General features: G+C 38.9%; 3 protein-coding genes across 4 annotated transcripts; 1 reads left to right on the top strand and 2 right to left on the bottom strand.

Moving 5' to 3' along the window:
* Positions 1-14,722: 14,722 nt before the first annotated feature.
* On the bottom strand, positions 14,723-58,321 carry RAD54B (RAD54 homolog B). Its single transcript, XM_087706855.1, has 15 exons — positions 58,165-58,321; positions 57,096-57,229; positions 55,425-55,599; positions 33,186-33,368; positions 29,443-29,715; positions 27,547-27,709; positions 24,645-24,870; positions 23,629-23,836; positions 22,068-22,207; positions 21,024-21,314; positions 20,279-20,451; positions 17,872-18,133; positions 17,357-17,423; positions 16,546-16,746; positions 14,723-15,076 (listed from the first exon to the last, which is right to left on the bottom strand). Exons 2-15 carry the CDS (start codon positions 57,219-57,221, stop codon positions 14,895-14,897), a joined length of 2,670 nt encoding a protein of 889 aa, XP_087562981.1. The 5' UTR covers positions 57,222-57,229; positions 58,165-58,321; the 3' UTR covers positions 14,723-14,894.
* Positions 43,633-50,891, bottom strand: FSBP (fibrinogen silencer binding protein). The gene is made up of 2 exons (XM_087706856.1): positions 48,601-50,891; positions 43,633-44,662 (listed from the first exon to the last, which is right to left on the bottom strand). The coding sequence occupies exons 1-2, from the start codon at positions 48,969-48,971 to the stop codon at positions 44,134-44,136; spliced, it is 900 nt and encodes a 299-aa protein (XP_087562982.1). The 5' UTR covers positions 48,972-50,891; the 3' UTR covers positions 43,633-44,133.
* Positions 58,322-59,466: 1,145 nt separating the features above from the next.
* LOC106546400 (RING finger protein 151) lies at positions 59,467-71,475 on the top strand. Of its 2 annotated transcripts, XM_087706854.1 has the most exons (8): positions 59,467-59,551; positions 60,915-61,013; positions 64,307-64,321; positions 64,888-65,112; positions 66,007-66,146; positions 66,712-66,874; positions 67,905-68,025; positions 69,781-71,475. In XM_087706854.1, the coding sequence occupies exons 4-8, from the start codon at positions 64,907-64,909 to the stop codon at positions 70,012-70,014; spliced, it is 864 nt and encodes a 287-aa protein (XP_087562980.1). In that variant the 5' UTR covers positions 59,467-59,551; positions 60,915-61,013; positions 64,307-64,321; positions 64,888-64,906; the 3' UTR covers positions 70,015-71,475. The 2 variants fall into 2 exon arrangements, with proteins under 2 accessions (XP_087562980.1, XP_013918742.2); XM_014063267.2 differs by lacking the exon at positions 64,307-64,321.
* Positions 71,476-72,089: the final 614 nt, after the last annotated feature.

The raw sequence follows: 72,089 nt of genomic DNA, 5'->3' as shown, positions 1-72,089 counted from the left end.
GCAGTCTGGTGAATCAAACATAAAAAGGCCCAAAACAGTAACAGATTTGATATGCCTATTAAATATGGCTAACTTTTTTTAAAAAATCAATCAACTTCTGGCTGGATCAAATAGTGTAATGAGCAACATTTTAATCTGGCAAAGATCACATAGAAGAGGAAACAGGATATGCTGGGCAATTAATTACATCATTTAATCACTTTGTAACTGGCCTTTTTACAAGACACTTAAACTAATCAACCCCACCCCTTGGAGTTCCTAAAGCATGGTTTCACAACCTGCTATCACAGTAACAACTATCTCAGAGTAACAGTACTGAAAGTCAATATTTTGGAAATTCAGTGCCCACATCTATTATTTTTGGAAGTGTCTGACATCCAGTGAGCCCTTCTGCCAAAATAATAATAGCAAAACATCATCCACCTCTCCACCATTGGCCAGGTAATAGTAGGAACCATTCTGGTACCAACCAGTGTTTGGGAGATATGCTAAATGTTGTCAGGTTTCTTGTAACTGAATGTAGATCGAAGGTTTGTTTGAGAAATGTAATGGAGAGGCTGTTTGGACTACTTTCTATCCCCAGTTAGTTTTCTCGGGAGGTCTGGCTGGGCATTTCCACTTTTGGCTGGACTGTGCTGTTTTGCACAACATGAATAACCAGGTAAGGATAGTTAACTCAAAATAAAACATTTCTATATGGATTAAAAATAACTCTCTTTTGTATGATGGCTGACTGAGTGATGTATTTGCATAACAGGCATATCCCAGCAGTGTCCCAATTAAATATGCCATGTAAAACATGCAAAGGTTATGCTGGTAAACAAAAGGAGAGGGTGATTTTATGTTTATCTGGCAGCTACTCCTTAAATCAAATGAAAATGTAAGGAAGAGAGCCAGTTAAGTGTAGTGGTTAATGACACTAGGCTAGAAACCAGAATTCTGTGCATTTTAGTGCTGCCTTACTCGTAAAGCCAACCAGATGTCTTTGGACCAGTCATTCTCTCTCTCAGTCTTGGATGAAGGCAATGGCAAACCACTTCCAAAAAATGTTGCTAAGAAAACTTCAGGAAGTTGTCTATATAATCATCAGGAGTCATGGATGACTCAAATGCATGCTTTCTGTATCTCTATCTCACACATACACACACACAGCATCATCAACAGTTGTGATGTGAGTACCACCAACTGCTCTGAATCACTTTTTTCCCCCTTTGAATCTATGGTTCTAAAAGTCAGCAGGCATTATTTGTTGCATTTATGTTGTGCATTTCATCCAGGTTCTCGATATATTCAGTATGTAAATGAGTTCCCACTCATCTTATGCCCACAACTCTGTAGAGTGAGGCATCCTGAGAAGGACACTATGGCATCCACTGAGTGACAACTTGAATTTGGTTCTCCTCAATCCAAACCGGACACTTTAACCATGGCTACTAATTTCTGTCATTAAAACAAACCTTGGGCCTACATTCTAAGGCAAGAGAGCTCAGGCCGCTTATGATGCTCAAGACTGAAGCAATTTATGATCCTGTTAGGAATTAGAAAAGGAATCACCCAGCTTCACTAGCTAACAACAGATACTTTGGAAAGACAGTTTGATTCATTTTAAACAACTTTGTCAGACAATAAATAATAAAATGTATCACAGATATAATTCAGGGAACTTCATCTCGCCTTATGATCTAGTAGAGATTGTAGCCTTTAAAGACTCCCCCAATCACGAACACTGATCCTGTTACAAGATAGATGGGAAAATATTTTGATCTCCTAGTTACAACCTGGCACCTATATCATCTAACTCCAAACTATCATCCCTCCTAATCTTTATAGGCTATTAAATACTTTCCTGGTAATTTTTTTTTCCAGCCACCCCTCCAAAAAAACCCGTTTAAACAGCTTTCTTAGACTTATAGCCTGTCAAATATACTGGATTTCAAGCCTATTTAAAGGCCTTAGCCAGGCCAGCTAGCATTGATAGAAACTGAAAATCAGCACATCTGGAGGACAGAAGTTGGAAAGAATCATCTAATTGATGATTGATGATAAAATAAAAGCATTAGACAAGGTCACTTTTTTTAATATCAGCCCCAACAGCAATGCCTTAAGCAGGCTATATGTTAACCTAACGTAGAGCTCTTTGGTGGCACGGGAATGGATTTGGAGAATAGCGAAACTGAGCACACACTCAAAGCCCTGTTGGAAGAAATGTCCTTCTGAGTTCAGTTCCAAGTGGGGAGAAAGACACTGGAAACATGGAGACTGCTTGGTTTTTGATGGTTTGAGGTCCTGGGGAAAAGAGGAGGAGATGCTGAGAGTGCCCTGGTTTTATGCCCTCTCTGGCCTTTTGAATTTGATCTTGTATTCTGATTGGTTGTCAGACTCCCTCGGGGACATGCAGGGGCAACTCTGTAGGCTGCCCTGAGTCCTAGGCTTGGTTGAGTCCTGCTGGGTGATGTAATCTTCCCAGAAGCCATGTGGTGAGATGGGTAGACGGCAGGGGTGGGTTCTGGTTTCTGCTTCTGCCATTTTGCTCAGGGACATGCTTCGGGCTACATATGCATGCGCAATAGTAAAAACAATGCTTCTGCGCATGCAAGAAACAAGATGGTGTTGCCATAGGCATTGCTGATAGAACCGGTTCGGGGGTGTGGCAGGCCAAATTACTACCTACTCGCCCCAACCAGTCCGAAACAGTAGGAACCCACCTCTGGTAGAGGGCTAATCCTATTATGTCCTGAGGGTCATTTCTCAATCCCATCACCCTAGAGCTGAAGGGGAGGCAGGGATTTGCAGAAAGCTGCTTTGTCTTTAAAAGATGTTTCTTCTTTTCTCATGCAGGGAAACATAATATTCTGCTTTTTTAATATGTCTTAGAATAGTTCATTCTTCTAGGAGAGGGGTGGCTGCTAACTTCCTACAGCCCAATCCCAGATTATTATAGAAGCATAAACTGCAGCAAAAGAAAGCTAAGTTTCTCAGCAGCAGAGCCAGTATCCACCAAATCAAGAGAAAGTCTGGTGATTTCAAGGGATGTTAATATAAAGCAGGACTTTGATAAAGTTTTCTTCATTACTTTTTGTTAAGATCTAACTGAAATTTAAGGTAACCCCTCCAAACACACTTCATGTGACATCTTGATTCTGAAATAGTGTTAAAAACTCAGGAAAAAAACGATCATTCAACAAAGAGTCTAAAGGAATAAAGACGTTCTCTGATGCCAGTGCTTAAAACATTGTGAGTATTGTTACAGGCACGCACCCAACTTCCAAACAGTGAAAACTGCCAGGGGTGCCATGGCTTACCCAGGATTATGTCCTTGTGAGGAAATAATTCAAGGCTAATACTGTGCTATACACATACACAAGCAGACAGAAGGCATTTTGCAAGTGGTTTGCAGCATTAACCTTCCATCCAATTCCTGTTCCTATCAGATATATTAAATCACAGATATTTAATATATCTGATAAGGTAATATATCCTTTCAGATATATTAAATCATTTACCCTCCATTGAATTCCTGTTCCTATCAGATATATTGTCATATATTATTTCTTATCAGATATATTAAATCAATGGATATATTCCTGTTCCTATATTAAACCAGAAAAAAATGCCAGTTATCTTCCTTCTCTCCATTCCACACTGAATTGTCTCTTCCTTACCCATCTCTCTCCAAAAATATGCACACAGGTACAGCTGCATGTACCTTCATCCACCTAATGAGAAGGAAGGACTCACTGGAGAAGAGCCTAATGCTGGGAAAGATTGAGGGCAAAAGAAGAAGGGGACGACAGAGAATGAGGTGGCTGGATGGAGTCACCGAAGCAGTAGGCGTGAGCTTAAATGGACTCCAGAGGATGGTAGAGGACAGGAAAGCCTGGAGGAACATTTTCCATGGGGTTGCTGTGGGTCGGACACAACTTCGCAACTAACAACAACACATCTGCACAACCCTCGTCCCCTCCCTCCCTTAGGATTTTGGAAGCAGGAAAGTTTGGTTTTGGTTTTGTTATGTATTTTCAGAAAAAGCTGATAACCATGAATGAACAATAATTACCAGTTATGGAATGGATGCTCAATTTGAACATTAATAAAAGATACCACAGAGAACCAGTATGGTGTAGTGGTGAAGACATCAAACTATAAATGAGGAGCCTATGAGGCCCAGTTCTGCCTTAGGCACAAAGACAGCTGGTCTATCTCCGTCCAGTCATTCTCTCTCAGCCTTACAAAGGAGGCAATGACAATACTTCACTGAATGTTGCCAGAGCAATCTTGCCAGATGCTGCCCAAGTAACATCTAACCATGTAATTGCAAATCAATTCTTGTCAGGAAAAAAAAACCCAACCCTATTATTATTTTAGATTTGAATTTTGCTGTTTCTCTCCAGAAATTCAAGGCAGCATGTGTAGTAGTTCCTCCCTGCAAAAAACAGCCCTATTAAATAGATTAGAGGAGAAATCATAATTGGCAAATACTTACACATGCTAATATGTGCATAATATGTAATACTTTCTTGGCCAATGTGGGATTTTAGTCTGCAATCCCTAGTCTTATGCCAACACCATAAAACAGCTGCATCACGTTCTTTCATAAGATAACATACTCTCCTTCCCTTAAATCCAACTGTGAAGTTCTCTCCAAAATCCCAAAAAAATGTGGTAATGTTATGATAGACTTAATTCCATTAAATCTAGATGAATGTGGTACCAATACAAACATTCTCACTCAGTTGTAGAATACACCTAAAATGGTGTTGATGTGGCTATCCAGGAATTGCATTCTGAAAGCCCTAGAATGAAGAAACCATACCAACTTTTAACTTTAAAACATTTGAAAAATGCCAAATCTACAAAGATTTACTAATGCAATGGGGAGAATTATTCTTAACCATTATTGTTGGCTTGATCTCTGTCACTCTACACTTTATTAAAATTGCCTGTCAACATCACCTCTATGCAGAATATTAGTATCATTCCGAATCCTCTTAGCTAGTAGAAACGTTTCTTATTCTGAGTGATCTATGGTAAAAAATCTAAATACCATATCAAAATCAATATAATAGCAATATAATTTCCCAGTTGCTGAGGAGTAACCCCAATCACTCCTGACAAACTGAATTAATGGGATTTTTCATGACTATATGCACAACAGTAAGAATTGGGATAACAAAATTATAGTAGTATCTGAAAACTTCAGATAGAGTTTAGATATTAATTCTTTCTTTGTCTTTGTCTTCAACTTCAACCTCTATTGTTTAAATTTCAGCAATCCAAAAGTTTGCCAGGAGTTTATCAACATCCCAAAGCATGTCACGTAATCACCATTTTTAAACAGACTTTTACAGCTACTGAATACAGTGGCTTAGCATATTACGTCACCAATGATATGATCCTTTCACTCAGAATTTCACCACCCGAATTTCTCCAGAAATTCTAGATCAGTGATGGCAAACCTTTTAGGCACAGAGTGCCCAAACCAGAAGGTGTGTTCCAGAGAGTGGAAATCTGACAACCAGCTGGCCGGCACTCATTCACGCGTCAGAAACCAGACAATCAGCTGGCCGGCATGCATTTGCACGTCAGAAACCAGACGAACAGCTGGCCGGCACTCATTCACGCATCAGAAACCAGACGAACAGCTGGCCGGCACTCATTCACGCATCAGAAACCAGACAAACAGCTGGCTGACATTCATTCGCGCCTCAGAAACCAGACAAACAGCTGGCCGGCACGCATTTGCGTGTCAGAAACCAGATGAACAGCTGGCCGGCACTCATTCACGCATCAGAAACCAGACAAACAGCTGGCCGGCATGCATTCACCCATTGGAAACCCAAGGAGCTTGGGAGCCCGTTTTTGCTAGCAGAAGCACCACGGGCCAGTCCTTCACTGTTTCCAGGGCGGCTCTGCAGGCCAGATCTAAGTACCCTGTGAGCTGGATCTGGCCTCTGGGCAGGGCCGGATTTTCCTATAGGCTAACTAGGCTTCAGCCTAGGGCCTCAAAATCAAGAGGGGCCTACATTCAAATTGTTAGCAAAATTAAAATTACACTATTCTAAAAACAGTGAACACTAAAACACTGAACCGAAAATAAGGAGAAATTCTATGCATATGACTAATAAACAAACATAAAAATGTATTTGTTAAGATCGTTCCAGCGCCGCGGCAGTTGGGGAGCCTGCCCACGTTCCCAGCACCAGCGGTCGGGCGAGAGGCGCGGCCGCTCCCGGTAGCCGCCCCGCCGACGCGGAGCCCACCAGCGGCCAGGCAGATGAGGGCGAGGGAGCCGAGCCGGGCAGCTGAGCACAGCAGGGGAGGCGCAGAGCAGAGCCGCCCTCCGTCGAGAGGCCAGCTATATATATTGATATATATTGATATATATCACAGTAATGATGTATTTTATTGTCTCTCATGTAATTTACAAACTTAAAAATGGGAGGTGAAAGGGTCTCATAAGTGGAATAGCCTAGGGCCTCTTTTCATCTATATCTGGCCCTGCCTCTGGGCCTTGAGTTTGAAACCCCTGCATTAGAGTACAAATGTTATCACTCCATTCAAACTGCCTACTGGTTTTCCACATGCAACTTTTCTCCCTGATTCTTTAGCACTCAAGTGAGTGTGCGCGGGGGTGGGGTGGGGTGGGAGGAGTCAAGTGCTCAGAAGGAGGCCAAGGTATTTTGACAGCAGCAATTCACCTTCCTTTTCTGGAAGTTCTGGGGAACTCCAGCTACAGATTTACTGTAGTCTGCAGAATGGGCTCACACTGGCTGCTATCTTGCCAGAATGTTTATTTCAATAATCCCACAAACTGTAAATATTAGACAGTTGGCATTGCTGGCTAGAAAAACAAGATGAAACATGACCTAGTTTAAAATTCGAATGCTCCTTTTGAATCAGCAACAGGTTTTCAGGAAGATTTTTATGATCCTGACCAGGCAAGTCATTGTAGGAAGTTAAAACCCATCCCTCTCCTAGAAGAATGAAATATCCTACGAAATATTGAAAAGGCAGAATATTATATTTCCCAAGATAAGAAATGGAGAAACATGTTTTTGGGCAGGAAACAGACTCACTCTTAATAGCCCCCACCTTTCTCAATGGGCCATTAAACTGCCTGAGCAAGTTTATTCTACATAACAAAGATATCCCCCCTTCAGCTCCAGGGTGATGGGATTAAGGTATGATAGTATTAACACTTTACCTATCTCACCACAGGGCACCTGGGAAGAAGCAATGTTCAACCAAACGTGGACTCAAAACACAGCTTAGAGTTGCTCCTGCATGGCCCCATGGGAGTCTGACAACCAATCAGAATACATTTCTTACACAGGAACAGGAAATAGAGAGGTGGGGCCGAACAGAGAGTAGAAAAAACCCAGGAACTCTCAGCAAGCTCTTCTCCTTTTTCTTCTTCGCTCAACATCTTGAAACATGTGATCACCTTTTCCCCCAGGACCTCAAACCATGTGGTCCTGTCCACCATTAAACCATCTAATTTCTTTCCAAACATCATAAAACATGAACTCCGCCATGGTCATTATCCACGACCAACTCAGCCACCTTATTCATATCTCAGAGCTTTGTTGTAGGAAGTTCCATGCAGAGGTATACTCAACAATGGACCTGAAATGTCTATTTCTAATTCAGTTTCAAATGGAGATCCCTCAATTTCTACAATTCTTTATCCATTTCAGTTCTGAAGGAATCGTTATTCTTTGACAGAAAGGCATAAAGATGTTCCCCTGAATTATTAAAAGGAAATCTCTGGATCAGATCCAAAGGATTATAGTCTGCAATTAAGCACCCTTTGAAAGGGTTAGGCAGCCTTTGTCATCATCACCTAGCCAAGTGCACCTTGGGGAAACAATTGAAAACTAGTCTTGGTCAGTTTCCTGCTTTCATCATGGCCAGATATTTTAGGCAAGTCCTCAATGACAAATACAGAGCAAAAGCTGACTTCTACTGTTGCTCCTCAGAAATTGACTTTTTCAAAGATAAGTGGCTGCTTAGCAATGGTTTTCTTTAAAATTAGCAGGCTTGCAAGAGGCAACTTCTAGCTGATCCTGTTTGACAGTGGTGGGTTTCAAAAAAATTTGGAACCTCTTCTGTAGGTGTGGCCTGCTTTCCGGGTCCACTGGTGGACCCTCTTCTAACCGCTTCGGTAGATTTGACGAACTGGTTCTACCGAATAGGTGCGGACTGGTAGGAACCCACCTCTGTTGCTTGATCACAAACAATTTAAGCAGGGTTTAATGATGAGAACTTTGATAGGAGGTTGCTACAAAATCCCAAGTTATCAGGAGTGGAGTTCAACTTGAGCGAATCCTAGGAATCTTGGTAAATAATCAATAGTAGAACTGACTTCCAAAAATTTAGATAGAGAGCCTCAATCTTTCCTTTTTTCCCCAAATAATTTTATTAATACAATTAATAAATACAAACTACAAAAAATGCAAACTCTCATCAAATTCTTGCTGCATGGTCCCAAAAATGGTATACAGTATTTTAAAACTTTTAAAATCAAATTTACATTTGTTTTACATCTCAGCAATTCATTTTCCCAAAGGGCCAGATGAGAAATTGGGAACTGTTGTGGAAAGCTGTTAGCCTATCTTGGGGCTACTTATGGCCCAGATTCAAAGTTCCACAGTTGCTCTCCTGCAGTCACATCACCGAACATCAGGCATTTAGCAACTAGGCTGCATCTATAGCTGTTTGCATGCTCTGCAGTCACATAATCGTGTCTTACGATGGTTTTGCAAAAACCAACATTTACTTCCTGTTTTGGGAAAAAGACTGCCATATTCTCTTAACGACTGCCACAAAAAAGATAGTTTTAGACCAGAAAAAAGGTTATTTTGTGGGGCAGATTATGGACAGCCTCCATTACAATTATAGTTCAAGGACTGGCTGTACTTCCCAGTCTTGTCTAGATTTTCTGAGGATTTCCGATTTACATGCCAGCAAGCATTTTAAGAGCAACCAAAATTAGATAACTCTGATTGCAATGTTAAACTTTCTTGTAGGTTTTTATATGACTCCACATGTACCAGCATACTTATATTTGTTTTCATTGTCTCTGGGGTAACTAAAGGCACTCCTGATTATTTTATCTTAACAGCTTGAGGGATTTCGGCCTGGAATTCCCTATGTAATTATAGTACTGATACCAAGTGCAGAGCACTATTACCTAATGCATAAAATATGAATAGCATTACTTAGCCAAGAGGGGCTATTCTCTTTGTTACCATTCAAAGGGTCAAATGAGTGTACATGTGAATCACTCGAGTGTACATTTGAATATCCAATAGGATATTCACATTAATTTTGAGCTCATGAGTTTGCAAGAGTTGAAAGGGATGTTGATTCATTTCAATCAGGAAAGCAATCGGCATCCACAGAGTGGCATATATTGCCTTGGAAATATTATCTCTGGCCATAACTGGAAAAGGGTCATCCCAACTTCCTGCTGTTTTGAGGTATGTAACACACTAATCTGAAGTCAACATTCCAAACTAGGTTTTAAAAAATGGGCAAGGAAATCCCACTTCTTCCCATGTGCCTAACATAGCCCTACTTACTGGAGATGTTGGGTGTTCATTCCTGAACTAGGCGTACTTCCATACAAGTTCTTATGAATATTTAATCTAGTAGAGACAATTTAGTTGGCTACCAAAAGACAGATGGCTCTGTATTAGTTGGCCCTTGCTAGCAGAACTAGTTTTGGTTACTAAATGACAGATTCCCTTGCTTTTTCCAAAACCCTGTTCGCTTTCGGTAGCTTACAATATTTTTCTTGCATTTTTTTGACCACTTGCTATAATTAAACAATTAATAATTGTTTAATAATTACATATAATTATTAAACAATAATTAAACAAGTAAAATTGCTTTTGATTAAGGGTAATAACTAGCAAATGAATGGAACAGGAGATATATGCAATGTAGATTGAAGTGTGCAGTCTTCCTTCTGCTGATCAGCAAGCATAGACTTTTTAAACAACTCTTAATGTTCAAAAGTTTAATTTTCTTGTCCTGCATAGAAACTACTAAAAGAAATCATATTATATCCATTCCTGCTAAGCGATGATGATGATGTTATCCAGTCAGTCATGCCCAACTCCTGATGAGTCTATGGGCCAGGTCTCTCTACCTCTTCCAATTTGGCACTACTTCTTCGAATTGTTTTATAGTCTGGCTAGTATCAGCTTTGATGGTGTCCAGTCAACATGTTTTTTGGCAGCCTGGTTTCCCTTTACTGCTAACTCTCCCAAGCATAATTGCCTTCTCCGGTGAATTTTCCTGCATGACATGGCCAAAATAAGTGAGACATAGTTTTGTGATTGGCTAAGCATTGCTTGGTTTTATATATATATAGGATAAATGAAGGATAAATGTTCTACGAGTAATGTTAAGTTGAAGGTGAGATGGAGTCCTATAAAGTTGGGAGGAGAGACGGGACCACTACAAATCGAGTCATTCAAGAAAATTTAAGAGGCAGAAGTTAATAAAAGGAATGTAAATATTTCTACTCTTTATGTGAGAGACCCTCAAACTTCATGCAGCACTCTTAAACCACAGACAGCTCTATTATATAACACACTAGCCGATAACCTGGTGTTGTCCAGGTATTTATTTATAGTGGGGAAATGTTCAGACCAAACGTAATTTCTAATGTTGGATTTTTCCCCCTTACCAGAGGGAGCCCCCTTGTGGAATACTGTGAAGCCGTTACCATGGCAACTCCACTGTGCTGTACAGTAGAAGTCAGTAGAAGCCATTTTAAGGGACAACAGGCTGTATCTTAACAGAACACATACCACAGGGGGTTTTAGGGATATCTTACCCTTACAGTATTTGTTTCCAGAAACTAAGCCATCTGTGTACTAAATTTGGTTGAAATTGCTTAAGGCATTCCAGTTATGCTGGAACATACACATACATGTGCATAGCTGTTTTTATATATATAGATGGTGGAGGCATGTGAGTTCAGGCATAGCTAAATACAAATATGAATCTCCATAGAATACATACCAAGTCCCCAACTTAAAGAAAATAGAACATTAAAGTGTGAGTTATAAAGTAACTTTTTCAGTGTCTTAACTGCACTAAATGTGGAGGTTGGTAAGCAATGTCTCTTTGTACTGTATTCACTGAATTTTTGTCAGTTTATTGTAATCTGCATGGCGTTTGTCCTTTATTTTGTTTTCCTAAAGAGCAGCCTTTTGAGACAGGATGAATTGGAAGAGAGTGGCTGGCTCAAATTAACCCATCAGCTCCATGCTCGAATAAAACCTGAACCACACTGATTTCCTTTCTTTCTATGCTGTTTTCTCTTCTTCCTCTATCTCTTCCTCCTCCTCCTCCTCCTCCTCCTCCTCACCTTCTCCCTTTTTTTACTCTTCCTCTTCTTCTGGTTACTCTTCCCGAAAATGGTTTCTTTTTCTGTAAGTGACCAGCAATTCTGGTTGTTCCAGGATCAGGAATGGAATTGGGGCAAAGGAGATTAAATTCAAAATGGCAGGTTATCAACTTTTAGCAATTGTGGCTGCAAAGATCATTAGAATCTGCAAAACAATCCATAACCTACCTATAACCCCCAGTGGAAAGGGTGGGAAGCGGTTTCAGGAGTGCACAAGAAACCTGGACCCACAAATTGTCTATCTCCCAAGCTACAGATTCACAATGTTCTTCTGACAAAAACTGCCACATATAATAGTTATGAAAATGACTTTAAATTGACAGCAGATTTATGAGTATTCGTGGCAAACTGCAAAAAAAGGCCCCTGGAGGCTATAGGTAGGTTATGGATTTTCCCAGTTCTTTATAGCCTGGAAACATTTGATAAGTCAGGTTAGTGCAGAAAAGAAACTTCCTTTTGAAAAATCTTCTCTTACGAATCTTGTTTAACCAGGAGTATAGGGTTATTCTGAATAGTTGCTGCAAGACTGCAAGAACTAAAGGTGTGACATTTCAGACGTATTCAAATCATCTCTATTGAAACAAAACTGACTACTTGCATTCAGTTTCTTAGCTAAGAAGTGAATTGTTTAGATTTTTAAATAATAGCAGATAGACATTTAGAACTTTAACCAATAAAACTTGAAAGACTTGTACAATAAGGTATACGCTCTGATGCTGCCCTCTGCAGGTCACTCTAGGGGAAAGGATTACCAGTAATTGTTTTCAGCCCTTGAGTCTGATCTTTTAAAATTATGAAATCGCTTTCGCAGGGCAAAATACTTCTATATATACCTCAACAATAAACTTTCAGACTTTTTGACAGGACAATCTTATATGTGTGCATTGCCACCATGTATGAGTGTGAGAAAAGTTACTTTTTCTGAAGTCCCTCTAAAAGAAACGTTTTCTTAGCCTATGGTTGCAAAAAGTCAGGAATCATTTTATCAGATGAATAGAATGACTAAAGTGATGTTTTGGGGAAACAAATTTGTGAGTTGGGTGGCTACAGACATTTGATTAAATAAACAAAATAATGTATGAGTATAGGAAACAGATGGACTCACCAAACAAACCACATTATGTTTTAGCTTACTGCATGGCCTCCAATCCAAGCTTTTATTAATTGAATGATATGAATAGCTTGAATTAATTAATCTCTTAATTTTAAGTAGAACACTTTGAAGCAAGTGTACTTTTATGGCATGATTATGACAAACAAAATAATATTGTTGATTATATTTAATTGCACATAGTGTACTTGCAGTCGGCACTGGCTTATATAACTTAATTCAATTAAGAAGGTTAGATAAACTGGAGAGGCACTGTTTGTACGAACTAGTCGGTTATCACTTGAAAGACTATTATCAACAAATGTACTTGTTCTTTTTAATGTTATTAGTAACATAAACAGAGTTTGAATGTGTAGTTAAAAGCATTGGGTCAGGATCGGTATGAGTGCCCACTGTTGTCCTGCTTTCTGAAACTGCTCATGGAAAAATAGCCACCTGATCATAGCTTCCTGAAAATAGATCTCCCAACTGCAATATTCTAAGCTAGGATTGATAGTAATAAGAGGATCTCTCCTCCCAGAAAATCACCACAAGGACTTCAACAACTTTTGATTTACATTCCCAAGTGACTGTAGAGAAAATATGAGGATGGAAAATATTTGTGGATATCCTGCTGATGTAAATTGACTGAACTTTTGAAAGTTTTGCATCCTATAAATAAGTGTTATGACAGCTACCATTACAGCAACCTTTGGAAAGAAAGAAACACTTAAAGGGAAATCCCCACATTCTTAACAAATGCAGGAGTGGACCTATGCCTGAGGCCCAGGCTTTGCCAATCTCCACATATTCAGTTGTCTTAAAAGATTTATTTTACCAAGGATAAAGTAACGATATTAAATGGAAAAACAGAACAGAACAACATAAATCAGAGAGAACTGGCAGTTCAGGAGATGTCTAACAACCCTTTCCCGTAAATGCCACCCACCCATGGATTTTTGACGGTTTCAGCATAGACTAAGCAGTCACCGTATTTAAAAAGGTAACATTGTAGAGTCAAAGCCATAGATCAGAGTTGCTTGAGTGTGTAAATCACTTTCCAAAAGAGGTTAGCTTTCTGCAGGCCAAACATCTGGTTTTTTTAAACTGAGCAACAGCCTTCTTCCTAATACATTGAACAGAAGCAGAACTGAGAAGCTAAGATCGAGAAATGAAATCCCATAGCTTCAACGACAGATAGAGGCCATGACTAAGTATTGGGTAATTGAACCAATGGATGGAAATGACACATTATTTGCTATTAATTCATTCTACCAGGACAGGAAGAAAAAATGCTAATAAAGGAATGAATAAATAAAGAGAAAAAAATCATGCCATTAATTATATATTAGCAACAGCACTTAGACTTATATACTACTTCTTAGTGCTTTTACAGCCCTCTCTAAGTGGTTTACAGGGTCAGCCTATTGCCCCCAACAATCTGGGTCCTCATTTTACCCACCTTGGAAGGATGGAAGGCTGAGTCAACTTTGAGCTGGTGAGATTTGAACTGCCGAACTGCAGCTAGCAGTCAGCTGAAGTAGCCTGCAGTACTGCACTCTAACCACTGGCCACCTCGGCTCTGTGATGCAATGGTTAAAGTGCAGTACTGCAGACTCCTGCTGATCAGCGGCTGCCAGCAATTTGGCAGATCAAATCTCACCAGGCCCAAGCTTGACTCAGCCTTCCATCCTTCTGAGGTGGGTAAAATGAGGACCCAGATTGTTGGGAGCCAATATGCTGACTCTGTAAACCGCTTAGAGAGGCTGTAAAAGCACTATGAAGCAGTATATAAGTCTAAGTGCTATTGCTAAGTGCTATTATTATTATATACAAGTTATTCAAGGAACACATATGACAGGAAAAAATTTCCTTGTGCTATAACATTATCTGATGAAATATGAGTTGCTAGAGGGACACAGGGAGATATGTTTCTTTCCCTAGGAAGAAAGTCGTGCTTTCCCACTATTTAGAAAGTGTCATTATCTCATAACTATATAATGCAATATATCTTTGTTGACATACTAATTCTAAGAACAAATCCAGGGTTATTATTGATGGAGGAAAATAACCATGATTAAAAGAAAGCCTTGCCTCTGTTCTTGTCATCAGTTGAAGAAAACATCTTGGATGGGTTAGACTAAAGTATAATATATTGTAAAGTTGTTTGAGTGATGTGACATTGTAAGAAAAAATGGTGGCAAAGAAATTTTCCCCCAGTTTATTTTAAGGCTTAAAAGAATAATGCACTGTCAACCTTGATATATGCTCTTTATCCTCAGTAATCCTATTATTATTAATAATGCTGCTGCTGCTGTAAAAAAATGATAATACCATAATGAATACAAGCTCACTGCAACTAAGAAGCAGCTAACTTGCTTAACTTGTTATATTTTGGAAAATGAACGTAAGGTTGTCTTTTATCCTGTCAAGGAAGGGATCAGGGAGATTTTTGTGATCCACACAAAAGTGTTTCCATTGCATCAGTTGTGACATAGTCAGAGACTTTTTGGCTTTTACATCACTTTGGCTATTCTGGTCATCTTGGATCACAGGGCAGCCTAAGAAAAATAACAGGAAGAAAACATAAGCTGATGAGAAATATTCAACACTACTTGAACATTTAGAAATAAAGATGTTTATGCCTATAAAAATGCCTTGGTTTGAATTACAGGTACTCTAGATGACAGAATAACAGAGTTGGAAGAGACCTTGGAGGTCTTCTAGTCCAACCCCCTACTCAGGCAGGAAACCCTAAAACCCTAAAACTTCTATTGTTGGAGCATTCAACAACTTCTGGAGGCAAGTCATTCCACAGATGTCTGAGGAAACTACAGCTAATAAGTGACTTGCTAGATTAGTCTCCTCTAACTTGACCTTCTGTTTCCCAGAGTGGTTAACAAAAGATAACCTTCCTCTCCCATTTTTTCTCCCTGCAACTGTTATCAACTGACCATTGTAATGTATCTAGTAGACAACAGACATTTCTGATTGCTTATTTTTCACAACTTTGTTAATCCCCCTTTGAAACAGAGAGGGGTCTCACTGTTTTCCAGCTCTAAAATTCAAGATTGCATGATGAATAACAGTGGCCAGATTTTCTAAGTTTTGGGGGCTCACTAGTAATAAGTAAGATAGACGGTGGCATCTGAACATTTTTAAAAGTTGCTGGCTGTAACATGACTGCTGACTCTTATTTTGCCCTGACGACTGGCTGCCATTATATTTGGTACAACAAATTCATCCTTTAAAGGTAAAGGTAAAAGTTCCCCTCACACATATGTGCTAGTCTCTGCCAACTCTAGGGAGCCGGTGCTCATCTCTGTTTCAAAGCCAAAGAGCCAGCACTGTCCAAAAACGTCTCTGTGGTCATGTGGCCATGACTAAAGGCGAAAGGCACATGGAACGCTGTTACCTTCCCACCAAAGTGGTCCCTATTTTTCTACTTGGATTTTTACATGCTTTTGAACTGCTAGGTTGGCAGAAGCCGGGACAAGTAACGGGAGCTCCGTTACGTGGCACTAGGGATTCGAACTGCTGAACTGCCGACCTTTCTGATCCACAAGCTCAGCGTTTTAGCCACTGAGCCACCGCGTCCCTAATTCATCATTTACCCAACTACAATGTAAAGAAATATTTTCTTTTAACTGACCTGAATCTGTATCTATAATTATAACCAAGTTAAAAATTTGCACAGAATGACATAGGTTTCAACTCTCCATAAAGAAACAATGTACTGACATCATAAAATTGCTCACCAAATCCACCAATTCTAGCTTCTGTAACAGAGGTGCCTGCAAGGAGGGTTGGAGATCAAAAACGGCAAGGGGGTAGCTACAACCACACAATCAAAGCGCCCTCCCCCCCTCCTTTTTTATATGCATCGCAGCTTTGACTGCAGAGTTGTGGCCATCATCAGCAAACTTTTTTGATCCTTCTGCAAGCAATCAGTTTGCAATTTGAAAGTGGGGTGGAGCAAAGGTTAACATTAAAACTATCCCATGTATGAAATAAGGCAGGAGCCGCTCACCTTGATTATCTTTCTTTCCCATACAGTCACACTCCAGCAAATCATGGGTCACGCAATTGGAATCTTCATGCAACGTAAAGAGGTTTCTAAGTTCTTCAACAGAAAAACGGATGTGCTCAGATCCCTTGGAAAAGTCAACAACAGCTCCAGAGAGAGCTTGCTTGCTGATTTGTCTTTGGTAGATTTTCTCCTCTATTGTGCCTGCATTAAAGAAAGCAAACGTTCATTCACTTCCTGAAAATAATGACCAGAAATAGGCAAGAAATATACATTCAAGAATGGTCAAAGCCATTGGCACTAACCAATGCGTGACCCGTCAAAACCGCGGTCCACAAAAGCGCGCTCGACGAAAGCGCGCATTTGACGTCATCACAGCGCGATGAAAAAAATTGAAAATTGAAATAAAAATAAAATTAAAGCAAGCCGATTCACATAAAGGTAAGGGTTAGGTTTAGGGTTAGGGTTAGGGTTAGGTTAAGGGTTAGGGTTAGGTTTAGAGCGTTAGGGTTACGTTTAGCGTTAGGTTAAGGGTTAGCGTTAGGTTTAGCGTTAGGTTAAGGGTTAGGTTTAGGGTTAGATTTAGGGTTAGGTTAAGGGTTAGGGTTTGGGTTAGGTTTAGGGTTAGGTTTGGGGGGGTTAGGGTAAGATTTTCGCTTTATTTTTACATTTATCGATCACAGCGCGGTGTTTTCGTCGCGCTGTGATGACGTCACGTACGCGCTTTCGTCGAGCGCGCTTTTGTCTACCGTGGTTTTGTGGTGGAACCAACCAATGAGGTTTCAAAAAGCATTACAAGTATGACATTGCAGACCTGTAGTGAGTAGTCTGTAAATATGAACAGTATGCTTCTGTCCATCTCTCCACACTCTGGCCATTGCCTACAAGAGAGAATGAGACAATATAAATGATGGATAAAGCCTTCCAGCTAATGTGCTTGGCAATGTTATTTCACTATGTCTGCTTATTACATTTTGTTTCTAAAAATCTGGCTACAACCAAACTCCTGCTTTACTATGGGTGAGTTCATGAACAAACAAATGAATTTTTTTGCAAGTTTTTGACTGATTGACTAAATTATATGACATCAGGTCAATGTTGAACCACGTAGATGAACCTCCATGACAATGTGTCAAAAACACATTGACAAAAACTTGGCTAAACAAAACGTTGAGCATCCTGTGTATAATTTTTTTCTAAGAAGTCAAACCTTGCCATTTTACTGGCTTTTAATAAATAGACTTAGTTAAATAGGTTTAAACCATTAAATCATTAAAAGGACTTCAGTTAAATAGCTCTGCAGTCCCAATATTAAAGAAGGCAACAAACCTGAATATCAGTTGCTGGATTCCAGTCAATATCATACAGGATTAAATGAGATGCTCCAACAAGGTTCAAACCTACACCACCAGCCTTTGAACTTAATAGAAAGATGAAAGATGCGCAAAATTTACTATTGAAACTATCAACAATCTGTTGTCTCTGGGAGACAGGGGTGCTGCCATCAAGCCTAGTATAGGGATATCCAGATCGTTGGCATACTTCTTGTAGTATATTTAACGTCTGTGTATAGTTAGATACCACAACGACTCTGTAAACATGGAATATAGAAAACTGGTTATTAACAAATTCCATCTAAGTTGATGGAACAAAATTATTCTAATATTAGTTTTGTTTGCATCTTATAACACAACTAGGTAGTAACCCGGCGTTGCCCGGGTATTTATTTATAGGAGGAAAATGTCCAGAACAAATGTAAATTCTAATGTTGGATTTTCCCCTCTTACCAGAGGGAGTCCCCTTGTGGATTACTGTGAAGCCATTACCATGGCAACTCCACTGCGCTGTACAGTAGAAGACATTTTATGGCAGTACAGTTTAAGGCACAACAGGCTGTATCTTAACAGAACACTCTCCCACTGAGAGGTGCTAGGGGTGTCTTACCCTCACATTATTTTTTTCCAGAGAGCAAGTCATGTGTGTACCAAGTTGGGTTGAAATTGCTCGAGGCGTTCCAGGGTTATGCTGGAACACACACACACACACAGACACACACCATTTAGATAGATGGATGGATGGATGGATGGATGGATGGATAGATGATAGATAGATAGATAGATAGATAGATAGACAGACAGACAGACAGACAGACAGACAGACAAAATTTTCAGTTCTCTGATAGGAACTACCAGTGCTAATTGAACTATGGGCCTAAATTTATAGTGTAAATATCAATTATTATAAAAGATATTGTGCTAAAAGGAAAATGTACCATGTAAGTTTTGGGTACTTGTTATTTATTCATATGAAGGATTTCAAGCAAAGAGAAGATGTCAGTAAACCAAGGATGTATAGCAATAGTGCCTTAGTGAAATGATAGGCTAAGGGTATTAGAAGGCCAGTGGGAAACCGTATGTTTGGGCAGAAGTCAAGTCCCACCATAATGAATAGGCAGAGTCCTGAGAAGATAGCACAGATGCAGAACACATCTGTTGTGATAGATAGGAAGCAGGGAGGATATTTCTGTCTTTGTTTCTATAAGGAAGAATATATGTTCCACCAGGAAGCCTATGTGAAACCAACCTTTATTTGATCTTATATGACCGTGATGGCGAACCTATGGCATGTGTGCCAAAGATGGCATACAGCGCCCTCTCTGATGGAATGTGAGCTGTCACCCCAGTTCAACTCTACCGTGCATGCGCCTCCCACCGGCCAGCTCATCTTTCAGTCTCTTCCATGCATGCTCAGGGCACATGTGTGAGGTTCATGTGCATGGGGAACGGGGTGTATGTGGGGTGCATGTGCGAGGACCATGCAAACATTGCATTTTGGGGGCTCGGGGGCACGCATGTGGATTGTGTGCGCCAATGTGCACGAAAAAGGTTAGCCATCACTGTTATATGAGATTAGGCCAGAAAAAAGAAATTGTGTTTTAGAGAAAGTATTTGTTGGAAAATGCCACAGATAGTTATTAAAAGGAAGTTAGCTTGTATTTATATGTGGAATGGCACATTTTCAGCTACCTCTCACACTTACTCTACCTACAATGTTTGTTAAAGTTATTAAGCACAGACAAACATAAAACCAGTATGTTTGTATTTCATATCTCTATGCATGGTTTATTATTAATGAATTGTCAATGGCTATATTTTAGACTCTGCTTCTCTGCCATCAGGTCTCCATGCCATCAAAATAGCATCAAGATTATAGGAAAATATTGGCAAGCAAATATTGAGTTTTCTCCTGGGATAGATTTAGAATAAATATATAAACCACCAACAATCAGATAAGAATGTAGAGAATTAGAAACTGATGAATAAAGTTCATTCATGCTCCCTGAACAAGAATCTAAAAAGAGGTATGAGAGTCTTCCAAAGAGATCAGGTTAAATGAAAGAGCAATGACTACCAAGTTCCATAGCACTAGAGGTGGTTAATACAATAGCTAAGAAGTAAATTAGAAGCCATGATGCCTTTTTTTTCTATGGAGATTCTCAGTCATCCAGGTCATGTTTCTCCCAAAGGTGCTTTTTCAAGAGGCAACTGGTTTTTCTTTGAAGATGTTTCACTTCTCATCCAAGAAGCTTCTTCAGCTCTGAAAGAAAAACCAGAAAGTCCAGTTGCCTCTTGAAAAAGCACCTTTGGAACATGATGTTTCTTGTTTAGAAAAAAGAACTACGCTACAAATTTCAAACGCACTCAAACTGTGCTTTCAATTTAAATAGCCTTCCTACCTTTCGGAAGATCCACGTTCACGAATTGCTGCCAGCATCTGCGTTAGCACTTTCAACTTTCCTGAGTCACTCTCAGAGACATTTGTCTGAGTGCTTTCTTGAGAAAAAGCATCACGTAATCCACAATAAAGGTTTGTTTGATCTTGGTTATCACAAGATTCAGATTCTTTCTTCTATGGAGAAGAGAATTTTGGAAAAGTATGTGACTGTTTTAGGGACATTCCAACTAAAACCATATCCATACTTTCTGTTTGTTCCATTGTCATGTCAAACCACCGACTATTTCCTGAATGTAAGAATGGATAACGCTGTCCTCCACTGAGATTATTGCCAATGTTTCTCCTGACTATGTTTTGAAATTTCACTTCTAAAGTTGGCTTTTCCATTCTGATGCATCTTAAGCCCTTCCAGTTAGTCTACCATGTTTCATTTTAATATAGTTATATCCCCAGCTTTGATCAGTTTTAGATTATGGATTTTTAATGCTGTAAGTCATCTAGAGTCGCTATGCATGAGGCGGGCAGCCATATAAATTTGTTTCCTAAATAAAATGTTTGATTTGTGTATTGATTGAAAGCCGTGTATTTTCATGGATCTGTTATTGTCTCCCAAGTCCTTCTGGAAGGAGCTAGTAAGAGAAAGCAATGCATACTTTCAATCAGATCAAAATCTGTAACAACTGCAGACTTAAATGCCCACCAAACAGAATCCAGAAAAATATTGAAATGTAATTCAATATGCACACCTGTATTGCTTTCAAGAGAAGGCAGGGATGGTTGCAAAGTTTTTTCAAAGCCCCGATGCATATTAAATGTGAGCTGTTCTCCAAACTTCCTTGTAGGCAAGATCTAACAACCTGAGAGCTCAAAAGAGTTCGATAAAGAGCGAGCTGCAACACCGTTGGACGACAGAAAAGTATGCTCTCCCTTTTGGGGGGCAAGAATTTGTTGATGACCTCTTGTGTCCTTCTAAGAATGAAGAGTCCTGTTAGATGCATCAGCTCTGCTGCCCTTTTTTCACCTAGTTCAATGTCTTCCTAGAAAATAAAATTGGAATATCAAATTAGTTCATGGGAATACATTTCCTGCCATGACCCTCTATTCATTCTTGCTTACCATAAAAAGGTCCCTTCCTTCACAGAAGCTTCCTTAAAGTCTGGAACCCTGAACATGACTCTCCTCCCTCTTCCCAAAGCGATATGAATTCTCCTCCCTGTGTCTGCCCTTGCACTCCCGTATCATTTCCCCTTGCTTTGGAGTTCAGACAGAACATAAACTTCTAGCCAGAAATCCCAATGAGTTAAATAAATTTTTTATGCCTAGAATATTTGAAATAGGATTGCAGTCTAAACTTACTCTTCTTTAAATTTTGTATTTCCTTTGCATCTCGGATTTGCATTAAACAATTTTGAAATAAACTCAGCATCTCATCAATGTCTTAATCTGATTTATTCTTAAATTTTTACCCTGCTTTCCTAAGCAACCATGGCAGTTTAGAACAATAAAACAAAACATAAAATTAAAAAAAAAACGTGATGATAAAATCTATACATTTATTAAAATTACTGTAATTAAAGCCAATTAACACCTTAAAAGCTTGGTGAAATAAATATTTTTGCCATTTTCCAATATACTGAGAAGGTAAGATTAAACACTTTTCCTCAGAAACAGCAACTTTATAACTTGGAAGTCATAGATGAAAAAGTCATATCCCTCCAATGGTAAAGAAACCTCATTAATTTAATGCAATCAGTAAAAAATCACAAATTCCAATTGTTGTGAGAACAGACCTCAGCTGCTGAAGGTTCTCGCGATCTAAGAATAGGCTCCTCATACACCTTTTTGTATGCAGATAAAGGACCAAGTATTCCAGGATTTACATATTCTATTAAAGCATAAAACTCTTGAAGATCATTTTGTACTGGAGTACCTTGGGAGACAAAAAATAATTTCGTAAACAATACAAGAGAGCCAATTTTGTGAGGTGGTTAAGACACTAGATTAGAAACTGGGAGATTGTGAGTTCTAGTCCATCCTTAGGCACAAAGCCAGCTAGAGTCTTTCACACTCTTTCAACCCTAGGAAGCAGGGATTGGCAAACCACTTTGGGATTCTTGCGAAGAAAACTAAAGGGACTACTCCAGGCAGTCTCCAAGAGTCTTGGATGCACAAATACACATACATACACGCATCCCTCCTTTCCTAATTTGATTTTTATCCATTTTTTAATACACCAATATAAGGGAACAACAAATCATTTTTTTTTACTACAGGTTGAACAGTGTTGAATTTTACTGATAAAGAAATAAAGGGAGACTAGTATACATCTATTTAGCTTTCATCAGCTAACGATACCCTTTCTGGGATTTGAACCCATGCTACTTGCATATTACCGTATTTTTCAGAGTATAAGATGCACTTTTTTCCTAAAAAAAACAAGCTGAAAATCTGGGTGCGTCTTATACACCGAATGCAGTATTTTTTGCCTCCCGAAGCGCCCCCCCCTTCACCAAAATGGCCATGCATACCCTTATGGAGACTTTCAGACAACTCCTGGGGGCCGAGGAGAGCAGAAATGAGCAAAAAACTGGCTGTTTTTTGCCCCCCCAGCCCCCAGCAGCACTCTATAAGCCTCCATAAGACTATGTGTGCAATTTTTTGACAAAAAATGGGGCCATTTTTTGCTCGTTTTTGCCCCCCCCCCCCTCAAACCCCGCAGGAGCACTCTGCAAGCTTCCCCCCCCTAAGGCTATTCATGCCTTTTTTGGGAGGGAAACAGGCCCGTTTTTGCGAAAAACGGGCTGTTTTGGGGAGGTTTGCAGAGTGCAAAAACTTTTTTTTTCCTTTTGGAAAGCCCTTTAACTGATTGATGAGAATTACATTGATCAGGTGCTGTGCCAGCAGAAACAAAGTCTTAGGTGCTGAAGATTGTCAGTGATTTCCTTCTCCAGCACATGGATAAATACACTTGGAAACATCTACCTACCTACCTACTTTATCTCTCTCCCTACCTACCTACTGTATTTCTCTCTCCCTCCCTCTATCTACCTACCTACTCTCTCTCTCTCTCTCTCCCTCCCTACTGTATTTCTTTCTCTCTATTTCTCTCTCTCTGTCCCTCTACCTACTAACCTACCTACTCTCTCTCTCTCTCCCTACCTACCTACTGTATTTCTCTCTCTTTCTCTTCCTCTCTATCCCTCTATCTACCTACCTACTTTTTTTAAAATTTGCCTATTCAAAACCTTGGTGCATCTTATACTCCGGTGCGTCTTATACTCCGAAAAATGCGGTAGGTAGATGTATTAACCTCTAAGCCACGGGCTTGTAGTGACTGAATGATATACACACCAGTAAGAATAATTCTTCTTTCGCAGGAGAGGCTGAGAAGAGCAGCAGTTGTCTTAATAGAACTGTTTTTTAAACGATGTCCTTCATCACAGATGACCAGGCTGAATTTTGTCTTCTGAATTTGATCCACAGATCGGAGAAACATCTCATAATTAAGGATCAGGACTGAATAAAGGGGGGAATTGATGAATTCTTCCACTTTGTGATCCTGAACAACGTAAAGAGAATTGAAAGTTATGTGGGAATGGGAAAGCTGGAATTCTAAATAAAAGTGAATCTATGTCTAAATGTACGTCATACATATATAACTAATTGTATTGAATTATTCCAAATTAATTTATGAACGTTCATTGACAAATAAGATAGGATGACTAACTTAATTTAATGATGCATAATTATTTTTTTCCTGTATGCTTCCAATGACTAATTTTTAATTCGGAATATTAATGAAAAAGACTCTATTCCAATATCCAACTGGGAGACGTCATTAGGTTTCCTTCTTTCCTGTTCACTTTCCAACCAATGTTAACCACCTTCTAATAACAGTTGGACATTTTAGTACATACGGTATGCCACTGCTTTGAGGAAGAAATGAAAGAAGGAAAATGTCCGTACTGAAAGGCTACGTTTTAATCACAAGCACAAACAGTTGAGTTGCAAGTCTGCAGCCTCCATTCATTTGACTGCTATTTCATACACTGAGATAAGGACTTAACCACAGTTTGTTAAATAATCCCCACCAGCTGTTCATAATGCTAAATTTTTGAGTTGACAAACTGTATTAAGCTCAAATAAGTAAGAGACGTTTTAGCTCAGTGTTTCATGTGAGCCCAGGAACTGGATGAAGAGAAGGAATGTAAAGTTACATTTAGATTAAATTGTTCCATCGAGTGAAATAAGAGTTCATTTCATGTCAATAAAATTAAATCAGGAGTTCTATAAATAAAGGTGAACTTCATCTAAACATTTGGGAATATCTAACATATTAGGAATAGGAGTATAATTCTTTGGTTCACCTGATCAACTAAGAACACTTTAATTCTCTCGTTTCCCAACCATTTTTGAAATTCCTTTCCCCAGTTCTTCACCAGACTTCCAGGAGTTACTATCAAGGCTCGTTTTATTACAGGCTTGCATCCATAAGGTCCTTGACGCAGGAGTGTCCAGATGAGTGAAATACACTGCAGTGTTTTTCCTAAACCCATTTCGTCTGCAAGGATGGCGCCAAATCTATTGCTCATTCTAAGACACAGACAGCAAGGAAAAAGAAAGTGATTACTGTATAAAGTAATTTTTAAAAAAAGTCTTCGCCATTTTAATGGAACGTCATAGGCATCCTGATTGTTTGACAATATAGCAAAAGAGTATTTATGGAGTAGCCTTTTCATTTAATTTAGTTTTTTTATTCCAACATGTCCATACAAAATAAAAAATATAGAACAAAATATGATAGTTGATGATTATATTTTTACATAATATTGTTCATTTTCGTTATAGGTTAGATTTTGTTGTGCTTATACAGTTAAATAGATTGGATTGAAAGGGTATAACAGTACTCGTAGTAAAATAAATAGGCATAGATACTCAGATCTGAACTCAGAAGGGTTGGAGAAAGAGGCTACAGGTTGTTGTTTTCCTTCATTCATTGTATTCTTAAGAAAATATGTCAAACGTGCCCACTTAAGTGTATTAAAATATTATATTTTAGGTGAAGATTTTTTCTACAGTAAAGAGATAAATGAAATTTAAAAGAAGGTGCAGAGAATGTGAAAATTTGAGGTAAGGCGGATAGGTGATCCAGAGAAACATCAATGTTTCCTTCATAGTACTCATTTCATTATTACCTGCATTAGCTCCCAAACCTTCACCAAATTTGACAAAAGTTGTCCCATCTTTTGGAGAATGAACAGCCAAACTTTTGTTGGCTAAAAATTGAACCAATACAATTGTTTTGTGCCCTTTCCTCTGCTGGATGAAGTCCCTAATTTGGTGGCAGACCTAAGCACAATAAATTCTATGAAATTATTAAGTCAGATTACATCAGTGGTGGGTTGCAGGTGGTATGCCCCGGTACGGGCGTACCGGAGCCAGTCCAGAGCACTGGATACCATTCCGATACAGTGCTCCAGAGGAACCCCCCCCCGAGCTCCTTACCGGAGTTTAAAGGCTTCTGCGCTGGCACATGGCATGTACAGCACCTGTGCAACACTCCACGGAGCAACTGAAGCATCGCAGAGGCACTTGAACACATGTGCATGCTGCGCACATGTGCTGCACGCATCCATGAGGACACCACCGGCCCCGTTCCAACCGGATTTGCAACCCACCACTGTATTACATCATACTTTTAATTTTGCTATAGAGTGGTCTTATCAGCTTTCCTGATAATATAAAATATGGCGAACAATATTGCTAATTATTTCTCTGAAGGGAGAGTTTTCCAGGGGAGAAGCAGTTGCATTATTCATAAATAGAACCGTCCCTCTGCAAAATGTCTCAATATAATTCAACAAAAGGTCTACCAGGGCTTCACTGACTCGTTCCTTGTATTCCCTGACTTCTAAAGATTTATTTGAAGTAGACTTCAATTCCATCCATTTCTGCAATGTTTTTAAAACTTTTGTAATATGCACTGATGGAGGCAGGAAAGACAATTATCTCTGTCAAAATCACAGGTTTAAAAATATTATAATTATAGAATTTGGAGCTTTCAATCAAACTAGGCAACAAATAATTTTTCTCCAGCCTAGATCTCCTTAATTTCTACCAGAGAGAGTGAAAAAGCCCTTGTAGAAAAGCTTTAGCAAAACTGCATGAATAAGATTTTTTTAAAAAAAAAAGATTCCTTCAAGTCAAGACTTGATTCTGGTAACAATATGGACAAAATCACATAGTTTTGTTGGCAACAATGAGGAAACAATTTGCCACTGCTTTCTTTTACAAAGTTGTTTGGCTCCTCCCGTTACAACTCACACATTTCCTCTTGGTCTGTCATTCTAATATTAACCATATCTGAGCTCCTGGGTTCCACCTTGTCCATGTGACTTTATCATTCAGAGGGTATTTTAATTTTTAAAAATAGTACATTTGGATGCTGTAAAACCAAATATCAGCTTCCGAGATCATTTTTATATCCAACAATGATGGTGTTGCCCATGGCTGCCATGTTATAAATGGCTCCAGCAGTGATTTTGTGACATTGCCTACCAGATTCTCTCGAAATGCCAAATGTGACCACCGGCTCAGAAAGAGGACTTATCAGCTGGTGAAAGAGGCAAAATCTTGTGTTTTTAATAAGTCAAGCAGACCAAAACTAACAGGTACATGTTGAAGCAATGTTTTCCCTTCATTGTATTTAACTGTATTGTTTATCTTTGTTTATTTGGATTTGGGGAAGGGAGGGAGGGAGGGGGGAAGGAGGAAGGAAGGAAGGAAGGAGACCTTAAGACCTGGCTAGCCCGTCAGGCCTGGGGACAAAGATAGCCGCCCCTCCCGAATGATGAATGAATGTTGCCTATTATTTTTACTTATGTGTGTCTACGTTATTGTTTGTATTCCCCTTCCTGATTTTATGTGAGCCGCCCTGAGTCCCCTCAGGGAAAAGGGCGGCCTATAAATGTTAATAAACTCTAAACTCTAAGGAAGGAAGGTTCTTTTCTCACTTCTGTCATTACTCAGGCTAAAAGTTTGCTTTTGTTTTTGTAACTGTCACCACCTTTTCCTAGTTCCCCCATAGTCATCTCACATTCACAAAAATGTTGCTGAAAATCGCACCTACATGAGCATATCTTTCTCTCCTCAGCTTTACCACTTAAGGTTTTTACAATATTCCAATGGCAAATGCATCAGCTTTTCCCAAAATCACCAACATCCTGAAAGACTGAGAGTTCAAGAGCCAGGAAACCATCATCTTCTTACCTCATTCCCATCACACATTCATAAAGAAATAGAATTCCTTCTCGCTGATGTGGGCGAAGATGGCTTGTGATGTAAGGGTCTACTACCACATCCACAATAGGCAAATGTGACTTGTTAAACAATCGCTGGTGACTTGGGCACGGATATGGCATAACCAAGGAATCTTAAATTTCAAACATAGGAGGTGTCAGTGAAAAAGTATTAGTTTAAAACAAAAGCAACCAGTTTTCTAGGTGAAAGAAAAAAAATATTTTCCCAATTCAAACCAAAACATGCAAATAACCCTACTTTTTAAATCCTCAAATTGACATAGTTAAATACACAATTAGCAATGTCATATAAACAGCCTTCTCTAAGATGTTTAATATCAAACAAACAGGAAAAACTTATAATTCTGAAATACATGGTGATATTTGATCAAGAATTTCTTAAGATAAAATCAATAAAATGACATTTTGCTTCACTGGGTTATATTCCAACCTTAATTAATTTCCCAAATAATCCAACTTTTAGGAATGTAGCAAACATTTTGAGTCAGCTGACTGCTTTTGGGCTGGATACCTTCTCTCAGCCCAATTCACCTCACAGGGTTGTTGTAGGGAAAATAGGAGGAGGAAGAGGAAGAATGATATATGTAGTTACTTATAATGTAAAAAAAGGTGAGATAAAAATCAAATAAATTAATAAATAAACTTGAAATAGGCTACTAAGATCTGATTTTAAATGGGTAGAATTTTGAGTAAAGTTGGAAAAATGAAGAAATCTTTCTGGTTCTTCTGACCATAGAAAGGTTATTCTTAGGTTGAAACAGGATGACCCCAAACGTCCCATTTATACTGACTCTTCCATTCAGTGTATATTGCTGATACACAGATAATCTTATGTTGGTATAGACTGAAGACCCTGAAAGAATTCTTGTTCCAATATCCATTATACTGAATAAATAGTTTAACAAACTATTGTAGTCTGGCCTGGGTTCTCAAATGTTTGCTTTGACCCCAACTTCCAGTAGATAAGCATGCTACTTTAAAATAATTGTGAGGGATCTATAGCATGCTCTAAGTGAGAAGCAACCTAAAACAAAATTGAGTTCAGAACTGACAAGGAATGACACTTGTTGCAACTGTATTTTCCATAATTCTTGATCGCTGGCTTAGTGTCTAGAATTTATATTCAGGCCATTCAGAGTATAAGATGCACCTTTTTTCTTCAAAAAAGAGGATGAAAATTTGGGTGCATCTTATACACTGAATACAGCATTTTTGGCCTCCCAAAACCCCACCCCCTTTGGAAAAATGGCAGTGCATAGCCCTTAGGAGGCTTCCAGGGTGCTCCTGGGGGCCTGGGAGGGCAAAAATGAGTGAAAAACAGGCAGCTTTTGCTCAATTTTGCCCCCCCCCTCCCAGGGAGCACTCTACAAGTCTCCTAAAGGCTATGCATGCCCCCCTTTTTTTTACAAAAATTGGGCCATTTTGGGGAGGTCTGCAGAGTGCAAAAACTTTTTTAAAAAATTTGCCTCTTCAAAATCTTGGTGCATCTTATACTCCAGTGCATCTTATACTCCGAAAAATATGGTACATATTATTTCTGTTCAGATATGTCATTTTCAGTCTATCTAGATATCATCATATCCACAGTGTCTAGTTTTATTTTATACTGCGATTCTGAGAACAAGAGAAAGAAGTTCGATTTGGGTTATCCAATTCACCCATTTAATTTCCCTAAGTTAATTTCCGCTTTATATGTTGGGACTATGACCGGAGTTAAATTCCAATATAAGCGCTATAATTAGAGAGAGTATGAATTTGATTTGGATTACTAATTCATTTTCTTTAGAAGGGGATAGAACAGAGATAGTCAAATTAACATAGATTAAACTCAAATATAAATCCTTACTTGGAGCTAACGGATCATGACGTGGTTTACAGTTAGACCAATTTTCTTTTGGATTGGCTTTGGAAACATTTTTGAAAGGGCTACAAAACTGCCTTGCAGAAGCAACTGAGGAATTGCAAATTTCTTCTGTGGCCTCCAGACCAGACAGAAAACACTTGCCACTTTTAAAGTCCTCTTCCAATATCACACCCATCACTTCAATTTCTTTGCTTCCAATCATCAGACTCTGACCTTCAGTGAGATTGTCTAAGACCCTCAATTGATAACCAGTGCCTACAAGAAATTATAAAGGTTAAGTGGAGATGTATGGATATAAATAAAGAAAGAATACATTTGGTCAAATAAATCTTACAGTTTTAAGGAAAAAAAAGACATTATGGCCATACTGTGCAAGAAATAAGGCCAATTCTTTCGACTAAAAAGCTGAATATTGATAGTGTATATTCATGACACACTGTCTTTAAATAAAAATATTAAATAGCTCTATACGTTTTTGAAAGACATCAATAACATCCTCAAGATAGCTTCTTTATTTTTATGGTGCAATATCTCTTTAAAAGAAGGTAAACATTAGCTCCATTTGATGTCAAAACACCCACCGCTTCAAATTAAAAGATTGCATGCTAGAAGCTTTCCAGAGATCTGGTACTTATGAGGGCTGGGTAAAAAGAAAACAATTTCGAACCCCAAATTCACAAATGCGTTCCTGAAAATATCTTACACTGTCATTTACTCCACTAAATGAATTCCCAACTTGTCCAATCCTACTAGGCAATAGGAACAAAAAAAAGCTTGATTAACAAGTTAATGAGCAATGCATGAAAGCTAGCCCTTGTTGCTAAGCAATATAGTGCAGAAAATGGTTGATCTCCCTTTTTATTTATAATTGTGTTAGCAGCACCAATTATTATATTTTTTGAAAACAAAGAACTCTATAATACTTTAGGGACAAATACATTTCTGAAAATAGTTGTGGGGAATGGGTCACTGTGCTTATTGCACAAGCATGTACGTTTTGATTGAAACGTTAGAGACAGCCCTTTATTTGGTAATCATTGCTACCTAACAATACTTTGTACGGCTGCCTCCCACTCACCACCCTCCTAGAATAATAATGCTATTCAGCTATAAGTTGTTTGGATACTGTCGACTCCTAATACTGTGATGGCGAATCTATGGCACCCGTACCATGGATGGCACGCAGAGCCATCTCTGCGGGCATGAGAGCCGTTGCCCAGGTCAGCTCCAAAGCGCATGCATGCGCCTCCCACCAGCCACCTGATAGCAATAGCAATAGCAGTTAGACTTATATACCGCTTCATAGGGCTTTCAGCCCTCTCTAAGCGGTTTACAGAGTCAGCATATTGCCCCCATAGTCTGGGTCCTCATTTTACCCACCTCGGAAGGATGGAAGGCTGAGTCAACCTTGAGCCGGTGAGATTTGAACCGCCGAACTGCAGCTTAGCAGTCAGCTGAAGTGGCTGCAGTACTGCACTCTAACCACTGCGCCACCTCGACTCTTTTTCAGGTCTCTGCTGGGAGACACGCACAGACGCATGTGTGGGCAGTTGTGTGCGCATGCATGGGGTTGGGGGGATGTGGCGCCACCCCCATGCCCCATTTTTTGTTCCAGGAGGTTTAAAGGAGGACTGCTAGCATCAAAATGGGGGGTCGCGAGTGCATACACCGGGGGGAGGGGCACGCATGCACAGGGGTGGGGTCTGTGGGGGTCATTGCATTATGGGTATTGGCACACGCTATTGCAAGCACCCGCACTTTCAGCACCCGAGGGGAAAAAAGTTCACCATCACTGTCCTAGTAAGTTGGTGTGAGATAGTGACTGGCCCAAGGTCAACCAGCTGGCTTTCATGGCTAAAGTGGGACTGGAACTCAGTCTCTGGTTTTCTAGCCTGATGCCTTAACTACTAGACTACTACACACACACACACACACACACACACACACACACACACACACACACACAAAAGGTATCAACTGAGAATTGAACTTACTACATCTGATAAAGTGGACTTTACTAGATAAAAGGTTGTGTCAAAAATTGGTGCTATAAAGAAATGGCTTCAAGGTATGCCTTGTGGCATATTTTCCTGCATGTTGTTGTGGAGGAGGTAAACCTTTACAAGAATGTTTAACTATATAAATCATTTGCAGTTGCACTGAACACATGCAGGCTAGTATTCACCACTCTGAACTGGGATTAACTTGCAAATATATAAATGTAGGGAAGTATGTTGTGGATATGGCAGATATTAAATTCCATTATTTATCAGAAACATTTTTAAAAGGGTAATAGTAAGAAAAATATAACTAGAGTGAAAGAGTTGTATATGTAAGGGAGTGTGAAAGATAAGTGGTAGAGTAATATTCCGAATATGGAATGACATTTTGAATATGGGAGTTTTCAAGGCACGTATATTAGGACAGCACTTTGGATCTGATTCAGAAGACATATTTCAGGAGAGATGGTTCATAACAATACTTTCGGAAGACTCTTTTTATTGGGAGATTTCCATTTATTTCTTCCTTTAGAGGATAAAAAATATACTCTACTCATACACAAGAAATTTCAGAGTACACTAAGAGCATTTTTCATTCACTATTATTTAAATTGTTCAGCTGAACTTGCCATCTCAATCCCTAAGCTGGAGTTCCAAGCCATTTATGTAAAACATCTAATCACTGCAATTTTCCCTCTCATTTGATCATTCCAATTCCATTCTGGCGATTGCCAAATGTGTTGAAGTACTATTTCCACGACTCCAACTAGACAATAGCTATAATAGTTGAAGATGATAATCATTGAGGTTGAAGCCCAACACCACTGGAGCAAAAAGGCAAACCTTTTTCTCCTTGCATGCCAAAATTGTGCGTGCGGCGGTAGCGCATGCGTGCCCAAACCCATAATGCAATGCGCCCCACCCCACACACATGTATGTGATCCCCCTGTGCTCCCCCAGCACATAGGTGTGACACACCCGAATGGTATGAATGTTGTGTTCTTTTTAATTATGTATTGTGCTTATGTGTCATTGTTTGTATTCCCTTTCCCTATGAGTTGTAAGCCGCCCTGAGTCCCCCCAGGGAAAAGGGCGGCCTATAAATAAACTTTTCCAATTCCAATTCCAATTCCAATTCCACACACACCATTTTGGGCCTATCAGGCCTCCCTAAAGCCTCCTGGGACCAAAAACGGGGTGCATGGGAGGGGCACTGAGCTCCTCCCCATGCATGCACACACATACACCCTGCGCATGTGTGTGTGTGACTCCCTGCCCCCCTGCACATGCACACACGTCTCCCGCATGCCGGCAGACACCTGAAAATCAGCTGGCTGGTGGGAGGCACACGCATATGCATGGTGGAGCTAAGCTGGGTGGCAGCTCACATGCCCACAGAGGGCTCCACGTGCCATCTGTGGCACGTATGACATAGGTTTGCCATGACAGTTCTAGAGGATATAAATATGGCCTCATTCACAAGTTCCAATTAGCTGACATGGCTAGATAATATTCTAACTTTCTACCAATAGACAGATTATTCCTTCATAAATTCACAGAATCTTAAGCACTGGAAGGACCAATTGGACTTCTGAATGCATTTCCTGGGGTCTTCAACCTCCTTTTATATAACCCTACCTTCCTTCAAGGCATGGCCTCCCATCATCAAATCGTATCTTTTTCTTCCTTTGGTAAAAGTTACAATTGTTTTCATTTCATTCTTACCTCTTCCAATATTTTTGCCTTCCATATCCTTGAGCATCACGGACTTTCCTTTGACTATAAGAACAGCATCCCCTTCCCACTTCTTGTGCTTTTTCTTTGAGGCTTTGCACCACACAACACTGAAATATTTGGTAAGGCAACTGGGCTCCTCTGGGGCTCCTGCTTTTTCTGTTGCTGCTGGATCTGTAAAAATGAGGACACAAGGAAAGTCTCTGAATTGCAGGCTGCACCCAGGTATGCAAACTGAAAGACAGTTGAGCAGACCATGAAGCTGAATATTAGTTCAGGTTTTTACGTTTATGCCTTCCAGCATGGATCAGGAGAGCAGGAGATCTGCTGAAAAAGGGGGAAACTTGTCTAAAGGAACTTATCTAAAAGCATCAGTAACAATAACTTCCAAGTACACTGTTATAAACATTCAAAATGATAGGATTTCACACTATGTTTCTTCATGCATATCTATATACATAAGCCTATTTCTGCATATACATGTGGGAGGGGGAGAAGGAGAGAGAGATAATCAATGTTCGTAGAGTAGAATGTTTATACAGAGCAGTGTCTGGATTGTACTTCAAAACATTTGAAGAGTTCTGTATTATGTTATGAACTCCTGCCACAAGCAAGCTGCTTTGACACAAAAGCAAAAGATACATCTGGATGGAAAGGTACATAATGCCAGAGGAAAAGGATGAGCCAAAATACTTCAGGGACAAAGACCAGGCAAAGCGCTCCCAAAATGTGACCTTGTGTACAGTGCAGTCTACTCAAAATATTCCAAGGTTTATTTAAATCTTTATTTTACTGTAGTACTCAACCTCATAAGCAGATCACAAAAACATTGTGTGAAGTTTCCAAAAGATGACTTAATTAATTTACGAGCCTCGAGACAAAGTTCAAAAGAAATCCAGTCACTTATTAGGATCAACATTTTGGCATGTTCTTCTGTGGAGCCAAAACTGATTTCCGGTTATTGGTCTTAGCATTTTACCCCTAACTCTCCCCTCCCTCAGCCTGTGTCATAAATCATATTCACCAACAAGGTTGTAGAAATATAAGATCTGACTCTGGCCAAAGGTATGCATGGAATCCTCCCTCCAATGTCAACTTGATAATAGTCATGGTAACGCTTTACTAGTTGACATCTCGGTTCCTGTCATCTAGTCATGAGGAGCCGCTGTCAGGAGTATATGTAGGCAATCTCATGATCTCCCCTTTCTCCGGAGATGTTTTCCTGGCACAAATCCCGCATCCGGCCATTGATCTCAGCCATAAAGTTGCCTCCGTTTCTTCAGGGTCATTTTCAGTTCACCATGCCCTCAATGGCTGTCATCAAGAATGACATTTCTTCTCTAGTCATCTGGAATTTCATCAGTTTCTCAAGGTTTTTCAAAAACAGTATAAAAAGGTTCATCTAAATTCTCATCTGTATTATCATAGGTCCCAATGCATTTTGCCCTGAGATTTAAATTCACCTTATGAAGCAATATTTTTTACATATAGAGTTTAAGGGCCCAATTACACTTCCCTTTCTTTCTATAGTGCACATAGGTTTTTTTTCCTGATGTCTTTATTTTTCATCTCCAATCTCCATTAAACCCTTCCTAATCAACTTCCCCATACTTCAGCCTAGAACATTTTCCTCAGTCCTTGTGAAGTACGGTATATCCTTCTTGTGCCAGCAAACCTAATCTTTTTTATTAACACTGTTCGATAGCCAATTATGGATATTCATATTTTCAATCCACTTCTATGGATCAGGAGGAATAACAATAATAAATGATTGTTATTTATGGTTTAATATCCATGTGGATATGATTGCAAACTGGTTTTTATAGCATTATTTTTTCCAAAATGGATTAGCCCAAAGGAACAACTAGGAATGACAAGTTGGAAAGTGTTCAATCCTTATTGTTGTGAAAGAGTGCACTCTGTATGATTTTTATGCCTTATGAAGAATTGCCTCCTCCTTTCTATGATCTAACAAATCTTCATCATTCATTCACTGTTCTAATCTTTTGTTTGCCCCCCAGCTGAAAAATAGGCTGGATTCTTTGTAGGCAGGAACAGAAAAATGCCACAAGCATTGCGGTCAGAGCTGAAAACTTCTATCCATCTATCTTTTTTTAATGCCCCACCAGTATTTTTTTTAACTGTTTCTTATTCCCTTCTCAGGCTTTCAGATAAAACTATCAATTTAACAGGAAAGAGGGCTAGAAAAATCTCCCTTAAACTCCCCTGCTAAATTGCACTGACAAACTCCTATTAGTGTGTGTGTGTGTGTGTTTTATTTGTGCTGATAAATAAATAAAGGGAGACTAGTATAGATCTATTTCAAGCTATTTAGCTCTCATCAGCTAGCCATACCCTTACTGGAATTCGAACCTGTGCTGTATTGCATCTTAGGCAAACGTCTTAGCCATTAAGCCACAGGCCTCCTCCTTATCAGCTGAAGCCAGGGAAGAAGGTATATATTTAGTGTCACAAAATCAGCAATAAGATGCAATACAACACAGGTTCGAATCCCAGTAAGGGTATGGCTAGCTGATGAGAGCTAAAAAGCTTGAAATAGATCTATACTAGTCTCCCTTTATTTATTTATCAGCAAATAAAACACAAATATAACAAAGGCAACAGTAAAAATATTGGGTTTCTGTCGTGATGGACTCTTATGACGAGCCGATTGACAGATAATGGAAGCAGTTAGCTTCCTCCCATAATTGGGGCTTACCAGGGGTTGTGACACTATATATATATATATATATATATATATATTTCATGTTCATAACATATAACCACATGCATACTATTACAAAACCAACATCGTATTATATTATGAAATGCTACATCAATTTGTCTTACCATCAACTCCCAAAAGAAATTATTGGCTCTTCTGTTCTCCATACACCATATTTGTACCTTATCCATCATTTTCTTCTCCCTTTCTCCTTCTCCTCCCTACCTCCTTTCTTCCCTCTGTCATCCTTCTCTTCTCTACTTCCCCTTCCTCTCTCCTCCTCTCCTATTAGTTCTTACTGCCACAATGCTGCCCAGGCTTTTCATGAAACATGGGCTGCAAAGTCATTTGTATGTTTCACTGGTTGTCACGATCCTATGTCATGATTTCAAGTTTGCCATTTAGAATGGGTTTGTTGGTTTGTTTTATTGTATCTCACTTTGGGATTTAATAGGAAGGCTAAAAAATCTTTATTAAATAACTACATCCTCCGGTTTGACTCTTTGTACCAGACAGCTGATTTTTTTCTTCTTCTGAACATTTCAAAAAGAAGTTGAACTGACAGCTGCAACTTAGGAACAAGCCTTGTGTGTAACCTATTATCATAAAATGGACACTATAATTTGATTTCTTGCTTATCAGCTTCCTTTTCACAGTCTTAAGCACAGATAAATTCCCAAAGCAATTCATGGGGATTTTGGCAGGCAATGAGAATCACACTGCTGAGTTAAATCCTGTATGTATTTTTCGGGCTTTTTCTGAACATTATCTATATATTGTTATGATAAGAAGAAAAAACAAACATGGGAGGGAAACAAAAATGGCAGAGGCAGCTTAAACTGGATTTTCCTTTCCTTTTCAAGCAATTGCTCATTTAAGTAGGAGCCTAATAATGTAGATTTTTAATTGCTATCTTCACTGTTTATTGTGATTCTGTTATTGCATTTTATTACGAATGGTAAACCACCTTAGAAAGATCTGTGCTATGTGGGTAATGACAAGGCATTTCTTTTTATAATTCAGATGTCAGGTTTTTTTCCAAATCCAAAGAAATGACTAAAAGTTTAACTTAGTTGCACTCACAACACAACTCATAAATAGGATGTCAACAGTAAACAGAAAAAAGGATATTATAATTAATATTAGCATTTAAATTATAGCATGCTCCAGGCAATCTATTTTAGGTTAAGGTCATTGCCTACAGCTTTCAACAATTTATCATTTATAGCAAATACATTTTCTTGTTCATCACAAAGAAAATAATTTCTAGGAGACGCCCTAAGAACACATCACACCAGGCATCTCTGCTATAGATCTAAAACAGGCAATGCTGCAATAAGCTATTTAGATTACTGAAATATGGTTGCTTAAAATTCATGAGCATTTGAAAGATTTGACCCTTGTTACGCATTACACAGGAATGATTATTTTTAGACAAGCCGATGACATTCTTGAAAGGAAAAGATGTAATCCTTTCAAGCCATGTTATATAAACCCAATTTACATAAATGCAATCTATTCAATAATTCAAGGACAAAAACATGAGAGATCAAATTTAATAGGGACTGTGTAACTGTAGTTATACATATTAAATACATACACATATTACGCCCCAGCAGAGAGACTTATGATCATGATTACTTCGTTGCATTTTAACAGAGGCATCTCTAGAGTTACGTAAATGAAACAGTATATATGCAAATGTTACTTAACTATTTAACATGCAACTTGCTTAAATATCAGGCATTAAAGTAAGGTTATTATTTATTAAATCTATACATGGTGTAACTCCATTTCACAGCTGGAAAAGTCTGTTCCATTGCTGTCCACGTGAATTCATTCTTTTGATTTTAATTGCAGGAATAGTTCAATAATTTGAAAGAAAGGAAGGAGAGAGACACATAGATATTGGGGTTTTATTTTCTGAGAAAAATTGCTGTAGACTGTTGTTACATGATCTTAGCTTGGTGTGTCTCAAAAAAAGGGGGGGGGTGCGTGCATTTTGATAGAGGGCTGGAATGTATGAAATGATTTTCCAGAGGTATTGTGGTAAAGAATTTTTCTTCTGGCTTTCTGAAATGAATGAAAGCTATTTCACATTAGGAGAGCTGTGGGTAGTCACTGACATTGGGAGTTATGAAATCAGTTATTAGATGAGTCAAACTCTGGGCTAGCAGTTTATATGACATTTTAAGCTTTGATATTCTTATGTTATATACTGTAGATTCAGGAACAGCTGCAGTTGGGCATGAGGGGCAAAGCACAAATATTTCAAATTTATATATGTGCTAAAGGATCTAAGAGTTTGTAAGAGAATGAGGCTATATTTGCATACAGATGCGCCAGGGTTTATTGATGCTTCCAATTGAGACAAAACTGACTGTTCCAAAACATTTAAAATCTGTGTAGTGGCTTTTCACAAAACCAGAAAAACCAAGTGTTCTAAACTCTCCAAATTGGGTGATGATATATTCCCACCAGTCCCGTGGACTTCCCCCTAGGTCAGTGATGGCTGGGCTTCCTCCTAAGTCAGTGATGGCGAACCTTTTCAGCACTGAGTGCCCAAACTGGAACATACATGCATGCATATGCATGTGCCCGGGATGGAGCACCGGAAACCCGGAGACCAACTGGCCTGTGTGCGCATGCCAGTTTTTGGGACTGTTTTTTGCCTGAAAAATGGCCTGGAAAAGGCCTGAAAACAGCCCGAAAATGGCCTGAAAACGGCCCCCAAAAACAGCATCAAAAACAGCCTCAAAAATGGCCTGAAAATGGCAATTTTTTAGGTGATTTTCCAGCTCTTGTGAAAAGCAGCTGACGATGCGCATGTGCCCACAGAGAGGGCTCTGAGTGCCATCTGTGGCATGTGTGCCATAGGTTTGACCAACGGTGATAGAAACTGTAGCCCACTAGATCTGGAAGATCAAAGAGGGGGGAAAGATGAACTATAATATATAGCTTGGTACTTTTTCCATTCCTTTTTAACATCTACATGAAGTCACTGGGTGGGCTCATCTGCTGCCATGGGATGAAATATCATCAGTACATTGATGATATTCAGGGTCTACAACTCCATCCCAGGTGACCCAATGATAATGTCACTGTTTTCTTGGAGCGCCTGGAGGCTGGGGGTGGAGGATCAGGATGGGGAGGGGGGGGAACAGGCTCTGGCTAAACCCTAGTAAAACCAAGTGACTTTGAGTCATGAAGCGCTAAGTTCAGGGACTTTAACATATTTAGGGTCTTTTTAAGTTTTTTATTTTTAGTTTCATACACACATTTACAAGTATACATTCTCTTAGTTATTATTCTTATCACATTTTAACACTTTTAAACATTCATTTTTCCATATAAAAATTTAAAATATATGATCGGGATTACTTTGATTACCATCCCATACACCTATTTTGTTTTACTGCCACCCTACTTTCCTTTCCTTTTCTCCTTCCCTCCCTTCTCGACTTTCTCCTCTCTTTTCCCTTTCCTTCTTCCCCTTCCTCTCCCCTATTCCTCTCTACCTCTTCCCCTTCATACCCTCTCTCCTCCTCTTCCTATCCCTCCCAATCTTCTTCTCCTTTCCTCTCTCCCTCTCTAAAACATCTTTAGTTTTAGAATGGGTTGCACTACCCAAACAGACCTGATGCACAATCTGGAGTTTTTCCTGGACTCACAAATCCTGCTTGATGAGTAGGTGACAGTCGTGGTTAGGAGAGCATTTGTGCAACTTCATGTTGTGCTTCAATTGAACCTTTCCTGGGTCAGGAATCCCCGTGCTCAGTCAGTCAAACCCCGGTCATCTCAGTCAGACCTTTGCAATGCAGTCTACATGGGGCTACCCTTGAAGAGTATCCAGAACTTCAATGCAGAATATAGCTGCTCAAAGAGTTCTTGGGGCCCTTTGGGTGGCCCACATTATGCTGCTGTTCTGCGAGCAGCACTAGGTGCTAGTTTGCTTCCAGGTTAAATTCAAGATGTTGGTTATCACTTTTAAAACCCTTCATGGCATTGGTTTAGAGCCGTGATAGAGAATCTATGGCACATGTGCTAGATATGGCATGCAAAGCCCTCTCTGTGGGCATGCACACAGCGGCCAGCTGCTCTTCCAGGTTCCATTACACAGATCTGCGCCGGACAGCTGCCCTCTCTGTGGGCATGCATGCCCACGAGCCAGCTGCTCTCTTCCGGGTCCCAGTGCACGCATGCGCATGACAGAACCTGGAAGAGTAGCTGGCCGCCGCATGCATGCACACCCGCCAGCGGCTCTCTTCCAGGTTCCAGCACTCCGGCACCCACATCAGTTTCAGCATGGTGCCAAAAAGGTTAACCATCGCTGGTCTAGAGTATCTGAGGTCCTGGCTCATCCCTGGCATTAGTCCAGGATATTTCAGGAACTGGTTCATCTCAATGAAGACCAGCCAACCCCAATCCCACTGGCAGAAAAAAGCAAGCTGTGGACCTCCCACTTAGTTAATCTATTTTAATTGATTTTTCAATGTGTAGATTTTATTTATTAAGCTTTTATATATTTTATTTATATGACTATAAGCTGCCTCGGTGAGATGGGAGGCATACAAATTTATAAGTAAATGCATATACATGCATACATAGATACATGTTTTAACCAGTCCTTTTCCCTGAGGTTCATGTGCATCTTCCTAACACACATTTGAGGCTAGATGCCCATTTGGACAATTAACAATTCTGGGGAAAGGAGCAGCTGCTTTAAGTTATTGGAGGCAGATGCTACATCCCCAATCAGAAGCAATTCTGAAGATAAAATGAAGAGCCATTCATAGTCAAGTTAACATACACATTCAGTAACACACTTGTGTCATGTTTGATTGAAAACTTTTTTTAAATTCTTACTCAGTTCTCTGAGTTTCACTACCTACATCACTATACTAACAGCAACAACAAGGGACAAATAGGTGGTATCACCAAATACTGTACATGGTAAAGAACAATTAAGATTAAAAGAGGCAGAAAAACGCAGAACAATGTTAATGGAAATTAAAAAATAATGCTATGGAAGTGGAACCTTCAACAGAATGAATGTGACAGATAGAAAATAAAAGTAATATAAATATTTGGGGTGAAATTAAAGTGAGGAAATATCGGAAGCAACAATATATTGATTGAAGGGTAGAATTGAAAATAGTGATAGAAATGTTAGTGCGCAAGAAAAAAAATGTATGAAAAGTAAGGTATTGATCCTGTAACATTGTGATTCAGTTGGTATAATTGGAGAATATAAAGTATGGAAGTAAGAAAAATGTGATGTCCCCTGGACTGTTTAGTGTATTTATAGATAAATATAAAATATAAAAAAACTAGACAATCCATTATTCATTCACTCATAATTTCATTTCCTTAAACAGAAAAACAAAATGACCACAGAGAGGCAGTACAGCAGTGGGAGTGACTTCAGACTTTCTGCTGGCTTCCCATTGGCTTTTCTTGTAGGAAGCAGACAGGGAGCATTGGAAATAGCAAGTACATGACTATAGATGAGTGATCTCGAACCTTTCCGGCTTGGCCGCCTAGCAAGAGAGGAGGAAGGGGAGGGGATGATTTTGTGTGAGTGGCAGGCGGGCACATGAGCACGCACAGCTCCATTTGTAGTGTGTGGGCATGCTTGCGCAAGCACCTACCACCCACCAGTTTCAAACAGGCCACGGCCTGGGGTTTAGGAACCCCTGTTGTAGATTACCACTGTGATGCAGCCACAAGCAGCCACCACCTTTGCCAAATTTCAATTCCACAAGAGTCATGGATTCGAGACTTTGGATGTATTTGGTAAGCTAGTCCATTTGAGAGACATTAATTCAAATATTGCTGCCTTATGATGTACTGTTTGGCCCAACTGAAGGCTAGAAACAATCCAATAAGGTTTTAGCAATATAGAGATGTTTTGTGGTGATCTGATTGGAAAGATAAATATAGCTGGAGTTTTTATGGAAGTGATATTGTGTTAGCTGAGCTCCTATGTGATATATCATGCAAGTTATATGGATTGTATGATACAATAAGTACTTTAGATCCGAAATTTAATATAGCAAAGATTAAGCTATCTTAGCTTAGAGAAATAGAAATTGGATGAATAATAATAATGAATAAATGGCAAAAAATGATTAAATGAATATTACGTGGTTTTCTGCAAGGAATATTTGTCAAAAGCAAAAATGACTATAAGAGTATGCTTCTAACTCCTTTGTTATATGATAAAGAATTGGGTATATCATGAGAAATAGGAAGATTGAATGCAGTGGGCAAAGGGAAATTAAATGGAGAAAAACAATTGCTAGAATATCAATTAAGAACATAAATACAAAAATAAGTACTCTGAGATGGCTGGTCACAGACAGAGAATTAATTAAGATCAAATTGTGGAAAAATACATGGAAGAATGAATGAATTGAAAGAAAGGATAAGAATGAGAAAGGCATTAGAAAGAATTGATGAGATCTTCAGTAAGACAGGGACAAGAAATTCAAGAAACAAAGGCAATGTGTAAGCATTGGATGGGCATGGGGGGTGGGGAATGGTTTTCTAATACCAAGAGATAAAGAGAAGTACAGTGAACAGAGCTGGAATAATATTTACTTTTTTTCTCTCGTTCATTGCATCTAATTTCTTTATTGTTTACTACTCCTTTTCTGTACTTTGCATTATGATGCTTACCCTGAAAGGGAATAGCATGATTGTTTGCGTGTTTGTGCACGCGCGCGCGCTCACACACACACACGTACGCATACAATACGATTTCATTGCAAGTAGCCAAAACAACAAAATTCATCCGAAAGAAAACTACTAGTATCATCAAGCTTGGGGAAAACTCAATTTTGCTGATGATTTCAGAAAGAAAGGGGGTTTCAAACAAAAGAGAGCAACAAACAATAATGATTGAATATGCCAAGTGAGTACAGAATTGCAATTATCTGTTGGGTTGAAAAATGGCAAGCTCTATGCAACAGAAAAAGGTGAAGTTCTGAATGAATCAATTACAGACTTTTAAAAAATTCTCTATTCCATCCCTGGAGTGTCATCGCAGATGATGATAGATAGATAGATAGATAGATAGATAGATAGATAGATAGATAGATAGATAGATAGATAGATAGATAGATATAGACAGACAGACGGAGAGAGACAGAGACAGACAGACATATATTCTGATGATCCCTAAATCTTGCTTTGTTACACATTTGGATAAGGACCAATCAATATGTCTACATACACATACACACACACAAACACACACACACATATATATACACATACATACATACATACATACATATATGTATATAAAATTTCTCAACACGAATTGTGTGTACCAGTTCTACATTGCATCAGCTGACCACCCAAGCAAAATGGCAATGATCTTTATCCTTTTTAAGACATGTTATGATAACCCGTAGCTCCCTCCATAATTCAGATAGATTATGCACTGGTGGCTATGCACAGAAGTCAGGTATAAACCAACTCAGAAAATACCGAGCGCTGTCTAGATATAAAAACATTAATACAACATTCCTTAACTTGCCCTTCTGGACTCCCATGATTGTTAACTGGACTGCAGAATGTTTGATTAAAAACAAGAACGTGTCAAAGGTATTATTTTTATTCTGAACTGTTTACTGTTTACTGATTTTAGAATTATAATACTCTTGAAATATTGTAGAGTATATTTCAACAGTTCAGCTCAACATCAAAATAGACACTACTGTAGATATTTCTATCCATGCTTTTCCAAATAGCATAAGACCATACTAAAATACTAGTTACCACCGTCTTATAAAAAAAGGAAAAATGACCAGTCTTTTTTTCCACTTTGCATATATTTATTTACCCACAAATAAATATTTTAAACGGGTACTTAAGAATTGTTCCCAGAAAATAATGAAATGAAATAAAAAATTAAACAATTTTTTACAATAGCTTCATAAATCAATAATGGCTTTTACTAACAGTATTAAGATCACAGGATTTCAAAAAAGATTATTTTTTTAAGTCTTAGATGAGGTTTTCCTTGAGATCTGAACATTTGGAAAAACCTGTGAAAACTGTCTTTTGATTGCTTGCAAACATAAATGAATTTTTTTTTAAAACAAATTATTTTGTCCATCCACTTCCAATCCATCCAAATAAAGTAACTGATATTTTCTAATCAAACACAGAATAAGCACGGTTTTATGCAGAATTGCTTTATATTCAAAGACTGTTGAATTCAGGAAGATCACGACGTAATCGTATTGCCTTTAATTTTTCTACTTTAATTTTTGCTCTCAAAAGCTCTTCTTCCAGTTGCTGTCTCCTTTTCAACCCATCCCTTTTTTCTTGGATATAGAGGCCAATTTTCCTTTGATTTTCCAAAATTATGTGATGTTCTTCTTTGAGCATTTGCAACATTTGTGGATCATACCCTCCACATGCTGGCCTAAATCGTTCTCCACTTTCAAGCCTAAAAAACTCATCTCGCCTGGGGATAGGCGATGGAGATAGCATTCTTATATCCACAGAAGACAGGGAAGTTGATGGAGATCTCTCCATGACATGGACCATATGCTGTTGATCTCTTTGCTCTAAGTTGTCCTGTGCTTGCAATTCAAGTATTAGTGAAGGTGGTGGCTTCACATCCTCTTCTTCTGGACCCAGTTCCAGTGTGATGGCAGCAGGATGGGGCTCCAACATTAGCTGAGGAGAACTTGTAGTAGCAACTGTTTCTTTTGCCAGGGTAGCACTAAAACAGAGTAATATTTTAGGCATTAGAGAACAGAGTCTTCTCTAGCCACAAAAGACTGTGGACACAAAGTATCATTAACTGACATTACTGGGCCCATAAAAGCTAATAGGCAAACATGGTTAGTAACTGAGTAAAAGACTACTTGGAAAGTCCAGGACTTTAAGCTAGACTGGGCAATTGAAAACTTTTCACAAGAAGGCAAATACTACTATAACTTACATTTTTACTATGAAAACTGCATAAAGATGTCTATATAATTACCAAGAATCAAGTTCAAATCAAGGGAGCTGAATTTTTTAAACCAACCTGAGCTATTGTACTTTGATAAAAGGACAAACTGTTTATGTGCATATGCGCTGCCAGAAAAAGAGAGAGAGTAATATCATGGAGCAATTACGTCTTAAATACTTCTTGTTTGTATAATTCTCTTCTCCAGGTGGCTTTCTTCCCTGAGTATTCTTTTTCCTGAAAACATGGACAAGAAGTCTATAGCTTTTCGGAAGCTGCAGAATTACAGCTCCCAGCAGGCAGGGGTAGCATGGCCAATAGTGAATCATGCTGCAAGTTGTAGTTCAGCAAGTTCTGGAGGGCCACAGGTTATTTCTCGCTGTCTTACAGTATTTCTTTCCATATCTGCACTGCACATATCCTCCAAAATTGCTTGCTAGTCAGAAGGACCTTGAATATCATTAACCAGAGGGAGTCCACATAGGTTACTATTATTTGGACTCGTTCCAATCTTCCCGACCGCTGCAGAGGACTTCAGGGAATGTCAGGGACAGTTTCTCATCTGGAACTAGACTGAGAAGAGCACTTAGAAAGCTGGGAAGCTTTCAAGCATCTTCCAACCTAGCAGTAAGCCAGTGAAATGACCTTGCTCTTCCCAGAAGATGGTGGAAGGAAAGGAGACAGGAAAATCATCCTCTCACCATACAGTGGCTTAAGATACACTTTGAAGATGGCAGCAGTGAAAAACTGAATACACTAGGATGGGTGGCATTATATTCCCAATCCCTTTCCTTCCTATGTTTTGTGGAATTACTCTTCATTAAAGACAAAAAACAATAAAGAGTTTTCCAGAGAATTAACGTATCTATTTTAAATGGAAAATCCTAGGAAGAAAAAATAAATAAGGTGCCTTTTAAAAGACTTTTGGTCACTGGTAAATTTGAGAAGAGTTGTACATGCAGCCCTTAAGTCATAGCATGTTCATGTACCAATTATTTTTTTTGAAATAAAAGCAATTTTGGTATAACATAATTTAATCTATGCCTGCTTATTATTGCGCCAAAGGATCTTCCTGTTCCCACTACACAGTATAGATTTATCTAAAGATATAGTGAGAACCTCATTGTTGGACGAAAGATTTCCTAGACAAAAACTAAAAAGACAGATATTTTCATTTTCTGTCATTGCTGCTCCATTCAAAACCTCTCCTTTGAAATATTTGTTTTAAAATAAATTATTGAATGATTGATTATTCAGCAATCTTCCATTATTATCGCATGGCAGTTGTGGTTGTTCCTTCTGCTGGATCATATACTGCAAGTATACTCAATTCCTCTACAGAAAAGTGACTCTAAACTTCCTAACACTAAAGTAAGGAATATTGGTCAACGTCATTTTCTTGGAAGCAAGCTTCAATCATTTTATCAGAATCTGCATGTATAAGTGCACGTCAGGACATTCAAAATGAAAAGATCCAAGCAGAGGTTTCTGATCACAGCAAATCAGCAGCTATGAGCAGTGGAGCATTAGTCATATGACCTTGTGTAACCGACAACCCACATAGAAAAACTGGAGTTTCATCTAATTAAAGCTGAAAACAGCTGATATCTAATTGAAATGCTAATATTCATCAGTAAACATTGCCAAGCAAAGTAAAATATCTTGGATTTAAAAAACTGCAGCTTCCATACAATTTTCAACTGGGAAAAGGGTATGTCCTCCTTTTTTACTTGCACGGCAAGCTCATTTCCTGATCCATTAGTTTTAGCAGTTGTATTTGTCATAAATAAATATGGTATCTGGCAATGCACAAATTACGGCTGCAAAGAACCGTACCATGGGAAAATAAAGAGATAAAACCAAAGTGGCTGAGAAGGCAAAAGCTTTCTGGCTAGCTATCTCTGTAATACTCTTTTAAACAATTTTTTTTTGCCTTTTCCCTTCTTTTAAAGATCTACATGGAGGGATAATAGACAATTTTATTTTATTGAAATTTATCCCCACAAACCATATTTAGGACCACTATACTCATTTCTAATGGTTAATATTCCAGATATTGTACATTATTCTGTAACACTAGACTACTGCAATAATCATCTATACTGCATTTCAAAAGAATGTTTAAGCAATTGATCATTGTGGGGCTGTTGTTGTTTTGTAAAATTAATATTAGGTGCTACACAGCATCCAAGCAAGATTACTAAACAACAATATCTAACCATTAGTACTCAAGCTCAAATCTGTTACCAAGATGGTTCAATAAGTAGCATCTTTCAATCAAAGTGATGTTTGGCCCAACCCATTTTAAACACATCTGCCTGAATAATCATTATGAAAGTCTTATATCTTAAGGATACTACTGCTTTTGTTTTTTTTTAAGATCACTGTCCCCATTGAACTTAATACACTTTTGTTTATAAGTGCCGGACTACAAAACACTATTTTTGAAGGAGTATTAGGTGTGTTTGCCATCTTAAGTTATATATAAAAAAGCTGGAATAAAAATGAAATAAAACAAATCATGTTTTTATGTCATATATCTTATCATGTAAGCATAGCTGATGCAAAATTCTTACATGAAAAGAACCTGTTATTGACATATCTTTATTTGACGTGCATCTTCCGTAGAAGTAATTTAGAGCACAGTACTGTTTAATGTCACCGGAGGCAGGGCAATAAAGGGAGGCAGGGAAAATCAAAGGCTGACTAGCGTGCCCATACATGCCAGCCTCTTCTAGACATTCTACTTAAGATTATTGTATTTATTTACGAAATTAATGATATAAATTTAAAACAGTTAGCAATGGGAGCCAGGAAAATAGATCTTTCTTTTCCTTAAGGGTTTTTTTGAAGAAAAAAAATAATATCTAAGGGCACAGGGCAGACATTGGAAGCTTGCAGCAGAGAAAAGGGTAAAATCAAAGGGCCTGCAAGAAAGGTCAAACAGTTTGCCTGTTCTATGTCTGGCTCAAATCTAGACACGCTTCAATTTGATTAAGCACAAAAGAGCCTGCCCTAAAAATAAAAGGTTTTGTACAGCTGCAGCATCCTTCTCTGCCCGAACCTGAGCCTTGCAAACCTGTGCACGTTCTTCTTCTAAGTTTAATTACAACTTTATCTTTCTTCTGCCTTCACACAAAGCTAAAAACGGTTTTGAAAGCCACTTTGTATTTTTAAAAGGCAGAGTAAAATCGGCAGGTAAAATCGTCTAAAAAAGTCCAAGTGCAGTTTAAAATGTATTCTGCTCGGGGAGATTAACATAATCCTTGTCTAGGCACACGCAGGAGTGAGCTCCTTTGTTCTCCAACTCGACTTTATGTAGATTTTATCCAAAACAGGCAACAGCTTCCGTATGCAGGCAGATGACTGCAGTAACATACTACCTTAAATGTAGAACAGCCCTTTGCTTGGTCAATGTTTGAATGCTATGCCTATTAAAAGGGGAGGGGTAAAAGTTGGAGCTCCTATTTCACTTGGATTTTTTCTTAACCCTCACTTGCCAGAGGTCTGGCAATAAGAGCCTTGAAATACAGCTGCAAGCTAAACTGCCCAATCGACCCCTCTTTTTGCAAATTCGAAAGACTGCTTTGAAAAGCTGACTTGGACTGCAGCATTCTTAGTTTTTTCTAAGCTAAAGCATTTAACTCAAACAAGGGCTGGAAGATGCTCCACTTGGCCAACCAAGCCCAGCATAAAAGGCAACTTACCATGGCAGATTATTCCTCTCTCTCAAACACACAGTGGAAATCTGAGGGATCATTTCCACAACTTTCTTAGTCGGTTCAGAGATGTAGCCTTTGTAGTCACAAAGGGTCTCCTTTTGCTGTAAGAGTTCCTGCTTGGCATATTCCTTGAGCCTTTTGTATAGTGTGCGCAGGCCCTGGGCAGTGCGAGGAGGGCGGTCAACTCCAATGGCATTGTAGTTATCAGCTATGATGTCCCAGCATTTGTTTTTTTCCACTATGACTGAATGTTTGTTGGTGTGTTCCTCGAGAATATTAACGTATGGCTTGACAAGTTTCAGCAAATCAAGCTTTTCAGACAAAGTGAAATTCGAGGATCTGGCCTTCCCAACCATCGTCCTCTCCAGCCTGAAGAATAAGCAGTTCCTGAAATCACCACACAGATCCTAGCTCTGCTCAGCTCTTTTTCACAAACAGAAGAAAGATCAGGCTTAACTAGGCTTGTCTCATTTAGGCCCACGCCTACAGGGGAGGGTTTATTAAAATTCCTTCAGCTTAAGCTGACGCAGGTTCGTGAAATCTGGTTAAGCCAAGCCTGACCTACATAAGGCTTCAGACTGAAGGAGAAGAGAAGAGGGGGGTAGTGCGCACGCACAGGCATTTTTGTGCCAAAAAAACCCTACATTTAAACAGGATTGAAAACATAAAGGTTTAAAGATTAGCACGTTACCCTGCCAAATATTACCCAATTCATCCTGAGTTTACGAGCTTACACACATCTCTTTTGCTGATAGAAAAAAAAAGGAACTGCACAGAAGACTGGATTTATTCATGCTCAAGAAAAGGACAACTTTTTAATGGGTAAGGGGAGGCATTTATTGGTTATTAAGCTGCACCACCTCTGCAAAAAGGAGAAAGAGGAAAAACAACAACAAGCAAAGAGACTGGATTTAGAGGAGGCGTGTGTAGAGAGATCCCTAACAGAGCCCCCAGATCACGGTTCTGTTCCCCAGCGGCTCTTCTCTCAGGCTCCATTTGCATAATGCTAGTCCTGCTGTCAATCAGGAATTGCAGATTGCCTAGCTAGTTAGGTTTCACTCAGGGTCGGGCTTCGTAGCAAAGCTAAGCTTCCCCAGCACTTTGCAGTGCGGCTTTGGCTTTATGCGCGCACACACTTTTTAAAGAGGCAGATACTCAACAGAGCAGAGACAGGAGTGAGCGGAAAACAGGGTCCCCGCCTTACAGCTGCAGCTGTAAATGTGCAACTCATTACAGTCAACTATCACATGGCAGGGAACACACATCTCCAGTGGTGCATCTTAAGGACAATCTTCAGTCAAGATTCTGGTTGTCCTTCTAATGACCTTCAAATGAGCTAGGCTAAGAAAGCACCATTGTATCCAAGCAGGAAGGAGCTAGGATTGATGCAAGACATGAAGGATACTAGCTTGGGAAACGGTGCTATAATACTCTTGTGATAAGAAATCCAATCATTCTGTCAACTTACCAGCTCGCAATGTAACAAGAGCAGTGTTAAGAATTCGTCAATTTATTATCACATAACAGTCACTGATCACAGTTCTACTTTATGTATGGAGCAAAATCCTGGGGAGTATTGTGCTTACACATCACTTCAAACTATTTTTGTAACCCTTCAGGAATATGGGAATCAAATTAAACCTCAGGTCCATCTTTCCTTTTATCTCCAAATCACAAAATATTCCCTGCTTCTCAGGGAAGTTATATAAAGACAGGAACAGGACACCCCTGATGACCTTAAAAACAGGCAACTTACTCCAGGTCATTAAAGTCATTACTCTACCTAATTGGTTGTTGTAACAAACAGACAAAAGTTATAGCTTTCTATAAGAAAAGCATTCACTAGGATCTCACAACATAAGTCATAGTTTTTAATCATAGTTTACCAAGTCATGGCTGGCTTGATTCCTCTAAAGTAATCAATATTTTATATGATAATGTTTATATTATAATATTCAAATATTTATATTTTTTTATATTTATTTTTTATTTTCAAATTCCTGATCAAAAAACTACATTCACACAACATACAATATTGTGTGAAAACCAAATAAGTTATATTATAGCTTAACTGAGGTTGAACATAAAATCTTCCGGTGTATAATGGAATACAATAAATTGCCTGCCTCTTCTCAGTTTTTTTTAATACTTCATGATCAAACACAAGTCACATGGCAAGTAACATGAAATAGCATTTTTCTCCCATAACAGATCTGAGAAACGGTCTGGAAAAGTCAGAAATCTGCTCACTGAAAGATATATTATCCAAATATAGGTTTTAGAATAATTTTCTAACTGATCGATGTTATTTTTTTCTTTTCTTTTTAAAATTTAAGGACTATACATAGAAAATATTTCTTGGAATGCTCTAGCTTGAATCAAGGTCTAAAAATATCTAACACACCACAACTTTAGATGTAGTTTTATTTATATCAAGGGTGAATAATTTACACAGCTATTTAAAAAACATTAATAGCCAGAGTCATCTTTATGGAAAGATCTTCCCTTCATTTTATCATTATGAAATGTTATTGCTCTTTTACAAGGAATATTATTTTTACTTACATTCAGGCAAATAAAAGCAAAATCTTAAAACACATTTCTAAAAATGTGAAGAAAAACTGAATAATAACTAGATATTTTGGACAAGCTCCAGCTGTAAAGGAGAGCAGCCCATTTCCCATTTATTAATGTCCTGGCTCTGTTGAGCATGTGCTTCTTTAAAAATATTAGAAAACTCTTTTATTCACTTATTATTATTACTACCCATGAATTATTATTCATGGGTAGCAGTAACAGATATATTTACATTTTATTAGAGTCCACTATCATGTTGCATAACACAGCACTTATCAGAAACTCTTTAAAACTGCTACACCTTCTCCTAGAAACATGTTACTGCCTTCCACAACTGCAGCACAAGTCTAGGAAAATATGCAACCAGTTTAGAAAAGTATAATCAAATTATATATTCATGCAGAGCATTAACATATTTCTGAAATATAATTAGAAACATTGAACATAAAGTTCAAGCTCTTATCCAATGACATTAATCTATTACAGACCAAGACAAAGCCTGAGGATCAAATGAGAAAGAGCAAAGGAATGAGATTTAAACTGTTGAGCTCCTCAATATTAGAGTCACACAGGCTGTTGACTTCAATAGAATATAATTGTACAAATAAAACCTGGACCAATTTAATACCATCATCTTATATCACTGATGTATTGAAATTATATTATATCATATCACATCATGATGCAAGTCCTAAACTGTTTTGAAGAAAGGTAAAATAATGGAATAATGTTGAATAAATGGCATATGAATGACAATAAACAAGGTATGTCTGTTAGGATATTCCATTCTTGCAATTTTTATTATTGAAGTACCTTTTATACTGCATATGAAGGAAAAACTTTACATTATGGTAGTTATTGTTAGCTCCAACCAGTCTAATCATTTATGTTATGATTGTTGCTTGTTGTTGTTTTAACTTTTTAAGATAAGATTGAGTTATGCTCATCAGAATGAAACAAGTTGAACTCTGTGTAAGATTTCATAAGTAAAACTCTTGCCACCAAAATAGTGATTGACAAATACTGACATTTAAAGATCACAAAAGCAAATTTGAAATTCAGCAGATGAACACAGACTCAAAGCTTGGTTGATATCACTTCATAAACAAAGAACCAAGCTATTGAAAACATGCCTATGGTCAGGAGCGCTTGTGAGATGTGGAAACACAGCCAGATTCATCGGACTAGTATATCTGCTCATTGTTTCAAGCTCCATTGCTGCATTGGTGGTGATTCCAATGAACACAAATATTAAAACAAGGGAAATCAGCAAATAGATCTCACCAATCAAATGCCTCCTTTAAAGAACAAGGTCTCTAAAGCAATTCTTACAGCAAACACAGAAGATAGAACAATTCTGAATGGACAGTGCAAACAGCAAACCAGGAAGAATCAATTTCATATTTAGGAAAAAGCATCCATGCTATCATAATACAAAATAAAAAATATTTTCTCTGTATCATAGATACTGGAGGAAAATAATCTTGTTATTTTTTTTCAATTGATGTCTCTTTTCCTCCTCCAAAGTAAAGATCTTGCTTCTTGTCTATAAAACACTGCAATATAGTTTCCCAAATCTAACAATTTACCCTAGCTGTGCAGCCTCTAATGCATACATAAAACCCTGTAGATTAAATGCTTGAATAATCCTTTAATAGTATGATGAAGAACTGGGATGTATGAAATGTTTTACAATTCAGACAACGCAAAGCACATCCATTCATAAGTAAATCTGACTGTTTTTAATCAAGTGAAATCCCTTCAGTGTAGAACCCCAATTAAGGGTTACTTAACTAAGGATATTCACCAGGAATGCTTCAATTAAGGCTCACCAACATCACACAGACACTGTCAACTACTTGCAGGCAATCACAAATTCAGTGTGATCATTGGCTGACATAACGTCTATTTGCATACTGTATGTATTTAGGCTTTATTCAGATAACATGGAAGTAATGCTTACTGAAAAGGGATGGGAGGGTGTTACCCAGAAAATTCAATTGTCAAGTCTTTTAGATCCTGAATATCTGAGCAGGGCTTAAGTGACTGAAGGCTTGCAGGCTTCAGCAAACTAAATGCCTGAGTTTGAAAAGTAGCTCTTGTTTTATATTCCTAATAAATAAATCCATCACAGGAGAAATCTGAGCTGTAGTCTAATGATAAAAGACATTCCTGGAAGAATTATATAAAACAAAATTAATACTAATGAGGAAACATCCACTTGGGGCGCTGGAAAAGTATTTTAAAAGTGAATGAATCTTGACATATAACTAGTTGTAGGTTGTTCCAGCTTTATAACTAGCTTTCAGGTTTATATGGTTACTTTTCCAGGATGTTGCTGGGCTGCCCAGTCTTAGTTGAACTAAGAAAACATTAGAAAGAGCTAGCTGAAGGATTTTCTTGTTCCCCTTCCCATATGCATCATGATGATAGCCCATAATCAAATGGAGGCTGCAATTGAATAATAAGCTACATCAATGACATGGATTCCGAATCATAATCTTCTTTTGCAATGAGAAATACTATCTCTTGGTCATAATATGAATTGTGCATTCTCTATTATAGCACTGTTTTTGACCCATCATACATACATACATACATACATACATAAATGCAGGAAAAATAATATGTATATGTATGTATGTATATGTATGTGTTTGTGTGTATGTGTACGTGTACGTGTACACACACACACATATGTATGTATGTATGTATGTATATGTGTGTGTGTGTGTGTGTGTGTGTGTTTGTGTGTGTGTGTTTATTTGTGCTGATAAATAAATAACGGGAGACTAGTATAGATCTATTTCAAGCTATTTAGCTCTCATCAGCTAGCCATACCCTTACTGGGATTCGAACCTGTGCTGTATTGCATCTTAGGCAAACGTCTTAGCCATTATGCCACAGGTCTCCTCCTTATCAGCTGAAGCCAGGGAAGAAGGTATATATTTAGTGTCACAACCCCTGGTAAGCCCCAATTATGGGAGGAAGCTAACTGCTTCCATCATCTGTCAATCGGCTCGTCACAAGAGTCCATCACGACAGAAACCCAATATTTTTACTGTTGCCTTTGTTATATTTGTGTTTTTTTATTTGTGCTGATAAATAAATAAAGGGAGACTAGTATAGATCTATTTCAAGCTATTTAGCTCTCATCAGCTAGCTTTCTGTCGTGATGGACTCTTGTGACGAGCCAATTGACAGATGATGGAAGCAGTTAGCTTCCTCCCATAATTGGGGCTTACCATGGGTTGTGACACTAAATGTATGTATGTATGTATGTATGTATGTATGTATGTATGTATGTATATATATATGTCTTTTCCCGTGTAAGATTGAGATTGTCTTGGCAACGTTTCGGTGAGCTCTCACTTGCCATCTTCAGGCTGGTGTTTTGGACTTAAAGCGTTGCCGGAACTGCCGTCTTTCTATAAATCTATAATTATTTTATATAAAATTTATACACACACACACACATTCTACACACACACACACACACACACACACACACATAGGGCAGTGTGTGTGATTTTGGATGCTGCTTGCATCCCATGCATGGGGCTTCACTTGTTTGTGCAGACTGGTTGCTGGCATGCTGCGGACCGGTGCCGATCCACAGACCGGGGGTTGGGAACCCTACTCTATATTTATTTTCTTATCTTTTCAATAGACCAGATTCACAAAAGCACTTGTTTTTTCCTTTCCCTAAATGGCCGAGATCTTGCACATAAAATGAAAAAAAATGGATGGCTTTGCAAAGGGGAAGCATTCTGACCACCTCATGATGGCGCTTGAAGCCAGAACATTTTGCTGATGCTTTTAATACAAAGATTGCATATATCACAATAACAATACTCGAACAATTCTTACCATCTCCCAAATTACTGATATCTCTATTAACCCATGTTCTGTTTCAGTAGCAACTATTCTTGTATCCTCAGCAAATTTGGAGGCATCTGGTACTTGCAGTAAGAAAATATTGATATATACAACCTCACATACTGTATATATAATTTTATCCCCCAGTCCTGCTGATATTTTAGAGACAGCAACTATTTGTTTGTATATAAGTATAGCATAAGTAAATTTACCTTATTCTGAAGAGTGAAAACCTTGTCATCATAACTGAAACACAGCTGTCCTGAAGTCAATGTTGCTCAGTTTTTACAGCTTTGTTTCAGAAGATATTTCATAAGCTATTCCGCTTTACATGAAAGTATGCATATTCCTACCTATTGTTGTTCTGCATAGTGATTTGATTCCAGTTTTCAAATGCCCAATCACTGTATTTTTGTTTTCACAGGGCAATTCTTCTTCCTTAGATTTTACAGCTACAGAAGAATGAAAGCCAGAAGTTGTAGAACAAATGTTTACAGAAGTTGACCTACACAATTGTCTCTCGCACACCTGTAAGACAGAATATGGTTTAGGTTTAGGTTTATTCGATTTATATGCCGCCCTTCTCCCAAGGACTCAGGGCGGCGTACAACATTAAAAGAAACACATAGTACAAAAGTTAAAAAATAAATAAATTGAATATCCCAAACCCGATTAAAATTGACAATAACATTTTTTTTAAAAAAGAATTAAAATTAACAGTAATCAATAATTTGTTTTGTTTTGTTCAGGCCAGGCTGGCTTGCTGGAAAAGCCAACTTTTTAGGGCGCATCGGAAGGACCGGAGGTCGGGGATTATACGAAGCTCCGGGGGCAGCTCATTCCAGAGGGAAGGCGCTCCCACAGAGAAGGCTCTCCCCCTGGAGATATGTATATCATGGAATATTCATGCAACAACTTCAAAATAAATATGTGCTCTCCTGCCTGAACACTCTGAAATATCAAAGCCATGTCCTTTAAGAGTACATCCACAAAGGGAAGAGAACCTCATATGAAGACACATCAATTTAAATAAATATAAAAATAAAAATAAAATATAGGAAGATCTCTGGAAACAGTTCTTGATACTGAACAGATGAACAGCAAATCCAAATTAACAGATCTTATTTGCAGTTCCTCAAGAGGCTCAGTTGTGATATAATTAGTACAACAAACAAAAAAGGAAGAGACTCTCTTGAGCTGAAGACAGTTCTGTGACACATAAGCTAATACATGCAGGTTCTTGGCAGCAATATGGAGTGTGATACAAGAAATAAGAAGTGTTTCTTTCTAGAGTTCTATTCGGGTGTCTAATTTCAATGGATGATCTATTTACAATTGGGAAATCTGGACAAAATGACTAGTTTATGATTTATTACTCCCTAAGCGCTTCTCTTTTTGTACATTTCCCATTTTATTTACCCTCCCCCTCCCCAAAAAATCATTACATGAGAAGTCTGCACAGTAAAAAAAATTAGAAGTTATGCCACCAAATTCTGGATAGCAAGTGATATCAAAGGGGATGATGCTAGGACCCATTTTTGTAGTCTTCCACAATATATCCTGATTAAATAGAGAAACAGAATGTCTGAGGAATGTGTAAGAATGCAAATGAATTCATGATTGAGGAAATACCATAGGATTGGGTAATTTGTATATCTGTCCTTTGAAAGAGCATATGAACTAAATTGGTTTTTGTTAAGTAAAAATGCTAATTATTTTTTTGTTGAAGACCATATTGGAGTTTTGTTGCCTAAACTCCAAATACAAGCGCAAATTTCTGATAGGTCAGGATATTTCGGAGATGGCTACCTGTGGTGATTAAGCAATATGTGTAAACTGCATGATGATTTTACACAATCTCCAAACCAAACAAAATGTTGTATAATAAAAAGATATACATGCTCCTGATATCTAATATTCAGTTTGAAGAAACTTTTTTTGCATGAAAGAGAATTTGAGTTTCTATGAGTTGTTCACATTAGTAATGTTAATGTCTTTGTGGTCTTCCCCTCTTTTAATATTACCTCATCTGTTTTCATTTCTGGATCTACATATTCAAATGTTTTCTGCAGGATTTTTCCTGGCGGTATAAATCTTGGCTTTTTGGCTGACTGTCCCAACAGTTGACTTGGAGCAGCTGATCGTCTCATCTTTGGCTCTGTTGATTTGAAAAAATAGCAATCAGGAAGCGTGAAGCACCCTAAGGACCCAAATACCACATACAATCCAGGAACCTAATTCAGAAATCAGAATGGCAGCATTCCTGACATAGCACCATTCAGGTTCTACCTATGTCTCTAATATAAGAAAGTTCACCACTTCCTGAAACAGATTCTTACACAAATACAACTCTCATTAAGCTGGTTCTACTAAGGGTAACCAAGTGTAGGCAAATCTCTTTATATAATATAGGTATCTACCTACATTACATCTAGACATTAAAGTAAAAAGCTGAGGAATTAAGAAGTACCACTCCCCTCCCTCCTTCTCTAGTGACTATATTATATTTTCTGAGGTAAGTGCTGAGGAAGAAAGGACTTTTTCCTCATATCCTTTAGGAATTCCAAGGAAAATCATGTCAGGAACCAGGTTGATTTGGGTTGTTTTTTTCATCATATGATTTGGTCTCTTCACTCTATTTATATGTTACTTATTGCCAATTTCATTACAGTTATTACTGTTAATCATTCTTGACATGTGTATCCAGCAGGGTTGGGGTGCAAGTACTGCAATAAAATATGCATTGCAATGTAAGTCTTAAAGCGGCACCATCAACCTGGCATTTATTTGAAAAAAGCTCGGCCCAATATGCTTAACAATGCTATTTTTTTAACAATAATGCACCTCCGGGTACCTGCAATCATGATTATGCCATCAGAGCAACATTTCCCAATGCCCATTCCCTACCTTTTATTGTGTTCAATAAAAAAATCGGAGGACCTCATTCTTTTATTATTTTAATGTTAATAACAGATGAAAGTGCCTTAATAAGGTAGATCTAAGAGCCAAAGGCTTCTGAGGACATGCTTTTCAAACGAAATTTCAAAAGTGCAAATAAGAAAAAGGAATACAAACTGATACCGTAATACGCACCGAATATCCCATATCGCAAGCTCCTGAGGACGAGGGACCTATAGTAGCTCCTTCATCCCTAATGTTGCCCGCTTTCTAACACACCCAAAGCAAAGCTAGACTTACACAGCAGTTAAATCGTCCCGCCATATAACTTACGCCTTTCCTTTCCACAACTACGTAGTCACTTGTTCAACAGCGCATGCGTACACAGTATAAGTCTCCGTTCTGTAGTGCTCCCCGGCACTGTCTAGGCCTATTGCGCATGAGCACAATCTCAGCCGGTTATTTGCCGGCCTATCACAATTCCACCGCTAGGGCAAGGGAATCTGCACTGCGCATGCCCTGTTACCGCCTTTTATTTCGCCCATACTGTTTGTGTCAATCATTGAGCATACTATCAGAACAATGTCTGTGTTTACTATTTATGTACTTTTATAGAAATTGCTGGAGCTATGCATAAAAATAAAATAAGAGAGAGAATACAGAAACGTTTATTATTTACATAACAATATAGAGTTATGCATTTGAAGAGAGCATTGGGAGGGGAATCTTCTTAGTATCTTTTTCATGTTCATTTTCTTGAATGGATTTCAAGGCACGTCTATCATCAGGCTTCAGCAAGTCCTTTCAGAATGAAATTCGAATTTCAAGCCTTTTCTCCTCCCCCGACCCGTGTGGGTGTCAGTTTTGAGACCTGCGTTCAGGTATCCACGTTCATAAAGCTTAAAATTGGATAAATGTAGGCTGCTTATTGAGTCTTAGCCCAACCTACCTCACAGGCTGGTTGCTGTAAGAACAAAATAAAGAGGTGCACCCATCCCACCCCACTCCCACTATCTACGACCGACTGGAAAATAAATGGAGAATTAAAGAAAACGATCTGCAATACTTTAGTGCAGTGGTCTTCAAACTTGGCAATTCTAAGACTTGTGGACTTCAACTCCCAGAATTCTCCAGCCAGTTATGCTATGCTGGCTGGAGCTATGCTCCATAAACTATGCTGGCTGGAGAATTCTGGGAGTTGAAGTCCACACGTCTTAAAGTTGCCAAGTTTCGGGACCCCTGCTGTAGTGCCTTCGGGTTCTCAAAAATCTAACTCATAACAGATTAACAGAGTTGGAAGGGACTTTATAGGTCATCGAGTCCAACCCCCCCTCCACCGCTCAAGCAGGAGACCCCACACCATTTAATCCCAGTTAATTCCGTTAGTCTGCTATTTCAGCGAAGGAAACTCAGAAGTCAACGGCCTGCGCGACTCTATACTTTGCACTCTATATTCTGGCGTATCTGGGCCAATGAGATGCAGTATATATAGAGGCCGGTAGGATCTTCGTCCGCGTTTCTTTTGTTGGCTGCGGAGCGAGGGATACGTGGTAGACTCGGGAGTTGGACCTGGCTTGAAGGGGTGAGACGCGCAATAGATGGGGCGGACGGTGGTGGGCAGCCTTGCCCAGGGAACGGCAGGAGAAGCTGGCTATATATACATAGGGGAATTCCTGGAATATATGGCTTTTTAAAAAAACTATATATATATAGGTTTAAAGATAGTTTCTATCCTTGGGCTGTCAGACTTTTAAATACAACCACAATCACTCCATGCACACGCTAGTTTTTTCTCTTTTTTTCTTTCTTTTTTCGTTTCTGCTATAATTTTGCACTAGTGAGGTTAAAACCAATTTCGTTGTATTTAAGTACAATGACAATAAATATACTTATATAGTAAAGGGAAAAAGCAAATTTGTAAATGTTGACTTAGTTAGCTAACTAGTTTACTTTATTGTCATTGCACCTCGTACACTGTATCTTCAGCGTACATTATAACTATAAAACTATATAACTATTAAAATAAAATACAAACGCACATCCTTTATGTTGACAAATGGGTTGCAAATATAAACGAATTTTACAATTGAAGAGGTGGTTTATGGTACAGGTAGTCTCTGGCTTACAATAGTTCACTTAGTGACGCTTCAAAGTTACAACTTTACTGAAAAAAAGTGACTTATGACCGATTTTCACACTTAATGACCATTGCTGCATTCTCATGGTCAACGTTATCAAAATTTGGATGCTGGGCAACCAGCCAGCCAGATTCACTTAACAGTTCTGTTACTAATTTAACAACTGTAGGGATTCACTCAACCACTGTGGTTGGACAGATCGTAAAATGGTGTAAAATTGACTTAACTGTCTCACTTAGCAACAGAGGCATTGGGTTCAGTTGTGGTCATAAATTGAGGACCAGCTGTATAAGCTTTCATGCCTTAAAGCAGTGTTTTTCAAACTTGCACTAGTAAGTCACTTTAAGATATGTGGAGTTCAACTCTCAGAATTTCCTTATGGGAAAATAGGTGTGCATAAAATTAATAAATTCCCCCAGACAGCCCCATGCAGAGGTGTGGAGTAAGGCTCTGTTGCAGCCAAATCCATCAGGGACTTGTGTTGCTCTTTTAAGATGCAGTGATATCACGAGACTGATTATTTTTAAGCTAGATTGCATTTTCATGGCTATGTGTTCTTGAGAATTTCTTTTTCTTTTTCTTACGTTTTTCTTTTTCATCAACAGATACAAAATATTTGAGGGTTATATTTCTGCAATTTAGTTCAGTGGTGCCTAATCCATAAAAGCACATCTATTGATCTATAATAATGACCAAAGTTTCATTTTTAATGACACTGATGGATTTTTTCTGTAACTATAAATAGTGAACTTTTCAGAGACAACTACTTCCAGCAGTTCCATTTTTCATTCATTTATCCTATTCCAGGAGCCTTACAATTGTGTTAAGAACTCCCAATATTCCGGCCAGGGTTTCTTCCTGAACTGAAATTGTGACCACAAAACATCTGGAGGTTATAAGGTTCAGGTAAGCTCTATTACTTTTTGCCCTCTGTGTGTGGCTTGTATAGAGCTCATGTTTGCAAACGGAAATAAGGTATCGCCTGAAAAAAGAGATTGGTATATGCCACTCATACAATTACTAGCTATACGCCTTGGTGCTGCTTTTATGATCCAGGTGGTCAAGACAAGGCAGGCCTTTATAAAGTCATTTATTGTCCTCACGAAGTGTTCAACAAATGATCCTCCAATCACCATTAAGGCTCCACCTACATTACCCTGAAGGCAGCCACCATCAGTCCTCCAAGCAACCCATATATTACCAGAAAAGTTCACAAGCCAAAGTCCCGGCATAAGACAAATGGCAGTCCTCAGAACAATGACAAGGTACAAGGCAAAGGCAGTTCTGAAGGTAAAGTCCACAGCAGGGGTGGGTTTCAACCGGTTCGCAGCGGTCCCTGCGAACCGGTTGGTCGGCGAACCCGGAAGTAAGTAACTTCCGGGAACGGCGAAGGGCCCACCCGCGCGCCCGGGCTCCTTACCCGGTTTTGACGAGTTCTGTGCTTCCACGCATGCGCAGGACGCATACAGCGCCTGCGCAATCCTCCAGGAGCAGCTGGAGCATCGCACAGACGCTAGTACGCATGCGTGCGCTGCACGCGTGCACAAGGGCGCCGACGGCCCCGTTCCAACCGAACCGGTTGGAACGGGGCGAGAAACCCACCCCTGGTCCACAGGGCTAGGATAAGACAAAAGGCAGTCCTCAAAGCAAGGCAGAAAGGCAGGTAGGAGTCAAAGCCAGGGGAATGTAACCCAAAACAAAGATTTGTTCCTGGCAAAGACTAATTCCCCATGGCTTCACCTTAAGTTACTTCATCCCAGGTGTTCCTTGTGTGGAAGAATGGGGCAACCTCCTCCTAAGTAGCCTTGCAGTCCTTCTCTGGGCTTGCCTACTGTCAGCTCTCCTTGCCCTTGGATCAGTGGGTGAGACAGTTGTTCCACATTTGCTGCCTATCAACAGCTGGTTCTCTCGGGTATATGCAGGCAGGCAGCTCTCCATCTGGTTGACCACCTTCCTCAATGCCTGAGGAGCCCGGGACAGCATCGTCCTCAGCCCCTGGCCTCTCCAAACATGCCACAGGAGATGTTCCATCCCTGTCAGATGGTCTCAGTTCTTCCTTCTCCGAACCAGGCTCTGAAGGGTCCATGACAGCTGTCCCAAAATATGCCATTAGCAAACATGCTATTAATAAATCTTCAGTATGGCCTCAACTGTGCTTTTATGTCAATATCTTTGTCAAGCAGTAAATAGAAAATGTGGGGGAGGGGGAGTCGAGATATGATAAAGCAGCTGCTGAGCTCTCCAATACCTTTATATTTGTTTAGGATAAACCATACAGAAAATTAGAAACATTCTGAAACATTGCCCATCATAGGGCTTCGTTGAGAGATATTTTAATATTTGCAACCCAAAACCCATTTTACATTCCAGACTGTCTTTTACAGCTGCCCACCACAACAAAATATACCGTATTTTTCGGAGTATAAGACGCACCAAGGTTTTGAAGAGGCAAATTTTAAAAAAAAAGTTTTTGCACTCTGCAGACCTCCCCAAAACAGCATAAGACCTCCCCAAAATGGCATTCGTCCGTTTGTTTGTTTTTCCAAAAAAATGGGCATGCATAGCTTTTAGGAGGCTTATAGAGTGCAAAATTGAGCAAAAAATGGCCTGTTTTTCACTCATTTCTGCCCTCCCCAGTCCCCAGGAGCACTCTGCAAGGCTCCTAAAAGCTATGCATGGCCATTTTGGTGAATAGGGCGGGGTTTCAGGTGGCAAAAAATACTGTATTCAGTGTATAAGATGCACCCAGATTTTCAGCCTCTTTTTTGAGGGAAAAAGGTGTGTCTTATACTCCCAAAGGTATGGTAGTCCTGATTTTTTCCCCAGTTTTTGGAGAGTTATCCTAATGATGGACAGAGAGGCAAACAATTTTAAGCTCCACATACTATTTTCATTAAGCAAACATATCTTGGACATTAGAACATTGTACAGATGTCTATGTCATTGTACTAATGTCTATGCTGCAATGCCATCCTTCAACCTTCCCTCTTTAGAGAAAGTGGTGGAGATGGTGAAATGTCCTTGGGGGAAGTGGATTCTCTGAATCCATTCCAATAGGCAGGTTGTAGAGTAATATGGAGACTACATTAGTCACCGCTGTGGCAGAGCCAGAATGGGTTTGTATGGCCATGCTTGTGTTCCTTGATCTTTCAGTGTCTTTTATTAATATCCACTATGGTGTCCTTTGGTCAGCAGCAAACCTGGGGAGGCACTGTGATGATGTGGTTGGTTCCTTGGTGAATGCTCGCTCTCTTGTGAGATGCTACAGGTTTCTACACTTTCTTACCTTCTGTTCAATATCTATATGGAACTGCTAGATGGAATTAGTGCATTGGTTTGGGGTCAAGTATCAACAGTATAAGAATCAGCTGCTTAGACCCACTGGTACACCTCAGCTCCATGCTAGTCAAGTGATGCCATCAAAGTCCTAGCCCAGTGCTGGATTAGTAGGGTGTCTGGATTAGTAGGAACAAATTCAGGCTCATACCTGACAAGTCCATTAACTCTCAGTGGGGCGGCATTTTTCCATTTGAGACTTGCGCACAATATGGGACTCTCAGCTTCTACACAATGAGCAAGTGCTAGCTGTGACCAAAAAAGCATTTGTGTGGCACATTCAGTGCATCAGGTGTGTATTTCCCTGGACTGAAAGGCTCTTCAGATAGTCACTCACGTCCTGATCACATCACAATTGGATTATCGTAATTACTTCTGTATGAGATTACCCTTAAAATCACCTGGAAGCTACAGCTGAATACAGCAGCACAGGCAGGAGTGGTACATTATGCTCATGTAACCTCTATGAGCTGCACTGGTTGCTGGTTGGCTTCCAAGTGCATTTCAAAATGCTGGTTATTAATTTTAAAGTCCTTCATGGCAGGAGGTTATTTCCTGGACTGTTTGTTTCCATGTATTTCTGCTGGGCCTATAGAATTAATCCATAAGGATGTCTTCCAGATCCAATGTCATCTTGTAATTCCTGCCCTCTGGAATTATATCTCCCCACAGATTTATGCAGCTCTTACCCTTTTGACATTCTATAAATTATTCAAAACCTGTTTGTTCTCCCAGACTTTGGCTTAGGGGTTTTTGTATCCCTTTCTAGTTAGTTACTTTAATTTAGTTTAGTTTCAGTGTTTGTTCTTCTGGTCAGTTTTAACATCCTTTTTATATATGTTGTCTCCTTTCTTTCTAAGCAGCTCAGAGGTGTTGAGGTGGGCAGCCTTGAAATGTGAATAAATGCATACTGTGTATCTCTTACTTCTCTGTTCTTCCTAGTCCAAAGATGAATATATATATATATATATATATATATATATATATATATATATATATATATATATATATATATATATATATATATATATATATATTCCTTTTGCTTTAAGACAAGTGGGAAAATGAGACAGTTCCCTCCTTCCAGCTATGTCGCTTCAGTGTTTTTCAAATTCTTTGTGTAATTCACTTTATCATATTCTACTTTATAGCCCTGCTGTTTGCCTAAGTACATATCACAATGTTTGAGACGTTTAGTCAAGGACTTGAAGAGATTTGCATGCATTAGAGGTTCTATATGATAGATATGAAAGATAAAAGTACCTTTTACCTTTGAATCTGCTAGGCATATTTTTGATATGTGAGAGTTGTTTAAAACTTGGCAGCCAGGTCAGTCACTTTGTAAAGATGCAAAACTGATGTCTCTGAGAGAAAGCCTTGATTTTCAAAGGCCGTGTAAGAAGTTACTCTCCTCTGCTCATGCTGTATTTCATTCCCATGTTAGGTTAACCGTGTTTGAGAAAATGGGCTACGACATGGAGCGCTTTGTTGGTTATGTCAATGAAGGGCTGATCTGTTGCATTTGCCGAGATGTGCTCCAAGATCCTGTGCAAGCTCCTTGCGAACATGCCTTCTGCACTTCCTGCATCCATGGATGGCTCATTCAACACAACAGTTGCCCAGAGGACCGCCAGTTCCTTGATCTGTCTATCCTTCGACCACTTTACAGGTCTGGGACCACTCACCACAACTCTCACTTCTGATCCGGCCTTAGTCACTATATAGGGCAGGGGTTCAGTTTGTGCCCTTTTCCTATTTGCAGCCACTCCTCATAAAATGGGATTGTGAAAGTGATTTTAAAGCTCACCTTGAAAAGGCTTTGTGAATCTTGAGAAATAGGTTTGGGGGCAGACATTTATAAGCTAGGCTTCAAAATTATGACCTACCACCAAAAGGTACTTACAACTCAATTTCAAAATTTCAATGCGTTCCAATGACACCATTGTCATGTGATCACATTTGGGTGCTTGCAGCCATTTGCAGTATACCATGGTCACATGACCATGATTTTTATAGTCTCTTTCCAGTTTCCAGCATTTACTTCTGGATTCTGACAAAAAACACCCATTGGGTAAAATGGATTCACTTAACGACTGCTGCCAAAAGGTCCTAACTTTGGATGCATCGTTTAATAACTGCAAAAACTTACAAACGAAATTCCAGGCTCAATTGTGCCTTTAAGTCAAGGGCTACCTATAATATATCCGCAAAAAACCTGTCTGCCATTTAGCAAATGTATAAACAACCAAGATAAATGCAGGGGAGATGTGTACATCTTTATTGTGTATAATGAGTTTGGCCTCTTTTTAATAGCTACAAATATTCAAAATGGCATGTAATGGACACATAGATAACGAGAGCTACCTGTATTGGGAAAGATTCCATAATCCTTTTTCAATTTTTTCCCCCCTGGTTTATTTTCCCTGGTCAGTAGTTATTCACACCACAAAAAGGTTGTGCTTTCTTTTTTCAAAAAGTATTGTTTTTTCCATGTTTCTCAAAGAAAATTTTGACAGAAAACATTTTAAAATGGTACTGCAAGTATGATAATCTCTTAATGTAGGTACATGAGGAATGATCTTAATCGGCTTCAGCTTCACTGCACAAACAGAGACCGTGGCTGTGAAATTGTGTGCTCACTAGAATCCATTGACAGTCATGAATACGAGTGTGAATACACGCATGTACCCTGTCCAAATAATGGTACGTAAAAGACAGGGATGTTTTATGTAGAGATGGTAAACCTCATTTTTAATACCTACATTAAATAATTTGGGTCTCAAGTGACCTTTCTTGAATTCTAGTTTTTCTCTTTCTGTGCAAGTTAATTTGTTTCCACCTTGCTGAGGAACCCAATGGATTCATAGGGATCCGTGAAGAGCTGACATCAGCTTTCATGAAACTTAAGAGCAACTGATGTTTCTTCCTTCCCCTTTGTTATTGTTTGGGAGACAAACTTGCTTCTCCATATGTTAGATTAGAAATGACTAACAAGGACCTTGTCTGATGTAATGGGATCACAGAACCGCTCATTCTTGAATATTGGCCATATTGGGTGGGACTCTTAAAGTCCCAACTACTTCTAGAAGCTGTAAGTTTCCTAAATGTGCTAAAGATACGATGAAGAACAGGAAAACAGAACACTTTTTTCCACTATCACGCAAAATTTTCTCTGAGTCTGAACAGCTTGGAAATAATTTATCAACAATACAGTATTGGAGATAAAATTGCTTCTTCTGTTTTGATCCACCTTCTGTTTTCCACTCAGGTTGTCCAGTCCAAGTTGAACGACGTAACTTATATAGTCATGTGTTAGTGTGTGAATTTCGGACTCGTGAATGCCCCAATGGCTGCGGATATGTCATTCTTGGTCCTGAAGATGCCCAGCACAACTGTGTGGCAGAAATGAGAACTGAACTAGAGCTACTCAGGTAAAGTGGTACCTTCTTGCTTGAGAGTCAACTGTAATAAGCTCTAGTTTCTAATTTACCGTATTTTCACACTATAAGACACACTGGACCATAAGACATACATTAGCTTTAGAGGAGGAAAACAAGGGGGGGGGTGAATAAGCCTCTGCCTCCCAGCACCCATCTGGCATTCATCTGGCTTGCGTCCTTTCAGCAAACAGCAAACAGCCTGGTCAGCTTCAGCACGTTATCGCAACCCCAGCACCTGGCTTGTCAGGGCTCCACTCCGTTGTGTCCACCACTGGTCAACTGAGCTGAGCTGCTGCTGCTGCCAGGAAATGCCGGAGCCTTTGCTGCTGAGCAGCTGATTGGCAGTTGGATCGGCCTCCCGGAATACCGCCAATCAGCTATTCTAGGCGGCAGGGATCCCTGATTGCCACCAATCAGGGATCGCCACTGCCAAATGGCAGTGAGCACCAGCAATAGGCACTGATCCCCACCACCTAGATTGGTGGTATTCCGGAGGCCAATCCAAATGCCAATCAGCTGCTCGGCAGTGAAGACTCCAGCTTTCCCTGGCAACAGCAAGCAGCGGCAGCAGTGACAGTCTACCACACAAACTCCCTTCCCCCACCATAATATTCACTCTATAAGACACACAGACATTTCCACCCACTTTTTGAGAGGGGAGGGAGAAAGTGCATCTTATGATGATTACTGTATTTTTTGCACTATATTAGTATCACAGTAAAAGTCATTAACTTATTGCCAAAGATGAAGAAACTACTGGTTCTAGAAAATCTGTAATATTTTTTTTTAGTGTCTATCATCTCTGCCAATCCTGGAAACAATTTCACTTATCAAGGGGGAATTAGACAGTTACTTAAAGGTTGTATAGCAGGAAGAAATTTGACAAGCTGATAAAACTATCTTAACTGGTTTTTTTTTACATTTGAAGTAATGTCAAGATCGCTAAGGGGTTATTTCAGTTTTTCAAACTGAGGTAAAGTTATCAGTCTTACTAAAGGAGAATACACTTCTTTTGTAAAAGGTCTGACATGATCTGCCAAATGGAAGATACAAAACAGGAGATGCAGTCTCGTTTAGATTCTCAAAGGAGACACATGGTGAAAAGAGAGAGTCTTTTGCAAAAAGACATTGAAGAACTTAAGGTAACTGCATTGTCTTTTGCTGCTAATAACAGAACTGTTTTAATGAATTGGCGCTCTTATTGCTTTACTCTGTGCTGAGATCTATGGATTTATGAAAGAAAACTTGGAGAATACTTATTGAAGTGTGTGTGTACACCTGTGTATGTGTGTGTATATATACATACATATATATGTTGCATTTGTGCTGATAAATAAATGGCTAGCTGATGAGAGCTAAATAGCTTGAAATAGATCTATACTAGTCTCCCTTTATTTATTTATCAGCACAAATGCAACACAAATGTAACAAGGCAACATAAAAAAATGGCTTTTTGCCTGGATGGCTCCCAGAGTGAGCCGATAGACAGAAAAGGGAAGCAGTATGCTCCCTCCCATATTTGGGCATACCAAGGATCAAGCTGGCTCCAAATTGCTGTAAAATTTACTCTTTGGTCTGACGAGAACAATGTTCATTAGGTAGTATGGCATACTCATTATTTCTATTAATATTTAGTTACTTGTCATGCTAGCTGCCATGGTTTCCAAGACTATCTGGAAGCTTCAGCTGGTCCAGAATGTAGTGGCACAAGTAGTTAGAGGTGCAGCCCACTATGCCCAAATGACATTGCTACTCTGCAGACTGTAGGTAACAGTCCTCAAAGTTCTTGCCATTGCAGCACCCCCAGGGTCATGTGATCAGAATCCAGGCACTTAGATGCCCGGCACATGGTTATGATGTTGCAGCAAACAAAGTCAATAGGGAAACCAACAGGAAAGATCACAACTTGCCCCATCACATCGTCGTCTTAGGAGGCCACAGCGATTGTGTATTCCCCAGCACCCATCTACACTCTGTGGACTTACCCACAGTCCACAACGCCTGCCCATGGCACACACACACCCTTCAGTACTATAATCCCCTGCATCATCCCCATATTCCCCTGCACTCCCATCTCTTCTGGTATAAACAACCTGTGTGTTCTGCAGTTACAGTGGCAACCAAGACTGCCAAGATTGCCAACGCTAAGCAATGCAGTCAGTTGATATTGCGTTTTATGATCGCATCACTTAGCAATGGCAATCCTGGTCCCAATTACCATCATAAGGGCTGCTTGTAAAGAAAACCTAGCCTCTGTTGAGCTTAATCAGGTAGACAGCTCAGATAATTAATGAAGAGAATAAAATAACTTGGCTACTACCATTCATTTTTACTACTTTCTCATAATTGATGCCTGGATAAAATTGTGGAGGCAGTTCTTAAGAACACCACATACTGTATTTTTCGGAATATAAGACGCACGGGAGTATAAGACGCACCATGGTTTGGAAGAGGCAAATTAAAAAAAAAATTACACTCTGCAAACCTCCCCAAAACGGGCCCATTTTTTGTCAAAAAAAGGGCATGGATAGTCTTTAGGAGGCTTATAGGGTGCTCCTAGGGGATGGGGGGGGCAAAATTGAGCAAAAAATGGCCTGTTTTTTGCTCATTTCTGCCCTCCCAGCCCCCAGGAGCACTCTGCAAGGTTCCTAAAGGCTATGCACGGCCATTTTGGTGAAGGGGGCAGGGTTTCGGGAGGCAAAAAATGCTGTATTCAGTGTATAAGATGCACCCAGATTTTCAGCCTCTTTTTTGAGGGAAAAAGGTGTCTTATATTCCAAAAAATACGGCACTGGATAGGGAAGATTATGCCTGTGTAAAAGAAAATGCAATATTTGCCATTCTCTTCACAATTGGCAACGCGTTCTGATAAAATTAACTCTTCAAATGCTTTTTAGAGTCAAATGTCCAAGATGACGTCTAACATGCAGGCTCTGATGGCAACAGAAAGACAGCACCGCCAAGAGTTGGAACAGGCAGAACTTGAAAAACGTGAATTGCTGGAATTAATGAAGAACTTCCAAAAAGACAGCTTCTTTCCAAGAAATAGGAGCAAGAAAGCAATACATTCCCCGCCTCTATTTCGACTAGATAGTATGAAACTAAAGACATGGGAGGCCACAGCAATATAAAACTAAAAGTTAAAAACAGGTTTGCCGAAGTTTCAACTAACTTCAGAGGGCAAAATTATTGTTACCTTAGTCTAAAAAAAATATCAGTTCTACTCATTTATAGACCTTATTTTCCTCGAGATCCTTTCAAACCTCATTGAGTTTGGGAAGAATCGTGTTTAAAAGGGAGCATCTTCAAGTGTTAACCATTTCAGAAGTCAATCTTAGAAATTTAAAAACCTGGGAAATGATTTAAAAACCTTGTTTCCTGTAATCCATTTTTTTCCCCTCAAATGAGTAACAAAACATCTTTCTGCTATTCAGAACAGGGTATTTTTTAAAAACTTAGCTTGAAAATTAAGGGACACAGGATCTTAGTTTTAATATGAAAATTATAGGAATAAAGATTTCAGCAAAAAAATCACGACCTTTTTTCAGTAGTTGATATTCTAAACTACGCAAGATAAATGGATTATGATCCTGATTTTTTACTTTACTTCAGAATTTTTCTTTTTCAGGTAGTTTGTAAATTTCCAAAGTAGTCTACTTACCATCCTATAGATGGAAAACAAAGCAATAATAAATTTAATCTTTTGTTTTGGTCTTTAAAAAAATTATAGTTGATATGTAAAGAGGGGATTTTACAGTGCCTTTACAACCCTGGCCCTTATGTTAGATATGGGATGCTACTGTAGAACTGCAATATAGTTAATGTGATTTGTAAGTTGATTTTACAGTCCAGCCTACCTCATGATGGCTTCAAGAACAAACCTGAAAGTGGAAATGCTAGTACATATTTCACTGGAGATCCCACAATAAAAGTAAGATATCACACTAATCAAAAAATAAGTTGACATCCAAGCAGTTCTCCCATAACTACATTTGGATCATACCTATTTATGTTAATGAGCATTTCAAATTTCCATTACCAGAAAAGCATAAATCTCATTTCTACCATTAGATTATCATCTTTTTCAGTATTAAAATAGTAAATGTGTAAACAATATTTCTAATATTACAAATACTCAGCAACTAGAAAATCAATATTACAAATTCTCAGCTATGAGAAAAAGCATTTTCAATAACTAATAAAGCTAATAAATATTTTTGCACATATGGTTCAAAATGGGATTTTTGGAGTCAAGGACTGTTCAATATAAAAGTGTCAATACATTTTAAAAAAAGAAACTCATAAAGGAATGTACTCTTTGGGAAAGTGAGGCTGCACAAAAAGGAAATTAGGAAGACAAATTTGATCATCTATGCCAGGGGTCTCCAACCTTGGCAACTTGAACACTTGTGGACTTCAATTCCCAGAATTCCCCAGCCAGCAAAGCTTCTGGGAGTCGAAGTAGCCAAGATGAGGGACCCCTGATCTATGCAGTGTGGTTAATGCTTGTTGAAAGAAGTATAGAAGAGGTCTGACTCTGGATTGCTAAAATATGCCTCTGTGTATCTTTGAAATAAAGACTTCATATCCAATATTTTTTATTCCATGTGTATGTTCTGAAAGTGCAGTGCTATTGTGGGTTAATTTTATTGCCATTTTGGTGTGACAAATAAACAGGAGTTCATTAGGTCTTGGCTGGTTTCAGTAGCCAAACAAAACATTTTTCTTACACTGATCCTGTCACTCCCATGGACTAAAAAGAAATTTAACAGTTATATTCAACGTTTGATGGAAGTAAAACAACTGAACCAATGTTAACTATGTTAACATCACAAATAGTATATGAAACCAAACCAAACTATAGCATGACTTAACACGTGAACAAATTAGACAAAAACACTAACGCTGTCTTATATAATCCTCAAAAAGAAACCCTCAGTAGTGATACTATGGCATACAGTATACCATATTTTTGGACTATAAGATGCATCGGTGTATAAGACACACCAAGATTTCAAAGAGGTCAGTAAGAAGAAGAAAAAATTTCCTCCCCGGCCCCTAGGAGCACTCTGCAAGCTTCAGCAGGGCTGGGGGAAAGCAAAAATGCCCCCATTTTTTGTGGAAAACAGGCAGTTTTTCGCAAAAACACAGGCATTTTTGCCTTCCCCGAACCCTGCCAAAGCTTGCAGAGTGCTGCTGGGGGCTA

Source organism: Thamnophis sirtalis, unplaced genomic scaffold (assembly GCF_051295495.1).
Source record: "Thamnophis sirtalis isolate CommonGarterSnake01/CBP01778 unplaced genomic scaffold, rThaSir2_p1.2 scaffold_2, whole genome shotgun sequence".
Lineage (NCBI taxonomy): Eukaryota > Metazoa > Chordata > Lepidosauria > Squamata > Natricidae > Thamnophis > Thamnophis sirtalis.
Note: the sequence above shows the minus strand (reverse complement) of the source record. Positions and strands in the feature narration are given on the sequence as shown.

What these genes read in the sequence shown, in the direction of transcription:
- FSBP (XM_087706856.1), bottom strand. Translation starts at nt 48,971, where the DNA reads ATGGTTGGGAAGGCCAGATCCTCGAATTTCACTTTGTCTGAAAAGCTT. An exon ending in GAGAGGAATAATCTGCCATG is followed by an intron (nt 44,663 to 48,600) that starts GTAAGTTGCCTT and finishes ACTCTGTTTTAG; the next exon opens with TGCTACCCTGGCAAAAGAAA.
- RAD54B (XM_087706855.1), bottom strand. Translation starts at nt 57,221, where the DNA reads ATGAGACGATCAGCTGCTCCAAGTCAACTGTTGGGACAGTCAGCCAAA. An exon ending in GAATGTGTGATGGGAATGAG is followed by an intron (nt 24,871 to 27,546) that starts GTAAGAAGATGA and finishes TCTGTGTCTTAG; the next exon opens with AATGAGCAATAGATTTGGCG. An exon ending in AAGAAGAATTATTCTTACTG is followed by an intron (nt 22,208 to 23,628) that starts GTGTGTATATCA and finishes TTGTCTCCCAAG; the next exon opens with GTACTCCAGTACAAAATGAT.
- LOC106546400 (XM_014063267.2), top strand. Translation starts at nt 64,907, where the DNA reads ATGGGCTACGACATGGAGCGCTTTGTTGGTTATGTCAATGAAGGGCTG. An exon ending in ATCCTTCGACCACTTTACAG is followed by an intron (nt 65,113 to 66,006) that starts GTCTGGGACCAC and finishes CTCTTAATGTAG; the next exon opens with GTACATGAGGAATGATCTTA. An exon ending in ACTGAACTAGAGCTACTCAG is followed by an intron (nt 66,875 to 67,904) that starts GTAAAGTGGTAC and finishes CTTTTGTAAAAG; the next exon opens with GTCTGACATGATCTGCCAAA.